Source organism: Adiantum capillus-veneris, chromosome 24, assembly GCF_014529385.1.
Source record: "Adiantum capillus-veneris isolate H3 chromosome 24, ASM1452938v2, whole genome shotgun sequence".
NCBI lineage: Eukaryota > Viridiplantae > Streptophyta > Polypodiopsida > Polypodiales > Pteridaceae > Adiantum > Adiantum capillus-veneris.
The window spans coordinates 108,555,570-108,627,658 of NC_140954.1; the positions used below are offsets into that span (position 1 = coordinate 108,555,570).

Genomic DNA, 72,089 nt, shown 5'->3' on the forward strand with positions numbered 1-72,089 from the left:
TAGAAAAGTTCTCACAAACTGCGGGACCATTACATGACCTAACAAAGAAAAGCGTTAGGTATACATGGTCTGCTAAGGAGAAAAATGCTTTCGAAAATCTTAAAGCAAAGCTTATCTCTCAACCTGTGCTTACACTACCGGATCTCTCAAAACCATTTGAGGTCCAATGTGATGCTTTTGGTGATTGCCTTGGAGCTGTTTTGCTCCAAGAAGGGCACGCCATAGGCTATGAAAGTCGAAGTCTCGACCCTGTTGAGCAAGATCTATGCATATATGAAAAGGAACTCCTTGCAGTTCTACATGCCTTAGACTCATGGAAGCACTATTTATTGGGGACTCCTTTCATTCTGCGAACGGATCACCAAAGTCTTAAGTACTTCATGACACAGACCAAGCTCTCCGACAAACAAATGAGGTGGGAAAATTTCCTTTTGCAATTTCATTTTCATATTGCTCACATTGCTGGCAAGCATAATCAAGTAGCTGCTGCACTCTCAAGACGGCCATGAGTGAATGCGGTTTCCATAGCAACTCACAATGATCTATCTTCAATGATAGATGAGTATGCTATTGATCCCAATTTTAGAGATGTGATTTCATCCCTTGCATTAGGGAAGAAAGAATAACATTTACTTTACAAGATGGTTATCTTATCTATGGCAACAGACTATGCATTACTAACTCACTACGTGAGAAAGTACTATATGAATCTCATGCTCCACCTTATGCGGGGCATAGAGGGATTCAGTCTACCTTAAAGGGAATTGAAACATATTTCTATTGGCCTACCATGAAAGTGAACATACAAGAGCATGTGTGGTATGCAAACAGACAAAATTTGATAGAGGGAAGCAACTTAGATTGCTTCAACCCTTGCCAATCCCTAATTCACTGTGGGAGAGCATATCCATGGATTTTATCTTTGGATTGCCTAATTCTATCCATGGGAATACGGGAATATGGACGATAGTAGACAGGTTCAGTCAACAAGCTCATTTTATACTTGTCAAAAAGACTATCAAAGCCCATCAAATGGCAACCCTCTTCATTTACAAATTTTCAAGTACCATGGCTTTCCAATGTCAATAGTGTCAGATAGAGATCCTAGAATGACCAGTAATTTCTGGAAGGGTCTCTTTGAGATTTAGGGACAAGGATAAACTTCTCTTCGGCCTATCATCCACAAATGGACGGCCAAAGTGAAATAGCTAACCTAACAATTCTCGATCTACTAAAAGCCTATGTAACGGAAGTAGATCAAAGATCCCAATGGGAGAAGTACTTACCCTTAGTGGAGTATGCTTACAATAACATTATACATACTTCCACAGGAAAAGCACCTTTCGAGGTAATTGAGGGAAGATCAAAAAGTCCCTTGCTACTTAAGGTACATGGGAAAATCTTCGCTGCAGATGAGTATAGCCGGACCTACAAGAATCTTTTCAAAAGATTAAAGATGTTATCTCTATCTCACAACAAAGGCAAAAGGCTACTGCTGACAAGCACAGAAGAGCCCAAGCCTTTAAAGAAAATGATTGGGTCTTATTAAAATTTCCCAAGACTCGATTAAGGCACATCACGGGCAAGAATCCTACGGGACACCAAAAGTACTATGCTAAACTAGCAAAAAGGTACTATGGTCCCTTCCAAATTCTTAGGCCAATCAATGAGATGGCCTATCAACTCAATTTTCCCAATCATTGGCTCATACACAATGCTTTCCATGTGAGCCTATAAAAGCCTTACAAAGAAGAGCCACCTCAAGAACCAACTATTGAAGACCCACCGGAGATCGAGGACCAAGAGGAGGTGCTGCAGCCCGAGCCCATTCTCCGACATGAAGACAAGGTACTAAGAGGCGGTAAGACTATCCGACGATATCTTATTAAGTTTAAGAATTATCCTTTTGAAGATGCTAGATGGATGCAAGGCATACAATGAAAGGATAACCTAAACCTTGTCAGTGCTTACAATGCTTCCCAAGAGTAAGAAAATGTACAAAATGTTAAAAATGAACAAATTTTTTGTCTTATAAGACTCTCTTTTTCTTTATTGTGCACAAAAATGAAGTAGTATGCATGCTTAGATCAAGTTTGCGGAGACGACATCTCCCAAACACCAAGTAGACCTTGTCACTCTACTATGGAATATTGATAGGACTAATGTGCAGACATGCTTGCGGCAACCTCAGGCTCTCAAGCACCAAATGGACTAGTCATCCATTGTGGAATGATGTCGTAGGGTAACATAGGGATCCTCTACCCGCTAAGAAAAGGACTCATGAATATGCTTTATCTTCTCTACACCATAGTCGAGGACGACTATGATTTCAAGAGAGAGGTAATGTCATAATAATCAATATCAAATTCTCCTAAATGATTTTCTCATGTTAAACTGATCATTTAATATAGGGAAGTGCCAGGGTAGAAAAAGCTAGAATATTGGTTAAGCTAGCAGACCAGCCATAGTGGGGATCCAAAGGAGGAAAATAGGGATCCAAAGGGGGGGCCATCTGCAAAAGATCCATGTGCAACAATGGGCTAAAAAGACCCTAAGGTTCAGCCCATTAAGACTTCCAAAATGCTAAGGTTCCAAAATTCAAAGGTTGTGTCCAAAGGTCAACCATGGGGGAATTGGATGCTTTGTGTGTGTCAAAAAAGTCTTTACAAATCCCTACTTAGAAGGGGGCGAGCCTTGCTTGTAGGGGATGAGAGAGAAAGTCACACACACACACACACACACACACACACACACACACACACACACACACACAAGCTCCCGTTACACAAAGGGAATGAGGGACACATGTCAGCTCCCGAGCCTAGATGCCCACAAGGTGTACCCAATTCCTATTGGATGGCCTTGGAGGTGGACCAATGAGAATTAGGCTAGAGTAAATCTAGTTTAATTAATTCAAAAACACTTAATAAAAGAACCAATGAGAATTAAGCCCTCTAGAAGACTATTGGACAGTCTCCCAAGGGGTCCAATGAGCATTCAGCAGCCCAATGGCTTGCCTGATTCCTATTGGCCAAGAGACAAAGGGGTCCAATGAGAGTTTAGTTGAATTATTAAATTCCTTAAAGCCCTCACAAAAGGAGAAAGGGGGACACATGTCAGAAGGCTATCACTTATGCTGCTTAATTGTCATTGGCTAGCCCTAGGGTGGTCCAATGAGAGGGTAGCATGAGCAAATAGCAAGAGGGGTCGACCAAGAGAGAGGGGGCTGATTTTTGCAAGGCATTATCACACACACACTCACACAATCTCATGTGTGAAGTAAAGAAGACTCTCTCTCCTTCTCAAGATTTAATGAAAAGCTTACTACCTACTCCAAGCTTGTGAGAAGGGAGGCCTACACCAACAACTCTTGGCTTTGTGATGCAAATCCAACCAAGAGCCAAGCTTCAATGCATGCTCATCTCCTCTACCATGATAATTAATAAGCTAAGCTATGCTAATATGAGTGATTATGTGAGGAGATGTACATCTTTCTCGTAAGACTACTCCTTCTTCCTCTCAATCTACTCTCATACCCTGCTAGCTCTCACCATCTTCGAAGGTGTGTGAGGTCTTGGGTTTGAGACCGAGGAGAATTGATGTTGTGTTTGATAAGTGTTTTGCTTAGTGCATGAAGCTTTCATCTTCATTACACTAGCTAGTCTTCAAGGAACACAAAGAATTGTATTTTACAATGTTTCTCTTGATGGGAGAAACCATAATACAAAGCCTTTTGGAGGTGGGACTGGCTCCATGTAAATTCGGTCCTCAACTGTTGTCAATAGCTTAATTTCTCTCTCTTTTGAAAGTATTGTTCATGCTATCTAACTAGGTGTTATGCTTTTAGTTGCTCTCTCCACCCAAGCACTCTTGTAATTCTCATTAGGAATCTATTCTAATGAAATGCCCACTATGTTCATGCTAATTTCCTCTACACACAAGTTTTTAGGCCATTAAACGTTACATGCCAAGTGTGAAATCCCTCCCCATTGAATTTCTCTATTCCCTTGTCCCCCATTTGTGCTAATAGAGGGGTCTTAGCTTAGGAGACTCTCCTAGCCAGTGTCTGCCTCTTTACATGGCGCACAAATAAAGAAAGATGATTATTTATTTGCAAGTTATTGTGCTTGGCTGCAAGATTTGAAATTTTAATGTCTTCTTAATAAAATGTGAAGTACCTCTTCACTCGAGGTGAAGTCACCCTTCACATACACCTTTGAGTTCTTCTTTGATGACTGGAATGAGCCTTTGAAATTGGATTTGGATATCTGTGGAGCTCCCTTTTAAAAGCTTGAAGGTGCTTTGTTTGATGACCGCCTTTGAAGTCCGGTGTAGAAGCTTTAAAATCTTTGAGGTTTGAGGAGTTAAAATGACTTGAGAGGGCTGGCCACACAGTGGGAACAAGGCCTTGAGCTTGGGAGCTTTGAGGTCTTGAGGTAGTAACCTCGCGGGACTGCCCCCTATTAGGGAGCTCCTTGGAGCCGGTGCACAGGGTGGGAGCACCCACTTGTGGGAGCTTGGCGACCTTGGCTTCTTGGGCGTGGAATCCCTTGCTAGTGCCAGTGGGCACGGAGGGCAGGGCCAGGTGCAAGTGGGGGCACACTGGGTAGCGGGGCAGCTTGCCGGGCAGGCGCGGGCAGAGCACCAGGCAGTGAGCTTCAAAAAAAAAAAATTATGCGTGTGAATATCCCCCAGCGGACCCGCTAGGCTCCAAAAAGCCGTTTGGATTGCACTTTCGGATCCGCCCAGCTTGCCCAGCCTCGGACCTCTATGCCAAGAATGGACAATCCTATTTTGGGCTAGCCAACAAGCCCATGTGCTTGCTTGTGGAAAAGCTCCAAAAAAGAGAGTATTAAGCTCAAGTCGGCAGGCTCCATACACACACACACACACACACACACACACACACACACACACCTAATAATAGGCAATATTGAAGATAGATTTAATGGAGTTCTCGGGCTCGGATTGCAGAGATTGAAGGTTCTATGGAAAGCTCGAAGTGAGCACTTTGAAATGAGCTCAATATTGTTAGGTAATTGCAAAAGTGGAGAAATTAATTGAAGGTGCAAATGATGCAAAAATTGACGCAAAAAAGGCAATCTAAAATGCAATTCAAAGGATGCTAATCCTCTCCCTAATCAAGTCTACCTAGCCATGGAGGGTAGTGGCCTCTTGGGTGTGCCAAGGACATGCCCACACATAGCTAGATTAGTACTTAATTAGTGAGATATGCAACTTAACTATGAAATTGTTAATGGGTCCTGACAACAATTATGAAATGCTAATCGATCTAATGGAGATGCTAATAATCAATACACACTAATGCATAATGACAATCCTAGCTAGCACACCATGGCTCTAATACCAAATGTTAGGAATTGAATCGTGCTAGCTATGGTGGATGAAAGAGAAACATAGCGTCAATGTGTGAGTGCGGGTGTAAGCAAAGTTATCACTCAAGTGAATTAGGTTCCAAGATAGAATTAGCTTGGACTCCTAAACACAATCTTCAGAATTAACTTAGCTTAGCACAAGCTCACCATAGACAAGCATGTAGTGGAAAATGGAGTTGTTGTTTATTCATTCATGAAATGAGCTTTAAGTAGCTCTACAGCCTTGCTCCACAGCATGTGGGATAAATCCACTCTCCTCTGCTTGACTCACACTTTAGGACAAAGCTCACACTTTACAACTTGGGTGATGCAAGCACACACCTCTGCACAAGAAGTCCTTGCACCAACCTCACTTACTCACCTTGGCTCTTTGCAAGCTCAAATAGTTCAAGGGCGTAGAAAAAAATCATACATCAAATCACTTTGCTTGGGCTCTGTAGGCTCAAGTATCTACACAAAGAAGTCCACCAAAAACACACTCACTCTATTTGTCTCCCCTGCAAACGGTAGGCTAAAATTTTCTTTTATAGAGGTGTCCTGTTCAATTTTGGAATTTGCTCCCTTATTGGTCCATCTGGCACTCGCGTTTGGAAACTTGGAAAGGGGGGAACCACTTTTCTTGATCGTGTGTTGGCCCGAGGGGGGGGGGGGGCAGGGGGGCACTAGTTGCATCTCTAGTTCCCCTTGGTACTTGAAAATTTTAATTTCATTTTCTCTCTCTATATCTCCCTCTTCCACTTGGAACTTGCTTTCCCATTTGACCTTTGACCCACTTGAACTTGCCTTCAAGCTTGTGCTCGCTCTCTTTCACACTTCCAAACTCACCTCCCCTCCCCTTTGCACTAGCACATCGCCTTCCAAAAATTTTGGCATTTAAAGGGCCCCTTAGGAGCCTTCCAAAAATTTTGGCATATGAAGTGCCCCTTAGGAGCCATGTGCCACATCATCAACCTTCCAACAATGTCTTCGTCCTTTGTCAGCACCAGCCGTCTCCGTGCACCATTGTAAAACCACCCAACACCGCATGAATTCACGCAAGCAGTGCCAGAGGCATCCTACCATAGTTTGTAGGGAGAGAGCTCCGTCTTCCTCTCTTCTCATGCTCATTAGGAGTGCACGCTCCAGCTCATACACCCCACAAACCTCTTGCCTCCCATCGCATGTGGGTTGTTGAATTTCTACACGTGGCACTACCACATTGTTCCCCCATCCAAGCTCTCAAGAGCTCCAAGTATAACTCACTATCATTAAAAAACCCTCTCCTTCCCACCAATTTCATGCAACACCATTTCTTGCTCATTGCTTCAATGCTCAAGACCTAAAAACCAGACAGAAGCTCTCCTTCCTAGCTCCAAACCCCCCAACCCTCTTCATATTCCAACTTTCCTGAGACTGCAACCCAAGGCTGCCAAAACAAGAAAAAGTCATATGGCACCATCCCTCAGGAAACTACTCCAAGTTTCAACCTGGCATAACTTGATGCTCGTGATTCCAATTGACAAGCCATGAAATCCTACCAACTTCATACAATGCATTACCTCTTGGAATCTTGGAAAGTTTAAAAACACACGAGATGACATGCCACCAATGCGATCAACCTGGCCCATAACTAGCCCTCGACAAATCTTCAGTTGGCCATATCTTGCCCTTTTGAGCTCTGATTTGCAATCCAAAAAAAGAGGGGCATGATCCACAACCTAAGCACTTTGCATCCATACACCATATCTGGCCACTATCTCAGCTTGTGCTATCCATCAAGGTTTTGCAAAGCCTTTCAACTTTAGACTGGCATAACTTCCACAACGTAACTCTGTTGGAGGAGCAGTCTGGACCGGCTTGTAAAGCACTTCAAACACCACATTCCAAGTTAGAGCTTCAACATTTTTGACACCTTTTCCTACCAACCTTTCTAGATCATTTTTGTTGGGTTACAGGCTAGTGGCCCCTCGACGCGAGCGCCCACCCTCTTGTAATCTTTGGTTATATTGAGAATAAGGAGAAGAGAGTGTATACTCTCTAATGTTCCACCATATGTTGTGTATGCTCCTCATCCCCTTCGCCTTTCTCTCCATCCCTCTCTTGCACTCTGCACCCGCATCTACATGTGGTATTAGAGCCCAGGAGGCAAACCCTGATCCCCGCTCCTATCCACGGGTGCAGTCCTCCGAGTCGAGCAAGGAATTAAGAGCTTGGTAGCTCTTCAGAGCAAGGAATTAAGAGCTTGAGCACAGCAGGAGAATTGGGCAACTTGGGGGAGTTTTGCAGAGAAATTGAAGTCGAAGGCTTAAGCTTGCAAGGAAATCCAAAACAATCAAAGGCATCTGGGATCTCACAAGCTATTGAGCAGATGAAATAGTGCAGCGGGCAGTAGGTCGCTCACAACAAAGGCATTGAGGCCTTGAAATCGGACAGTACAGGCCTCGATCTCGGAGGAGCATTAATAGCGAGCCTTGAAAGCTTTGGATAGTAATGTTAAGCATAGAAAGCATTGCAGCTTTTGAAATCGAGCAGTGAGCGAAGCTGAGCACGAGCTTGCAAATAGACATCACCATACAAAGGAGATTGAGAGTGAGTGAGAGAGTATCAAGCACAGAGTGTTGCATCCTCATCCTGCATACACACCTAGTCCCTTGCTTGTCAAAGCCTGCATTTTTTGTCATTCTAGCCTGAAAATTTTGATTTTTGATGGAGTTTGACTTAACACACCCATGGTGTGTGCAAGGGCTCGTTCCCACCAACCCGCTCCATTGTAGCCCTTGACAAACCCCAAGATTGAGAGATAGAGAGAGAGTAACAGTGAGTGAGAGAGAGAGAGAGAGAGAGAGAGAGAAAGCGTGAGAGAGCGAGCAAGTGAGAGAGAAAGAGTGATCAGGTTTTTGGCGACACTCTTTATGGCCTCGACATTGGCGGCCTCAAGATCGATGACTCGCCACTTCGCACCGGACATCAGTGACCGACTTGCTGCACCGCACCGACACCGACATCGAACGAGAGCGGATCGACTAGCTCTCGGCTAGTCTTGACATCACACCGGTTTCGACACCGGCTAGGTGATTTCTCTATTTTTTGGCTTTCTTCGACGGCAGGCACATCGGTCTCGCCATCGATTCCTCTACGACTCGGCACCCACACCTCTCCTTACGGGTAGATTTTGACATCTGACCCGATGTTGATCTTTGTGCTTGCGATGTGCACGGTTGATGTGCCTCTACCATAGAGGAGTGACACCCGACATCGGCACCGAGCGCATCAATCACGCCCTATGATACTTTTTAAACTCCAAGCACTCTCTTGGTGGCTATTCAACTAGCACATTTCACTCCGACGGTGGAAATCGGCACATATCGACACCGACACGTAGGTTACAGTGGGTTTTTGAGCCCTTTCACACACAGTCTCTCTAGGTTTCTAGACACTTACAGACACAGCGCTTTCACGGGTGATTTTGAAAGTCCTTTTGCAGCAGTTTCTCTACGGATAGATGCATTGGCAGATGCATGTTTACTTTAGCACACCATAGTGCTACTGAGCTCTTTGAGAGAAGATATCCCTACAGGGATCACTTTTACTACATGTAGCAGTTCTTGGTGTCTGTTTGAGCGCAATCACTCATGTACGTTGAGTGATGGACACTACCCATTGTACTTTGTGTGGAGACAATTTTTGGCTGTTTCCGCAGTTTTCTTAGTTGTTTCTGAGATTCGGACCGAAAGAGCCCTTTTTGAGACTGTGGCTAGTCATTTTGTGTCTGCTTTAGCCTTTGGAGGGTTAATAGCATGAGGTTTTCTTTTGAGCTAGGATAATCTTGAATGATGAGATACATTCAGTGATACAGGTAGCTGGAGTTCCCTCTTACAGTTCCCTCGCCATAGAATATGTATCTGAGTGGCTTCTTGTGCTTTTGAAACCAAGTTGACGGTCACACAGCAATGGTTTTGTGTAGTATATGTCCAATGGTTTTTTTTTAGCAGTTTATGTGTTACTTGTTTCCTCTCGGTTTGAGATTTAGCTCCTTGTACAGAGGAGACTCTACCAGATTTTTCTCACAAGTCCTTTTTATGCATTCTTGGTACTTCTAGCTGTTCTTACACAATGATTTTACTTCTTTTGGTTTGAGTTTTTGCTCTTATTCTAGCGGAAACTCTGTCAAAATTATCCCAGGCAATTTGCCATAAAGTTTTTGGCTACATTCTCTTGAAACATGACTGTGAGTAGTGCTTCCAAAAGAGAAGAGTACTACATCAAAAAGTTTGATGACTCAAATTTTGTCATTTGGTTTGATAAACAAAGGCTTGATTGCACCCTAACGTGAAAGAAGAGAGAATGTATATACTCATGATGAGTGGGATGACTTGAATGAGTGTGATATGGTGACCATTCACCTGGTGAATTTTACCATAATGGATAATATCAATGCCAAAGATTCGTGGGATGCTCTATGTTAGGCTTGGGATGGCAACAATGCATCAAACAAGGTTTTCTTGATGAAGAAATCGATGTCCATGAACATGAAAGATAGCAGTAATGTTAGTTCTCACTTGAACGCATTCAATAACATGTATTCATAGCTTACTTCAAAAGATCTCAATTTTGATGATCAAATGAAGGTCATTTTCTTGCTATGTTTGCTACCATCATCATGGCATACCTTCAACACAACCATAAGCAATTTTGCGCATAATGGCTTAGTGATGTTGCTAGTGTGTTTCTCACTAAGGAGATTCGACTTCAATCTCTTGATGCAAGTGGGCATGGTGATGCATATGTGGCTAGTGGCAATCCTGACAAGCAAAGACAGTGTGGTCATAGCCACGGTCGTTCTCAGGATCCCCGGCAAGGTCGTAGCAAGAGTCGCGGCAAAGACCTGTGAAATGTTGAGTGTTACTACTGCCATAAAAAAAGACACTGCAGCGTGATAAGGGCAAAGAAAAAGCAAAGTCTGACAAACCTAACATCAATGTGAAAGTTGAAGAAATTAATGTGATTGAGTCTCCAACCATTGAAAAAGTTTCTAAAGTGCCAAATGATGTGTTGATTTTCACATCGGATTTGAATCTTAATGCATTGTTAGCTATTGACGAGTGTTATGCGCAGAATTGGATTATGGATTCATGTGCTAGCTTTCATGTGACTCCTCAAGGAGTGGTTTTTTACATACATTTCCATGCATGTCACAATGAACCTAGGCAATTCTTATGAGCTTCATATGTGCAGAGTGGGCAGTGTCAAGTTTTCTATGCGTAATGGCACTGAGTTTATGTTACAAGATGTCAAACATGTACCCAAATTGACAAAGAGTTTGATGCCAGTTGGGACAGCTAGATGATTTAGGTTACATTATCATATTTTCTCATGGTTCTTGGATTATCAAGAAGGGAAATTTGGTCATGCTTAAAGGCCAAAAATATGTCTCATTCTACTCACTTTATGTCTCTTTTGTGAAAGAGAATTCTATTTGTGTAGCCGAGTTGCCTTCCACAGAGTTATGGCATGGCCGGCTAGGACATACGAGTTAAGGGAATGAAAGTCTTGCAACGTTCTCATTATATCCATGTGTTAGATTACTCTAACTTCTCTTTATGTGAGTATTGTATCTATGGAAAACAGACTAGGTTGACATCAGCACCTTTGGACAAGGAGTTAGGGAGTCCTCTAGATCTTGTTCATAGAGACTTGTGCAAACCTATGCCAGTCAAGTCTCTAGGGGGAGTATTATACTTCTTGACATTCATAAATGACTTTACTAGAAAGGTGTGGGTTTATCTCTTGCAGCAAAAGAGCGACGTCTTTAGTGTCTTTCAGAGGTTCTTAGCATTGGTAGGGAACCAATAGGGTAAAAAGCTTAAAGCTTTGCGTAGTGACAATGGAGGCGAGTACATCTCCTCCGAGTTCCAGGAATTTTGCAATAAAAGAGGCATTAGAAGATAGTTTACCACACCTTATACACCCACCCAAAATGGTGTGGCTGAAAGAATGAATAGAACCATTCAGGATCGGGTCACTTATATGTTGTCTACGGCCAACTTACCTCAAGACGTTTGGGGAGAAGTTGTTACAACGGCTGCTTACTTGATCAATTGGCTCACCTAGTACACCACTAAAGTACAAGGTTCCACAGGAAATATGGACGGACAAAGATCCCAATTATGACAGCTTACATGTATTTGGATGTGAGGCATTCTCACATGTGCCAAAAGCGCTTAGACAAAAGTTGGACCTCAAATCACACAAGTGCATCTTCATTGAATATGCTCTAGACGGAGAGATGGGATATTTTCTCTGACACCTGGAATATAAGAAGGTCATATGAAACTCACAGGTGATATTCAACAAGTCTAAGATGCATAGAAAGCTAGTGAAATACATTGAGTATTGCAGGGTACGGTTTGAGAATGTTTCCTCACCGCTAGTTACACAGAATGTTGGACATGCTAGTGATGCACCTTCCACTAGTGCACACACACATGTTGCTTCAGAGAGACCGGAATCCAGCAGTCAGGTACTTCAAAGATCTACTCATACACCTCATGCACCTGAGCATTTTGAGCCAGGATTGGACTACTTGCTAGTCACTGATTGCGGTGAACACACTTGCTACAAAGAGGCCATCCAAATGGACAACAACGTGAAGTGGGAAGAGGCTATGCAAGCTGAGTATTACTCGATCTTAGGAAATGAAACTTGAGAATTGACAGAATTACCTACGGATAAACAGGCATTGCCATGCTAATGGGTGTACAAGAAGAAGTATATCACATATGATCCCGAGCCTAAGTATAAGGCTAGATTGGTTGCAAAAGGGTTCAAGCAAACCAAAGGCATGGATTTCGATGAAATATTTTTTGAAATGGTCAAGATAACTACATTGCTCTTGTGCTTGGTCTAGTAGCCATCGAGGACTTGGAATTGGTCTTAAATGGACGTGAAGACATCATTTCTTCATGGGGATCTTGAAGAGGATGTCTACATGAAATAGCCCAAAGGTTTTACGATAAAGCCTGAGAAGCCAATACGAGCATAACTGGTATGTAAATCTTTGTATGGATTAAAGCAAGGCTCAAGGAAATGGTACATCAAGTTTGATAAGTACATTCAATCTCAGGGTTACTTACGTAGCCAAGAGGATCATTGCTTGTACACAAAGAGGTTGAACGATGGTTCCCTCATCATTCTGATTTTGTACGTGGATAATATGCTCATAGCCGAGAAGTCAAAAGATGAGATTGCACTTCTCAAGGATGCCTTAAGTAAGTAGTTTGCTATGAAAGATTTGGGCAATACACATTATTTTCTTGGTATGCATATCAAGAGAGATTGCAATTGTGGTATACTTGAACTTTCACATGAAGAGTATATTCACAAGGTCTTGCAACGATTTAATATACAAGGGGGAAAAGCATTGAGTACCCCAATGGCTGCATACGAAACACTTAGCAAGCATGATTGTCCCAAATCGGATATTGAAAAGGTAGAGATGGGAAAGGTTATGTATTCTTCCGTAGTAGGCAGTCTCATGTTTGACATGGTTACCACACGGCCAGACATTGCATGTGCAGTGGGAGTGTTCAGCACGTTTATGGCAGATCCAGATAGGACGCATTGGAAAGTAGTGAAGCACATCTTGAGATATCTCAAGGGATCAGTTGGAAAGTGCTTACGTTTTGGGAACAGTGATGAATCCATAGTTGAATACACTGATTCAGACTATGCGGGTTGTGTGGACACTAGCCGATCCACATCTGCCGATATTTTCTTGTTCGCTAGAGCAGCAGTTTCTTGGAGATCATGTATCCAGAATTTCCCTTTGTCTTCCACCACTGAGGTAGAGTATGTTGCAGTTTCTAGTTCCGATAAGAAATCTGTGTGGTTATCTCGTCTAGTGGGAGACTTCGGTATACACCAAACTCCAGTGCTACATTGCGACAGTCAGAGTGTGATTGTGCTAGCAAAGAACCTCGTGTTTCACTCCAAGTAGAAACACATAGAGGTCAAGTATCATGTGGTATGGGATATTTTGGCTAGCAAATGCATTGAGTTAGTCAAAGTTCACATGGATGAAAACCCAACGGATGCTCTAACAAAGAGCTTATCCTCAGAGCGGTTAGCACATTGCATAGAGATGATGGGTGTAGGGTGAAGCTATATTCACGCTTCACATTTGTACATAATAGCCCCTTCATTCTTTAGCCACTTGTGCCATGTTGTCCTTCAAGTGGGAGATTGTTGGGTTACAAGCAGTGGCAGTGGCAGGTTGCCTGCCCTCTTGTATTTTTTGGTTATAATGAGAATAAGGACAAGAGAGTGTATACTCTCTAATGCTCCACCATATGTTGTGTATGCTCCTCATCCCCTTCCCATTTCTCTACATCCCTCTCTTGAACTCCGCACCTGCATCTACAATTTTAGACCCCTTTTGGCCTAAGAAACCACCTTAAACATACACTTCAGCTAACACATGTCTTCCCTAGTGTTTCATACTTGCTTTAGCACTTTTCCATGCACCTGTAGAGACTCATAGTATTGCATTTCCCATTTCCCAGCACCAACCAAATATAGTTGCACCATCATTGCCCAACCCCCTTGTTGAACATTTATGTTCAACCACAAACATGCTTATCAAACAAAAACAATTTCACCACCAAACACACACTTTGTACACACACAAAACCACTACCATATGTACAAGATCTAGCTCCTGCTAGTCGCCACCTTTGTGCAAGCGGGTTGCCCAACCCCTTGCATCATAGCATAACTTTCTCCTAGGTCAAACACCTAGCATTGATCACCTTCATCCACCCGCAGCAGCTTCCCATACTGCTTCATCCATGCATATAGCCATCCATATAAATAAACTACCCATGGCATACCCTCTTTGCACGTCCACTTCCAACCAAGAATCACCAAGCACACCACCATCTCTGTAAGAAACTAGGCAACTAGGCTCTACTGGATCCTCCTCCCAACCTCCCTTTATAGGTGGGCTCCTAGCCCCTTGCCCTAGACGGATCCCCTGTCCACACTGCCTAGCCCGGCCCTTGGCCGTAGTCCTTTCCTAGCCTAGTTCTTAGGGTACAGGACCCGTGTCCTAACATTACTTCCCCCTTAAGCAAGAGTTTTCGTCCTCGAAAACACAAGTAGTAACATCTTCTTAATAATACTGGTGTTCTCTTTAGTGACGTCCCATAAGTGAGTCAGTTGTCTGTATGACCAATAATTGGTGCAGTGATGAGGTCCAATGAAACCAAGATAAATATCTTGATTTTCAACATTGTTGTCCGTTTGCAAACACTTGGGTCTGAATGGTAACTCCATTTATAACTCGCTTGAGTGCTTTAAAGGAGTAATAACAACTAAGAGTCACTTGGGTGTAAATGGTAACTCCATTTATAACTCACTTGAGTACTATAAAGGAGGAACCACAACTAAGAGTTGTCCAAAGGCATAACCAGTTTGCAGATCTTCTGAAGGTACTGGAATAATGTGAAGTCGCAGAGCGGAGCGTGGGTCGACTCTCACACACACACACACACACACACACACACACACACACACACACACAGTGATACACAGTGAGCTTACACAGTACAGTACGCAGAGAACTGTTAGAAGGGTTATCTCCCAATAAACTTTGTATTCACAAAGTATAAGTTAGTATATACAAAGAGTTAGAGGGGAGTGAGTTAGGCAGGCGGCCAGCCATATCCGCATAAGAGGCCACTTGGGCTTTAATCCCAACAACCTCCCACTTAAAGTCCAATGTGGCACTTTAAGTAACTGTAAATCTATGAACATAAATGTACAAAGATTTACATGGCTGCCATCTATCCAATGCCCAATAACTCACGACAATGCACAAAGCCCTCTCCTGGAAGTCCCTTTGTGAGTAGATCAGCAGGATTGTCCTTGGTGTGGATCTTCAGCAGTTGTATATGCTTGTCTTCAAGTACTTCCCTAATGAAGTGATATTTGACATCAATATGCTTAGTCTTCAAATGGAACACTGGATTCTTTGCCAATTGTATAGCACTTTGACTATCACAATATAACTCTGGCATATCTACTTTGATTCCCAAGTCTGCAACCAATCTACCAAGCCAAATAGCTTCTTTGCATGCCTCATTTGCTGCAACATACTCAGCTTCTGTAGTAGACTACGTAACACAATCTTGTAATCGAGATCGCCATGATATGGCACCTCCAGCCAATGTAAAGACATAGCCTGATGTAGATCTCCTCTTATCCAAGTCTCTGCATAATCTGAGTCAGTGTATCCTCTGACACTCATATCCTAACTACCATAGCATATGCGCATACTCTTTGTATGTTTTAAGTATCTCATGATACCTTTCACTGCCTCCCAATGTTTCTTGCCGGGATTTGATATACATCTGCTAACCACTCCCACTGCAAATGCAATATCCGGACGTGTAGCAATCATTGCATACATCAAACTACCCACTGCAGACGCATATGGAATCTTATCCATTTCAGCCTTTTCTTCTTCAGACACAGGACAATCTTGTTTGCTAAGTTTCACATATGGTGGCAATGGAACACTCAATGCCTTTCCCTTCTCCATATTGAAACGTTGCAAAACCTTGTCAATATACTCTGTTTGAGATAACCAAATCAACTTCTTTGATCTGTCTCTCTCAATGCGCATACCAAGTATATGACTTGCCTCACCCATGTCTTTCATGTCAAACGATTTTGCCATCTTTGACTTCAAAGCTAAAATGTCTTCCAAGTGTTTGCCAGCAATCAACATGTCATCCACATACAAAATAAGGATCAGCCAACTGCCATCCTTAGCCTTCTTTGTATATAGACAGTGATTGAACTCACTACGTTTGTAGCCTTGAGAAAGCATAAACTGGTGGAACTTATGGTACCATGCCCTCGGTGATTGTTTTAAGCCATAACGACTCTTTAACAACTGGCATACCAAATGTTCCATGCCTTTCTCAACAAACCCTTCTGGTTGCTGCATGTAAATTTTCACATCTAAATCACCATGCAAGAACACTGTCTTGACATCCATTTGGTGCAACACCAAATCCAATATAGCAACCAATGCAAGAAAGCATCTCAATGTAGTCATCTTGACCAATGGAGAGAAGACTTCATCAAAGTCAATGCCTTGTTCTTGCTTAAAGCCCTTGGCAACAAGCCTTGCTTTGTACTTTGGCTGACTATCATGAGCGGTGATCTTATACCTATAAACCCATTTACAAGGTAGAGCGTTTTTGCCCTGTGGTAATTTAACCAACTTCCATGTCTGGTTTTTATGCAGAGCTGTCATCTCTGACTGCATGGCCAACTGCCATTTTTTCGAGTCAACCACTTGTAATGCTTCCTTGTAACAAGATGGTTCTCCGCAATCTGTGAGCATGACATAATTTAGAGATGGCACATAACGATCAAGTGGTTTGGAGACACGCTCAGAACGTCTCACCACAACTGATTCTGCCTCTCTAGCCACTATAGGTTGTTCCTGAGCCTGACCATGCTATCTTGATGTGCTAGCACTAGGTCCATCTTCCCTGAAGACAATTCTTCTGATCTCCTCTGGCTTAGCGTGAAACTTGGCTTCATTGAAATGCACATCATTGCTACGAATAAGCTTTCTGGACTCAGGATCCCAAAGCCGGTAACCCATCTCGCCCGATTCTCCGTAGCCAAGAAATATACACTTCTTGCTCTTTGGTTCTAACTTATTTCTGAACTCCTTAGGAATATGGCTATAAGCTTCACAACCAAAGACTCTGAGATGCTTATACGAAGGTGCCTTGCCTGTCCATAGCATCTCGGCCACTGCACTCTTATCCAGAACCCTACTAGGAGACCTGTTGATCAAAAGGACTGCTGTAGCCACTGCTTCCGCCCAAAATCCATCAGGCAACTCAGCATTTGACAACATGCTTCTGACCTTCTCTTGTATGGTCCTATTCATACGTTCTGCAACCCCATTCTGTGAAGGATTATATGGTGCATTAAGTTTCCGCTTAATCCCTTTCGCTTCACAAAAGTCTTGAAAAGCTTTGGAAACGTACTCTCCACCATTGTCAGTTCTCAAGCACTTCAGCTTCTGACCACTCTGATTCTCCACCAGCTGCAAGAATGTCTTAAAGACCTTGAGCACCTCATCCTTGTGCTTCAAGAAGTAAACCCATACTTTGCGAGAATAGTCATCTATGAATGTACAAAAATACGCTGCTCCCCCTAGTGACAAACTAGGCATTGGTCCGCATAGATCACTGTGTACAAGAGCTAACCATTCGTCCCTACGATTCCTCTTTGATCTGTGCGGTTCCTGTGTTTGCTTACCATAAACACAATGCTCACAAAACTCGAAATCTTGAAATGAAAAGCCAGGCAAATAACCATAATGAGAAAGTATTTCCATTCCTCTTTTTGACATATGTCCCAACCTACGATGCCACAGTGACACACTTGGCTGCTCAATCACATTAATTACATGGTTTTTAACCTCTGAAGCATGTAAAGTGTACAGAGTTCCTGACTTGCTGCCATGTGCTACAGTCATCGAACCTTTGGAGATATTCCAAGCGTTGTTCCCAAAAACTTTCACATAACCCGCATCATCCAACTTCCCTGTACTAATCAAGCTCTTTCGGATTGCTGGAACATGTCTGACATTCTTGAGCCATAAAGAAGAGCCATTCTGAAACTTCAACTGCACATCTCCCACTCCAAGTATGTCACAAACCTGCTCATTGCCAAGTCTGACATAATCTTTAGTAGCCACATATGATGTAAACCACTCTTTGTGCGGAGAAACATGTAAAGATGCCCCTGAGTCGATAATCCAATCACTCATAGCATGTCCATCCTCTGCAGTCAAGAAAACAGAATCAAGATTGCTTGTAAGGAAGATGTCACCAGCTGCTATACCAGAATCACTGTCTGAACCAGATCCTGTGACATTCACCTCTTCAATCTTCACTGAACTCTTCTTTTCATCTTGCTCAGAACTCTTTGTTTTTCCTTTTTCTTGTTTCCACTTCGTACAGTCTCGCTTCATGTGACCCTTCTTGCCACAATGTTAGCATTCTATGTCATCCTTTGACTTTGAATCACGAGACTTACTTCGGTTTTGTGCCTTCTTACCCTTCTTCTCTTTAAACTGTTGTCTCCCTCGAACGACCAAAGCACTATTGCCTTTGCCTTTGTCAATGTTCTTCCTGTTCACTTCCTCTGTGAGAAAGCTGCCTTCTACATTGGCACTTGTAAGACCTTCTGGCGCGACAGAATTACTTAACGCTGTACGAAAAGTATCCCAACTGTCTGGCAAAGTGATTAAGAGAAACATAGCCTTCACTGAATCTGGAAAGACTATCTCCTGTGCTATTAACTGGCTGAAAATTGTGTGAAATTCATTCAGATGATTTGACATGGCTGTCCCTTCCTTCATCTTCAAATCCACCAATTTCTTGAGCCAGTAAATCTGAGAAGCAGCACTTTGTTTCTCGTACATACCACATAGCTTTTGCCATACGCCATATGCTGTAGTCTCTTCTGCTACGTTGAAGTAAACATTTTCTGCCAGTGTCAGCATGATTGTGGAACAAGCTAACTCGTCAAGCTCTTCCCACTCATCTTCAGCCATACCTTCTGGTCTCTCCCCTTTGAGCTTCAGTGGCTTCACTTGTTTTTTCTGCACCAAAACCTGCCAAATCTACTTCTTCCAGAATGGAAAGTTTGTGCCATCCAGCTTCTTTATGTTGTAAAGAGTCTCACTTTGAGAAGATGCCATATCTGCCAAACTGTTTACTCCTGAGAAAAATCTGACAGAGTTTCCCCTGTAAACTGGCCTTTGTACACAGTAAACAAGCTGTAATCAACAAGCTGAACACCTCTCCTCAGGAACTGTCAGTATTTTGAAAATTTTTGACAGAGTCTCCCCTGTAAACTGAGCTCTGGGAACCAAAAGATAGCTCAAAAAACAATCATAAATAGCTGACCAGTGACAAATCTAAAAAATCTCTGTAATATGCTGTCCTGTAAGCATACACTGTCTCCTCTCTGGGCGATGACAGAACCTGTATTTGTCTCAAGACTGAACCCTGAACAATGCCTCAACGGCCTGACGCATAAGATGCAATCCAGTGTCTACACAAAGTCATACATCCTAAGGTATAAAAGTCACCGAAGAGGATGCGTGTAGAGGGGAACTCCAGCAACCTAATCCACCTCACACTGGGTAACCCAGCCCCCAGTGCTTGGCTTCAAAAAACCTCACACACGACCCTCTCAGATGGCTCAGCAAACTGCCCAGAACTAGCATACATCCTATAATAGACCAATCACTGTCCTATGACCGCTGCGGCGGTCTGTCTGCTAGCGTGACTCACAACTAGCAGACCCACAATCACAGTACATCAATCTGCAATACATGCCAGTGGTGTCAAGCCGTCGTATGGCCACACCTCCCCTGGAACCTGGCAAGCACAAGAAGTAACAATGCAGACTGCAATATATATATCTGATGATATATATGTGTACCTGGTCTATAGATGATGCTCTGAAGACTAATGAGTGATGTATGTCGATGCCGATATTGATGTCGGCCACCTCCTGCTTGCCAATCTACACAAGACGGATTTCTTTGCGGCTGAAATCTATCTTCTACTATAGTGCTCAGAACGAAATTCTGAGGGCATAAACGGCTTCGAAAGGGGGGTAAAACCGCAGGTCACCTGCGAAAACGCTCCCGGAACGCCGAGTGTGAATTTTCGAACTCCGGATCCAGAATCTGCCGGAAAAGTGTGCGCGCGCGCGCGATTGCTCAAAACCGCACTGAACCAAGGCTCTGATACCAATTGAAGTCGCGGAGCGGAGCGTGGGTCGACTCTCACACACACAGTGATACACAGTGAGCTTACACAGTACAGTATGCAGAGAACTGTTAGAAGGGTTATCTCCCAATAAACTTTGTATTCACAAAGTATAAGTTAGTATATACAAAGAGTTAGAGGGAAGTGAGTTAGGCGGGCGGCCAGCCATATCCGCATAAGAGGCCACTTGGGCTTTAATCCCAACATAATGCAAGAAACCTTGGCGTAACTTTCCATGCAGTTGTGAGCCAGATTTCCTTCTCGCCTGAGTATCTAGAACAGTCCATGACATGTTCATCCCTAATGAAATTTACTTGCCAACATTCTCTGTTAGCACACCTAGTAATTCCTTGACGTATGAAAGTATTGACACAATCTTCAACCCCACCACAAGAGGTGTTCAAAGTCGAAAATCGTACTTAAGAAAATTATAGAATAGGGAGAAAATCATCTATTTAGAAATGTGTTGTGTTAACGTATGCTCTTAGCAGATCCTTTAGCACAAGATTACTCTTTGTAATCTTTGTAATCTGCCTATCCCCTTGGATAACTGACAGTGCTGAGGTGTGTTTTCCTCACGGTTTACAAACAGTCGTCACAGATGACTGGTGAACGGGAAATCACAGTAGTGTTTAACATTGGTGAAGAATCAACAATTTCCGAAATAGCCCTCGTGGTTAACTTGAAAAAATCCACACACGCCCAAACCGAGCCATGACCTCTATTGGTGATTTATAGACTCAAAGGTAATCTCATAGAGATAGTGCACATAAAGTGCAAAATGCTTCATAAGCAACAATCTGTGGAATATGCATGCCGTTCCAAATCAGCCCTTGCTAAAGACTAGGGCCCATAACACCTAGTGTGCATGCATTTAGCAAAAACTAACCGAACTTGTATATCCATAATGATGCTTGCCAATACTTATGGCAAATGTGATGCGCCTAGCACACATTAAAGAGGAATGTAAATAGTTCTGAAAAGAAACTAAATACTTTCAGTTGCAACCTTTTTGCCAGCCTTGCGGAAACGTCTGAACCATAATAGAAGGTGAAACAGTGATCACTTCTAGGTACAAACAATGAAACTTTTTCATTTGCTATATGTGTAAACAACCATCTGTAATGTTGTTTAGCAATACTTGTACCTTAACAAGTCATTCTAAGTATCCAAAAATTTCTGGCCACGAAATTTCTCCTGGTACGTCGTGCTAAAAATGGTCTAGAAAACAGATGTGACAAGCACTTAGGGACTTTTTCGTGACACATATTTGAAATAGGGGCGCCAGTGTCAGTCCCAGAGACTCATATTCGCCACATGTGGAATATGTCTCAACTAAGGATGTCTGGAAAAGAACATCCTACAAGTACAAGATGTACTTGTGTGTGGAGGTAGCTATAAACAATTTCCGACAAGAGTGAGAGGGACCCTCATTCATTGCTCCACACTAGCTAAACCGAACTCCTTGAGTTCCTAGACCATGTTGTATCCCATGTGACAACATGTGCCAAATTGAACCCTACAAGTAGGTTCGTAACAGCATAAGGCAGAAAGATAGATTGACTATTTGGCCCAAAATACTTTGTGCCGACATGCCCTTGGCATGATTCTGTAACAATTAAGCGTACTTATACGTCTTGAAAAACCAAGCAAAGCATACTAAAAATGGAATAACACCAAATCAATAGATGCATACCTAGAGATTCGAACGTAATGTTCACTTACCTGTATTCAAATGGGGAGGAGAACGTCCCCTACCTGAAAAACAAACAGCATTGCACTAGGAATCCTGGTTGTTGCCTTTGCAATCCAAGCTCTTGGATTAGAATCTACGTAGTCAAACCCCTTGATAAGACTCTTTGTAGAAACTGCTCAACTAGCAGATAACGGTAACCAACATAGTTAACCGTGTACAAATTGAGTGGAATCAACTTGAAAAGTGTGTTCGTCTGCTATCGCGTGGTAGATTGCAGAATTCTTTCCTTGAAAGTATAATTGGGAGAGAACAACTGTGATCCTCAATGCAGATCAAACTGTGATCCTTAATGCCTATGGGGTGATGTAACAATCACCCTCCGGGTCTTACCTCAACAAGTATATCCATAGACACGCCGTAGTGCTATAGTGAGAGCAAGAAATTCACATAAGTCAAATGTCTAGCTCGTATTAACAGCCATGCTATCTTAACTGTGTGATGTCTCTAGAATCCATGGTATAGATCAGCTGATGGAAGTGCAAGAGTATCAAAAACTCAACGTGAGCATCGTACTAGAAACCTATAGTGCAAAAATGACACCCTAAATATCCGTAATGACAAGACTCTTGCTTGTCCATTAACGTCGATGTTTACTTCCTTGGGTATATCTTGATAACAATCACCCAAAGAATGCCAATAGTTGGGTCTTACCCTTATCCTAACATCGGCTCTTAGCCTGTTTGGCTCATAGCCCTTATGCAAAATAGTGTTCAATCAACGAATCGATGAAGACTAATTTGAGTAGAATAAGCCACGTGTTAGCTGAGAGTTAGAGCACCTTGGCTCATGATGACTCACGAGCAAAACATGTATCAAAAGCTTCTTAGAAGATTTTCATGTTTCCCTTCAAGAGAGAGAGAGAGAGAGAGAAAGAGAGAAGAAGAGCATGTTGGGCTGAGGAACTTGCCTTAAGTTTTAGAGTGTGCACCCAAGCTGTGTGCTCTTACGTATCTTATGCTTGACTTGCAGCTTATCGTATAAGCATTCCACAAGTGTTCGGTATGACTCGCTCATTGGGAAAGGTATCACATCTTGATCTACCTGCCTGGGAGGGGTCGTGATTGTATGAAAATGAATTAGCATGGGCACGTTGCCAGTGAAAGAAGTGTTGTTGTATGTTGACAGCAACCCCAAAAACAATCCAGAACGTATCTTATCCTTGACAAAGTGTCGGGTGTGAGAGCGGAAGAATTTTTCCGGCGGCGGTAGAATGGAATCCACCGAGCTAGCATGCCGTAAGCATGCAACCATCTGACTGTCTGATGCTTGCATCGCAAGAGGGAACACAAGTCGGATCGTGTCTACCGTGTATGGGTTGTGAATCCAGTAAAAGTTTGGAGGTTGTTTTGTGTACCATCTGGGTAGCATGCCTTGCATACAAAAATGAGAGCCCGTGGCTACCGTAATAACCGTTGAAGTCAACATCCTAAGCGCCTTGCACCGGTTAGACTGGTAAGGATTCAATGAGATGATATCCTGAATAATGTAGGTACCCCAAACTTGGGTATGGTCCGACGTAAATGCAAAGGGTGAGTTGTAGGACATGTGTATCATATACACCCTAATTCAGTGATCTTGCATGCATCTCAGAATGTTTGTGGCAGATCAGATAAGCCGAGATGATGTGACTGGGCGTAGCAAAATGATTGTGGCAGAAAACAATTGGGGTTTAACATTACCCAATTCAAAAAAACAAAAAGTACAATATGCTGAAAATTCCATATTGAAGTATGAGAAAATGGCTGCTCTTAACATATTCAAAAAGCCATATAACTACTGTGACGTGCACCAAAACTGGAGTTTATGTCAAAGCACAGACTCGTGCATCCTGCTGAAGTTTTCCAACATGTGGGCACTGCTTTTTTTGATGTGTTCCTAAGCAAATAAAGCATAATTTTTGACTTTTTGCACGTTGAAATTCAGATGGTGATAGGCGCTTCTTGACCACGTTGGTCGTGCCCCGATTTGTTCCGACAATCGAAGTATTGTGGACATGTTGGACCTCTTTGGTCATAACTGGTAAATTGGCAACCCCCTGGGTTGCTGGCAAGTGAAGAGCTAATTCGGGTAGCATTCTGTAAATTAGTTGTGTAAGATTTTCTACTTGTGTAACCAAGATTTGAACCCTGACAGCAAGCTTGCGAAATCGGGCATCAAAAGTTTCCCAGTCCTGTCGAGTGACAAACTCCCTGGTATCTGGCAATTGACTGTCATCCTCTAGAATATCCAACACGCTCTGTGGAGGAGGGGTTGACAAACGAGGAGACAGAGATGGATCACCTGGGTTTTCACCATCCATCCCTGTTGCCACGAGGGTACTCTCCGTGAGAGTATCCGGCCCCATGACATCCACAGGTGGAGCCCATTCAATATATTCAAAGTCGAACATGTGTTGATCATCAATTTCCGCACTCATGGCGAATCTGTGGTGTGCGAACAAAGAGAAAACAGTACCTGATGTCGGTAGTACTTGTAAAGTATAGCTACTTCGTGTCGTAGCAGTGAATCGTCATGCCAAATCGGCCTTGTTTTCCAAAAAATACTCCCGTAGTTGTAGCTTACACCGTAGCCGATAATTAGCTGTGCTAATTAGGTTGGTCGGCAAAGCTTTAAGCAATCCGTGATGTTGGATACTTGATTGAAAACTTACAAGTTGTTGTCGACAAAATTCGCACCCGACAAGAAGCGTGAACAGACGAATCACTGTGGAGTCGTTTCCGATGCGGCTTGCATCATATGCAAGAAGGCAAAACGGAAAGAATTTCGACCAATTGATGGCTTGTCGAGACGTCCAAAAGTTGTGTGCAGCAAATTCGGACTGCTAAGGATGTCGGAATCAATCAGCAACTTATGTTGAGGATGCCACCGAATCGGAGAAGAGAACAGTGACCAAAAGAAGGCTTGCCGAGCAAGGCCCACCTGGTTTTTCTGTGGGAAGGGCCACTATGATGGCCGAGACCAAAATTGAATGGCCAAAGGCCTTCAAAGGCCTTTTTTTTACTTTGAAATGCTCATTGTGTTGAGCGCAGGCAGCGAGGTCGATTGACGACGAGGGTGAAGATGGCACCATGTGCCTTGCACAGGCCGGCTACGGCCGAGAAGAGGTGGTGCAACTCCCTGTAGCCTGAGGGCGCCCCGTTCCAGCCTAGCACCCCTTGCAACACACACTCCTTTCCAAAACGGGACTAACTGCCCGATTAGGCAAGAAATCCGGCTAAATTTGGAAAAGGACCTTAAAAAGCAGCGGTTCTCACAAAAGGGGCATGCTTTTAGGGGTCAAAGATGACCACGCCTAGAGAGAGAGTGGAAGAGAGTCCCAAGCTCCGATACCAATGTAAGAAACTAGGCAACTAGGCTCTACTGGATCCTCCTCCCAACCTCCCTTTATAGGTGGGCTCCTAGCCCCTTGCCCTAGACGGATCCCCTGTCCACACTGCCTAGCCCAGCTCTTGGCCGTAGTCCTTGCCTAGCCTAGTTCTTAGGGTACAGGACCCGTGTCCTGACAATTTCACTACACAAACACATACTTGACTCTTCCTCTCAACCATGTGAACTGAAGTCCTCCTCTAGCAAATCATATACCTGACAGATCACCCATTGCACATTTGAATTCACCAACATGCCTTTCAACCATGACTCACATACCTCCCTTGAAAGAAAGTATGCAACCTCGTGGGATACCCCTTCATCAACCATGGAACATACTTGCTACATTGGGAGCTCTTCCACCTTTGGCTCCATGTTTGCCTCCACACCTACAATGCACTCAATTCCTACATCATCAAGCCCTTCCTCATTAAATGGCCCTTCAAAACAACCAGCACCTCCTACTTGTTGACTTCACCTGCTTGTTGTCAAGTGCCTATTCTACCACTTCATCCTCATCCAAAGAAGAAAGAAACTCACCCCATACCCCATTATCCATTTACTCCTCCTCTATTGTCGAGGGTGCTCTATCCATCTTGGCAAAACTCCGCACACCTGTTGCACCACCATAGCACATTCCACTGCAACTTTCACAAGCATAGCCATCAACATGGCACCACATACCATCTTCACCTGCAGGCTTGGACTCATCCACTTGGTCTCCATCTAGCATATCGGCTTGCACCTCTCTTTGCTCCTCACACACACCCACGGCATCTCTACTCACATGCAAGATGTTGGCGGGCACCCTTTGCATTCAAAACATTTTGGCATGTGAAGGGGCCCTTACGGGTTTTTCCACATTATCAACCTCCAATGATGTTTTTCGACCTCTGCCATCATCGACCACTGCCATGTGCAGCTGTAAAACCACACGACATCATCCAAATGTGCACGAGTAGCGCCAGAGGCGCAAGAGGGGTGCCCCACCATATGTCGTGAGGAGAGATCTCCCTCTCCCTCTTTTCTCATGCTCATTAGGAATGCACGCTCCATCTCATACTCTCCATGTGTCTCCTGCCTCCCATCGCATGTGAGTTTTTGAATTGCCATGTGGCACAGCCACATGTTCCCCCATCCAAGCTCTCAAGATCTCCAAGTATAACTCACATAAAAAACCCTCTCCTTCCCACCACTTTCAGGCAATTCCATTTCTTGCCCAATGCTCCAATGGCCGAGTTGTAAAAATTGGCCAAAAGCCCTTCTTCTTGGCTTCAAACCCGCTAGCCCTCGTCACATTCCGACTTGCCCAAGACTGCAAACCAAGGCCGCCAAGACAAACAAAAGTCATATGGCACCGCCCCTCCGGCGGCATATCAACTTGCCGCTCGTGATTCCAATCAACAATTGTGAAATCCCACCAACTTCATACAATGCATTCTACCTCCTAGAATCCTTGGAAGGCCAAAAAACACCAAATGGCTTGCCTACCAATGCGGTCAAAACCTGGCACATAACTAGCCCCCGGTAAAACTTCAAGTGGTTATATCTTGCCCATTCAAGCTCCGATTGGCAATCCTAAAAGTTTGGCATGCTCCACAACGTGAGACTTTGCAGCCATCCACTTACACCAGCTTTGGCCACGTGCCTCCACTAGCCCTGTTCGTCGAGGATTTGCAAAGCCTTCCAAATTTAGACTGGCATAACTTCCACACCGTAGCTCCGTTTGTGGCCGTTTGGACCAGCTTCTAAAGCACTTCAAACACCACATTCCATGTCATAACTCCAACACTTTGGACACCTTTCCTTGCCAACATATTTGGCTCATTTTGGACCCCTTTTGGCCTAAGAAACCATCTTAAACATACACTTCCGCTAACACATGTGCATGGCCTGGTCTTCCATACCTAGTTTAGCACTTTGTCATGCCCTATAGACATTTTTAGCATTTCATTTCCCATTTCCCAGCACCAACCAACTTTAGTTGATCCCTTGTAGGATGGGGCTTTGAGCCATTGAGAATATCCCAGAAGCCTTTTCGTGAGAGTCACATGATCAAATTCCAATGAGCGTAGTTATTGCAGTTCAATTTAGCAAGAACCGGGCTTAGTACCTTCTCCCACTCTAAAAGCCACAAAATCTCGAGCGTATCAATTTCCAAGCCGATACCAAGAACTCCTCTTTGTGTTCCTCTCTTGAGCCATTCCCACTTCTTCTACTCTCACACCGCTCCTCAAATTGACAATCCCAAGGGACTTGAAAACCTCTACCCCCAAGCCACCAACATGAAGGCCAATCCCTCTCTTCTTCTCAGGGTGCCCATGTCTTCACCCGGCCACATCATATAAAAACGTTGAGCTCACTAGTGGGGGGGGGGGGGGGGGGGGGGGGTTTCCTTGCCGATGAGGGAGGCAAGGGACATTGCTCTAAAACGTTGTCGGGGAGTTACAATCACCAAGCAAGGATGCGTGCGTTTCAATACACCACGTGAAGTGGAAGTTTTGCGTAGTCACCATCATCATGGTCCTTCACTCTACAAAGTAGGTAACACCAAGTGTGATGCCACGGCTAGCATTTTGAAATGCTAACGGATGTAGTCCTTTCTCTTCCCACAATGCTCCCAAAACAGTTAAGCACCAAAATTTGCTTGATTTTTAGAACGCACGCTACAGAGTGTGGGGAGGGAATAAGTGATGACGCTGACAATGAAGGGCGGTCTCCTTCTTCTTCTCGACTTGCTCCTCCTCCGCCAAGGACTCTTCAAGCACAAAGCTCCACCAAGGGCTGATACCATGTCAAAGTCGATGATATAAAAACATTGAGACCCGGGCCGCGGGGGGGGGAGGGGGGAGAAGGGGAAGAGAGAGAGAGAGAGAGAGAGAGAGAGAGAGAGAGAGAGAGAGAGGAGTCTCTTGAACCAATTAACCTTGGCAATGACTAATTGAATGTGTGTAATACAGTGGAGACAAGGGGTTGCACGTATACCAACCTCAGTAAATTGCCCTAACCAGATTTTGACAAATAAGTAAAATAAATACCAATAATGGGATCACTTGAGATGCCAAAAGTCTAAAAAGTACTTCCTTATCTTATGCCCCAAATATGAATTTCCACTTGGTTAATTAGTTGAATGGCCCACTCTTCAACAAGTTAATACTAAAACTGAGCGCATCTTATAAGACCTTTCAATACAACTTAAAACTAAATGATCAAACTATTGATTTTAAAGCAAAATAGGTCCTTTCCTTTTCCCTTTCTCTTAAAGCCAAGGATCTTCCAAGATTCCAATGAAAAAGACATGGGAACAGTCCTATTTTTCATTCTTTGAGGTCAGAGCCTTAGTGTCCAAATTTCTTAAGAGATGGGGGCTTTTACTTCTAAAGGTTGCTATTACATTAAGAATAAAAGATTAGTGTTATTGCTTGGAGATTCTTGTAGTGTTTTGCAATTGCTCACGAGGGTTGATGTCGCTTTTGTGTAGCCATACACACGTTTGTATTTTTAGTGAGATTCTCTATATTTCATCGCTTCTCTTAATGGTCACTCGTCTATAATGTATTACCATATGTGTAAAAATACTTAAGACAGTCTGGGATCTTTCTTCCCTCATTAGAAGGTTTTCTTCCCCCTAGTTTGTATATACTCCCATCACTTTAGGGGAATCCTTATCCTTGTATTAGCTCACTCAGTAATTCTACTTCATGTGCTCGGTGCTCTTGAGCTTCTCCTTCATCTTCTCCATCTTGGTGTGCATTCATGTGGCCATGTTGTTAACAATCGACATCAAACCCTGCTTTTGACATTTTGTGCAGCATTGTCAGCGTCCTCTTGGCTCAGATTCAAATTGAAGTGATTTATATGAGTGTTGGCATTGCTTGTTTCGGCCTCTGATTCCATTGTTGGTAGTCTCTTCAAGTTGTAGTAGTGTGCAGACAATTTATCATTTGTTCATATTTTATGAAAGTACAAATTTCTATAAACTAGGCAATATGTTGTTTTTTATGGTTTGTGCTATATAGCTCAAGTTGGTTTTGTTTAGTTTTCTTTTACAGGAAACTTTTGCATCAAGTGTAGTCAGTGATAGTAATTGACAAAAATGATGTTTTATGCATAGTGACTCGAGAGGACAAACGGGATGGGGAAAACTACCCACTTTGGGTGTACATGATGCAACACCTCCTTGTCGCTAAGGGCATTTGGAACATTATGCAAGTTTATGATTAAGGATGAGGTTTTGTGGATGATAGTGTAGGTCCTAACAGCTCCACTACTGAAGGTATCTTACTTATCGCTAGGGGTAACTTGAAGGTGCATTGGAGTGATGTACTAGACACTTGTACTACCTCCTCTTGACCTTTTGAAAGGTGAAACCATGTACTCACATTTCTAGTTTATTTCAATCAAGTTTACTTTGTGTCTACATTATCTCTAGGTGCACGATTTGATTAGTGGCATAAATAGTTTGTAATCCTCATTATGCTGAAGTTATGAATGCCTCTTTACTCTATCCACCACAATCATGAAGTGGTATCAAAGCTTGAAGAGGTGCACTGCCTCTTAGTGGTTTAATCAACTATTAATCACCTCTGTTTAGGCAAGTTCTAGGGAACACCTACAAGACACTACCCCTTAGGGTGATTAGAGGAGCATTAAGTGTGTGATATAACATTTTGGTATCATTTTTCTTCAATTCAATAAGAAATTCTAGCTCTTCTAATTGAATTTTCTTGGTCGTCATGGGCTGATTGCTTCTAGGCTAAGGTGGATAATCCAAATGCATTGAAGTTCAGATACTTTTGTACTTGTATTGAGTGGGTTTTTCTCGAGTTTTTCACAATAAATCTAATTAGGGGAAAGGAAAAGTCTAATAAGACTCTAGCAAAGCATGTAGAACATTTTTTCGGACTTACCTCACCTATGTTGACATTTTTAATCTCCGTACAAATTGATCCTCTCATGCATAAACATCTAATTGCTTTAAAATATACATATATGTGTGCAATTTTTGCCAAAATAGGACCACATATAAACAAGCTATTCTATTCCATGCCTATTTTTTCATTCACGATGCTAAGTAAATGTGTGGAGTAGTGGAACACTTCACAAAGTTCAATCAAAACATAAGCCTATGTAGCTCTAGCATCCCAGTGTTGCTTTGTCGATTCTAGGCTAATGACCCAAGTTCTCTCTCTCTCTCTCTCTCTCTCTCTCTCTCTCTCTCTCTCTCTCTCTCTCTCTCTCTCTCCAGAGCAGACACAGGACAGTCGCAAGAGCCACTCCCACAACAGAGCTCCCCCTCGTCTCACACCAAAGGCACACTGATTGACCGAGCAATTGAACTAGGGAAATCCAGGCGCCCGCGACTGCGAAAAACTACACAGCATCGACGGAGTCTACAACAAAAAATTTGGAGCACGCTGGCCAGGCATGCACGACGCCCGGTCAGACTACTAACCATGGAGGAAATTGATGAGATTCACCAACGACCGATGCTAGATCTCTTGTGATTCAGCTATCCCAACAAGCCGCCCATTTTTTGCTTAGTTTTTTGCTTGGCTCACATCGACCAACTTAGGACCCCATAGTATATATCTTTGTTTTGTACTGTTGCTAGGTTATCTTGTTACTCTGACTTGGTATCAAATCCACCACTTTGTAACTTTCGGGTCTCATAGGTCATCATGGCCTTTTGAAGACGTTAATATAACATTTCATTTCTCTCTCTCTCTCTCTCTCTGTGCCGCCCCCCCCCCCCCAATCCAACCCACATGTGTAGTAAGAAATGATGAATGCTCCAATCCTAGGTCGTGGAAGTTGCTATAACATTGAGCTCAAGCCTAGAGAGGAATTTTTGCTGATCGTTACACTCAAACTACTTAAGAAAGGCTATCAATTCGACACTAAGTACAAAAGGCATAAAAATTAAGCAATGTAATCACAAGATTAAGAAAAACATTCACAAATCAAACATGAATTCTCAATATATGAAGATAGAGAAAAATAGGGAAAGAGAAGAATGGAGACCCTTTACATGCAAAACCACCATATCTAGTATGTGTACAAAATCTTCTTTGGTATGTGTGTACACAAGGTGGAACTTCCACATCAAGTGTTCACCTCTCCTCCTCAAGGTTAGCACCTTGATATGACAATAGGAAACCATAATTTCATTGTGCTTTTCACTTTCATAGATGCATATTACAAGAGGTACTTTTGAGGCGGTGACACCATTCTCCATACATACCTAGGCTTTCAATACAAAAAAATTCACAAAAAGATGCGAAGAATAATATTCATAGTCTAATCGCTCGATGAAGAATAATTGCTGCACTAATGCTGCCATTCTCTATTAAGTAAACCATGGGAAAATTTGAGATGTCTACTTAGCTTTGTAGAACTTCCAAGACCTTTAGTGCTGATGTGCATCTTGAGATTGCACATCATGGGCATCTTAAGACCGCACATCACGTTTTGATGATATGGCATATGATAGGTTTTTGAACAGTAATTAAGACATGTTTATCAATCCCATTTTTTTTAAATACCAAAATTGGGATCGGTAGATTCCCAAATTCACTAGTATCACCTTAACAACTGCATTTGATGTTTGCAATGCCAAAATAGCATAACAATAATTGCCTTCTACCATCTTTCCATGTGTATCAGATGGTTGCAATGCCTGATTATTGAAATCAAATCAACTTAGCATCATCCTTAGCATCTAGCATTGGGTTGCCAAGCTGGCAATGTTTTGACCTAATGCAATATGTCCATATGAGCCTATACATATACTCACTATGCTATTGACATGCATACACACACTCATACTATATTGACAGTGTCCATTAGATCAAAAAACTACTTCAAATATTGAGAAAGTTTCAAATTTTGTAATTGCACATTCATACTATATTGATCACAAATGTCCATGAGAAAAGTCTTGGGACAAAAACCCTTTAATAAACCACTTCAAGAAGTGCTAATTGTCCAAATTTTCCACTTGTTTGATGCATCCCATTCATACTAAGCTGACCAAGATGTATTAAGTAGGAAAGAAAGAACCTCCCAAAGATAGGAAAAGAACCCCTCATGTTCACATCCGTCACTACATGTATAGGGTGAAAAGGGGGCATTTAATGCACGCAAGTGAAGTCCCATCATTATTACTAGTGGATCCCCAGGGATCACACACCCACACACACACGTCAATAGTTCACAGTGACAACAATAACAACGAGAAATCACAATGGCCCTTTGAGACACATAAATTTGCATGCCATGCAAAAAAGAAGTGAAATGCCATGGTAGTCTACTAAAAAGAGATGAGCTTTCAATTTAGAAGAGGCAACCCATCATGTGATCTAAAATTGAGTTATGTACTTGAGGGATTCACTAGTAATACTAGGGAGACATCATTGTCCACGTCAAAATTCCCTCTTTGACCCCTCTATATATATATATATATATATATATATATTTTTGACACTCCTTTGTAAAATCTATCTTTATTTGCCTTTCAAAACCCCCCTATTGCACACTCTTGTGATACCATAGAGTAATCCTTAGTTGATACTCTCAGTGTATGTACTTATCAAAGGCTTTTGGGGAAAGAATGTTAAGGCCTCCTTTTCTAGTAGTAGGCCAATAAAAAGGTAGTGAGCGTTTAGATAATAGAATGACAAAGAGCATCTCAAATAGAATATACTGCAACTAACCTTATGGAGGGAGAGATATACATATTGGGGGGGGGGGGGACCCCCTTCAGAGCTACTATAGACTAGAATAGTATATGCCACCACCCTTTTTGTTTGTAGGCAAAAGGAAAAATATTCACCTTAAAATCTAAAAATATGGTTTAGGCCCAGTTCATACTCCACACGAAACCTTCCAATCAAGTTCACGCTACTAAAAATTGTAGACTTTCAACTTTTCCCACGACGTCATGCCTTGAGCCTGTGTATTCCAGCACATCAAGCAATTTCAGCCATCCATTACATTAACATTCTTACAGTGAACAGAACAAAAACAGTGCAGTCAACAAGGTTCCACCAATGGAATTCACCTAGAGAAAATTCCAACCAGTCATATCACGCACACAAAATTCTAGCCAATCAAATGTAAGATTGAGCATGGCAGATGCGAATCTCTCTCACCCCCACTATTCCGGAACATGGAACAAGCTCAACCTTCGTCTCGCCTATTCCGGCCCGGAACAGTGGGGATGAGGGAGATTCCTCACCTATTAACGTTCGGGTCCACGTTATCACATTTACTTGGTTTGAGTGGCATTTTCAGTTCAAGCCTCTATGTATTTTACATTGAAAAGTGTGCAAACAAGTGCTATTTTTCGAATTGAGGCCGCTCGTACTTTCATGGCCCAGAACTCTATCCCAAGCACAATTTTGACAAGTTATCTTCTTCCAGCAACGCAAGTGCACACTTGTGTCCACTTACCGCCAATGTGTGTGGCTTAGAACTCTTCCTTCCATTGTAAGTTGTGAAGAGAGAGGTGTATGTGAGAGAGGACGTGTGAACGGAGTCTTGAGAAGAACAGTTGGGGCGGATAGTTTAAACGGCCGTCCTGAACAAAAATTTGTCGTGTCGACGATAACAAAATTAAAAAAAGATGCTCCTCTTGGAAGCAGCTACTAAAGCGGGCAACCGGCCAGTGGCTCACTTGCTGAGAGAGGCAGGCTTTCAGCAGCGCAATGGCAAGAGCGTTGGCCTAGACGAGGGTCCGTCCCCTGTAAAGCACGAGCTTCTCTGCTTCGCGCCATGGAGGACCACATCGAATTCTACTCCACAACCGCCAGCCCCCTAGACGAAACCTTGGACTATCGCAGCGCGGAAGCGCAGAACAAGACCAGGCGGGCACGCAGGCTGGGCAATTTCATGGCGCGTGTGCCAGTCTCCCCCACCTTCAGCGCAGAGTCGATGCGCGCACGCAACATAGAAGACGATGAGGAAGCTGTGCGGCAGGTGGCAGCTATGGTAGAGCAGCTGCCCAGCCCCGAGCGGCTGCGTCAGAGCGTGCTGGTGGTGAGCAATGGCAAGGAGGTGGTGCAGAAGCAGGTGGACGTAACTCAGCTCTCGCTACCTGAAAGGAAGAGTGTGGTTGACAACGTCCTCAAGGTGCCCGAGATCGACCACGCCCCCCTCCTCCAACGGATACGAGCTCGTTTTAACAAGTAGTCCCCCCACCCCTCTCTCTCTCCCTCTCTCTATCTCTCGACGAGCTCACTACTCACTACTGGAGCAATGTGGGTGTGTGGGTGTGAGCGCGCGCAGGTAGGTAGGAACTCCATGAATAGGATAAACCATTGCATAGTGAGAGATAATCTTTCTTAGTGAATTTAGGAAATGAAAAGACACATGAAGGTAGAAAATCAAAAGATCTTTTGTGTCTGTATAAAAAGATGGTTAACTTCATATTGGTACATTTGTGTTTCTGTTTCTCTTTTGTTTTTTCTTTAATGTTTTCTTCTCTTTAAAGTATGTTTGCATTGTGTACTTGCGCTACGCAAACAAGCACTAATTTTTTTTTTTTAAAGCCATTAGGACTATACGTGTTTATAATGAGTAACATGTTGGTATCCCTTCTAACTAGCATCAAGTTCTTACAATAGATCCACACATGAAGATCACCTGGACACCCGCGTAGGTCACTTAATAAAAATGTAACCTATCACGTGAGTTCAACAGAAGGGTATTTAAAGTTCTTGAAACGCACAACAATATATGTACATAAGGGCATTATTTTTTCAAATTTGAAAAAAAACTTACAGATTTTAAAAAGAAAGGGTACATTATATTCTGAACAAAATTCACAGATAAAGAGTTTTACAAACATGTTTTGAACGTATGTGATATGATAGTTTTACACATAGTGAATCCCTGAACCTAGACACCGTGCTTATCTTTCTCAAGGTCAACCTCCCTTTTTTCTCAGTCATCTCATACACATGACAAACCCATTATGATATACACATACATACAAGAGAGAGAGAGAGAGAGAGAGAGAGAGAGAGAGAGAGAGAGAGCATGTACTTACATACATACATAGGGATATGTCACGATATACTTATGAGAATCCTATAATAGACCACTCTAATGGCATGTCCTATGGAACTTTATAAAGAAAAGGAAAATAGACATATATCCTATAAACTCTTGTGCAAACGTGGAGGGGCCGACAAACATAGATACGTGTAAAAACCCATGTAAGTGTGCACACACACACACACATATTTATTTACAATTTTGATAGGCCACTCTATGACCCATGTATCCTATGGAAACATATCTCTCTCTCTCTCTCTCTCTCTCTCTCTCTCTCTCTCTCACACACACACACACACACACACACACTGTACACACAGAAGAAGAAGAAGAAGAGAACTTTAACATCGTAGGAAACTATTCCAACAGACCTTAAAGATCTAGCCGAGGAGGAGAGTTGAACTCAAAACTTGTTATTCAAGAGGTAAATGGCATAACCAATCTACCATACTTGGGTGGGTGAGAAAGAGAGAGAGAGAGAGAGTGTGTGTGAGAGAGAGAGACTTACAATGATATGGTCCTAAAAGTCACCCCATTTGCCACTAAGTAAACTATTCTACCTTGAATTTGTTGGTTTTTATATCAAACTATGAGTTTCACATGAAGACTTAAAGCTAAAAAGATTTTACACTATGTCTAGTTTTGCTAAATTTAGAAAATTTAGACATGGTTAAGTATATATTGGGCATTTCACAACAATTTATTGTGAGGTAAAGCTTTAGTGACATAAGCAAACCATAATAGTTTCTAAAAACTCTTCACTAATTCCAATGGTAGCTACTTCTTCACTCTCTTTTAGTTGGATCAAGAGATCGAAATAACTATTAACCCACCCTTGGAGCCTTTTCATCAGTTTTGAGTTGCATTCCATTGCATAGGGCTACTACAAAACTTACTTTTTTAAAAACCAAAAAAAAAAAAGCCAAGAAACCTTTCCTTTGTTTGCATAGATTCATTTTCATTGTTCATGCTTTCAAAAGACTATTGAGCTTGTTTTAAAATAATTGTCCTTTGAATAGATCTCTTATTACATTGACACATAGAACATGATACAAATTCATAATTTACCTTTTGTTTTTCAAGTGAAATCCTCATCTCTAATCATCCAAAGAGTGAATCAAACGATATTATGCATGTGCATGTGGATTATTAGTACGATATTTGGCTTCATTGGCTTTTATTTATAGCTCCTTTGGATTTTATGGAACTAGAATCTCATAGGGAAAAAATTGACCTTCAGTCAGATCGTTAAGGAATCGTTTCCCCAGCTTTATAATCGAGGATACAACAATTAAAAATATGTTGCATATCCCTATTCATCATCATCAAATTGCTCTTTTACAAACAACCACTCTTACACTTGATGGGAACATATGGTAGTGTAGTTAGGGCCCCTTCTTGTCTTTTAAGCATTGGATCAAGCCTAACCCTTTAAGTCTTTGGCTCATGGTAAACAATCCCTAGAAACTTCTCAAAACCTCAATTTTCTCCATTTAATTAATCCTAGTTGCCAATGTTAATTGAATTCCTTCTATAAATAATCAAATATATGAATCCTTTGCATTGATATCCTCTTCATTTGATATCAATGGACAAGCTCAATCCTTTTGCTTGTGCTTGTGGACTCCACCTAAAAATCTATCCTCGATGTTGGCACGCATGCACGCACAAAGACAAACCTAACTCAATTATTAGAGATTACTGAAATAAAGAAGGATCATCTCTATGCACTCAAAAAATTCACAATATTGAACCATTAATGTGTGCTTTTAATTTGAAGATTAGCTCCCAATTAACACAATTAATGTGAGCTTTTAAAATAATTGAATTTGGATGTGCATGTGAGTCTTCATGCACACAATCATGAATAATCTTTGTTGGATTTGTGTAGGAGCAATTAAATAATTCTCGTACACATGTTTGTTAGCATGCTTTTGCCTCTATGAACGTATATCTTTATGTGGGGTACTTACAAAATAAGAACGCATGGAAAAACACACACACACACACACACACACACACACATACAATCATCAAAAAACTCAATACAACACAACTCTTAGCAGTAGTTAATATCATGATGCTTGTGACAGGGTTGGAGTACAAATACCATCCGTTGAAGTTAGATTTAGAGATCTATCAGTAACTGCAGAATGCCATGTTGGAGACACAGCAATCCCTAATTTATGGAATGCAACCAGAGACTTTCTCGAGGTATGGAATCTCTCTCTCTCTCTCTCTCTCTCTCTCTCTCTCTCTCTCTCTCTCACACACACACACACACACACACAGACACACACACACACAAGTATTGAAACATAGTCGGGACTCGGACAAGGGCCACGTACCCTCGAGCACGTACCATAGGGCAAGAGCCACACATAATCATCACCATGGCCACCTAATTGATGCACCACATGTATTAGAACAATGGAGAGAACTCATAGCAACAAGCTAAGAACCTCCTCCTTGGGTGACCCACCCCAAGAGGAGGATGCACTCGAGTGTTCAAGGGCAAGAGCCCTAGCAATGTGAACACCATGCAAGCACAAGGTGTCCCTCTAGAAGGGACCCAATTGGGGATTTGAACCCACAACCTGTAGGTTGAGAAGCCAGAGCCTTACAGTTAGACCAAATCTTTGGGACTCTTCTTCCTTAGTTGGATTCCTTGAAGAGGGCCCGGGGGATTCACCGTGGAAAACTTACCGCACCACGTAAGTGCAGGGGAGGGGGGGTTCTTTTACAAGTTACATAAGCGTTTAAGTAAGGGATAGACCCCCAATAATTTATCTCCCAAGCTTAAAAGTAAGGGAGGGAGTATCATATTTAGGGGGGGAGAGAAGTGAGAAAAGGGAAAAATGAGAGGAAGTTTTTGTGTTTCAAAATCATGGCTTCCCAAACGAGTCTTTCCTCAAACTTGTGAGTCAATAGCTACGAAGATACATGTAAGAACTAACATTGCTTTGTGTCAATTGCTTGTTTTGTGATTACAGTTCATTTGTTGAGGGATAAAAACTATAAAGAGTTTGTATAGATGAAAATTTACATGGAGAACTTAACACAACTTTATAACCATGTTTTTGGAGTAATTTAAATGGGAACACCATATTAGTAAATTTGAAAATTTTCCAATTCCCACTTTTAGAAAGATCTTAAGCTTTGACCACATGGTCAAATCTTAGCCAAAGTTTTCAGAGCATGGCTCGAAGATCTTTTCAAGTACTACCTTGTGGATGGCTTTGATCTCAAAGAATAGTTTGAGATTTGTCCATGTGACCAAATCTTTTAGACATTGGTGACTCCCAAATTGGATCTAAAGTCTCAAACTCTCTAATATCGTGTTTGGGTTAGAATTGGACAAGTAGCTAGAGTGCAGGCTGAAGAGGCACATAGTTTGAAAGTCAAACTAAAACACATTGAGGATACATCTAGTTATCAATAAAAGTGGCTCCTTAGTATGTTGCCAGTCACTACGTTACATGCTCTTTGACTAGTTTTACTCAGTTAGAACATGTGAGACTTAAACTTTATATGTAAGATAAAGGTATGATAGTTTTCTACATTGATTGTCGTATAAGCATAGAAAGGGGGGTCATAATCCCTAATATGAGTCGTATATAGGGGTTTTATTAGAGTTGTCCGCTCGCAGGTGGCGTCCTGTTTTGTATATAGAGTGAATCCCCCGGAGGAAGAGGGTAATCCCATTTAAATGGCTTCTTTATAGCTACAAAGATTGGGCAAAACAAAGGAGACTTGCCAAGGAAAGAAAGAATTACTAGCGAACATTAAAGACAAGTTGTGAATTTGAACCATGCTAATTATGCCACTTTTTGCGAGATAGATTGCAATCTAATTCTGAACCACATGAATAAATTCTTCACTTGAAGGGCTTTCCTTATTTCTTTTCACTTAGCATGTTTTTAAGATTCACTTTTTCAGTGCGTGTTTGCCCAACAACAAGTACAGTCACATAACATCACAACATGTACGAAAGCATGCAGTGCTAATCAAACTACATAAATTATAACATGTTGTAGATGTTACGTACGATAAAAATAGAAGACTTTTTATTTTAGCCTAGAGTCTTGTCTTTAAAGAATAAAGATGAAGGAAAAGAGTTTTACTGCCATAAAGGGCCGAAAAGGCTAGGAGCCCAAGCACATTGGAAAAAGGCCAAAAATACACCCCAAAATGTTTTTAAAAATGGTCATTTGGACCGGTCAACAAAGGCCCCAACATTGACCTAAAACCTATCGAACTAGTCCAAAACAAAACATACTAGTTCATGGCAATGAACATAACGTACTAGTTGTCCCATATGTCGAATGTGAACAATTTTGCCAACACTCTTCTCATTGGAAAACTTTGACTATACGGTCAGGGTTATAGTGATCAAGAGGGCATCCATATTATGCCTCTTGATATATGTGACGCTCTACTTGCTACTACTCGATGCTGCAAGAACTAGGTTCTTATGCTCTTTATTGACAAGTATAACAAAAAACACCACTTTGGAACACCAAGATAGATTGTTGATTATTGGGCTCATGAAAAGGTTATCCAAAACATGTTCAATTAAAGCAATGACCGCCTCAAATTTCAAGATTTCTACTTCACAAGGTCAAATCTATGTGGAATTTTCGATCTCAAATATGGTTTTCAAAGGATCCAAAACCGGCTTCACAAAATCATTTTCCCGAGCTCTCTGGCCCAACATGCATAGTTGAGGCAACCAGAGTATCAAAAGGCCATAGCTTATTGAACCTGTAAACACATCCTCTCCAAACCTGCCAAAGTTGTGTACGCTCTAGTCAATCTAGTTTCTACCACTCACCTCATGAATAAAATGGGGCCACTAGAGAGAGAGAGAGAGAGAGAGAGAGAGAGAGATGAAATAAAATGAAATGTTATATTAAACGACCTTAAAAAGCCAAAATGATCTATGATACCAAACCGATACAATCTCCTGGTGGATCTAATCCAATCTCTACGTACAAAATAAAATGAAGTGAATAAATCTAAAATGAACATCAGTGTCCGACGATGTCCAGTATCCCGCGCTCTCCTATGATGTTCAATAACGTCAATATCCGCGCTGGTAAATAGCTGTCCTAGACGCCTCCCATGCTGTGCTAGAATAGTCATGATCCTCTGATGCAACCTTCGTCGATGTCCTGGTGGCCCTTGTAGATATGGGCATCTAGCTCTCCCAAGTTCAATGGCTCTGTCAGTCAATATACCTCCAGTATAGGTGGACTTTAAAGTCTGTTGTGAAGCTAGCTCATCTGACTGTTGAGTCTCTACTCTAAAGAAATTAGTAATTTCCCTCTATGAAAGTCTCCTATTGTCTTAACTCCTCAGGATACTCCCTGTGCCTACATAGCTCTAGCAAAAACAACTCTAGCCAGTGGTCCAAAGCCCTCTCTAAATAGAGAGTGAATGCGGCCACGTATCTCATAGTGCACTAGACTGACATGTGACGTAACTCTGTCTATGGCTTGATATGATACAACTGGCAAATCCTAGCCTCTGTTGGTACTCTCCTAAATCTACTAGTCTCAATCTCTAGCTTGTGCGATGATGTGTGCAACTGACCAACAGCACATCGTTTCCCATGGGATAAATGAGTGTCCATGTAGGCAGGTCTGGATCACCTGGGATATGAAACTATATACTCAGGTAGTGTAATTAGCTAGCTCCATCTGGTGGTACCAAACTAGGGTTGTGGGATAGCATGCATGGGTGTACGCGGGAATGGAGGAATGAAGAGTCCTCGAAGGATAGCTGTAGGATTTGAGAAGGCCTGCTCCTGTGTGGTTGCTGATGTGCTCAAATCTCTAGAATCTTCCTCTGATGTGTTCCAAGGGCTTGATACCCCGGATCTCAAGGCCTCGTGCGAGACCGAACAGACTATCCTTGCTACAATGTGACTCCTCTAGGAGGTGCAACTATCTGCCATCCCTCGACCCTACTATCGTGAGGTCTAATGTACAGCTGCCAAAGATCCTGTCTAAGAAATCGATTCCTCTCACTATGGGAGAGGCGAATAAATAATGAGTCGGGGTCAAACTAGAAGGGTGGTAGCTGCTCTAATTCAAGGCCATGTGCATTGAACCACTTGGTCACATGTGCATACCAAGGTCTGCTCTCTTCTGCCTCAGCTACTTCTAGCATGGGTGGTATAGCTGCTTGCACAATATTATGTGGGACTTGAGTTTGCTGCAGATGATGCCTAACAACATCATAATAATATGTGGTATCTCAATCTATGTCCTCCAAGAGGTCTTGAATCCACGTGCCTGAATGGCTACTGCGTACACCGTCCATGGCTGTGGTGACTAAACAGGCACCACTTTTTGCAGTGCTCCTAAAAGTGTGCCATGTGGCAACGATTCTCTAGCATCGCCAATGCTGCATACCCTCTAGTCTCTCTCTACCAACATGATATGGACTAGTGTACCCTATAGATTGACATTAAAAACAGGCCACGACCCAGACCAAGATAGAATGGTGGCACGTATAAGAAAGGACTATACAGAGATATCCTCCATTGAAGTTCCCCAAAGAAGGGGGGAAGCCCATATAGGTGGGAGACCAGGCCCACAAACAAGGACCACTGGGCTGAAGTACACATGCTCCACGTATAAGATCAGGACACGCAATCCGTCCTCACGTACACATGAAACTACACCAAGAAAATTTGGGACCAACAATAAATGTTACAAGCAAACACCTGCATCTAGTACATGCTTAAAAATTTGATGTAGCTGTTGTGCAGGGGTTTCTAGGACTAGTAGGTGTTTCGATCTCCAAAAGGGTGGAGATTGGCATACTTAAAGAAATAAGTGGAGTTCTCAAGCCATCAAGGTAGTGGACAATGAATTCTGGTCAAAAACTTCTCACATGTGTAGCTCTTGCATTGATAATACTAATCCTTGCATCTATTGGCCCCATTGCTACTGCAGAATGACTCTTCTTCTAGGACCCCCTGGTTCTGGAAAATCAACTTTGCTCAAGGCCCTTGCTGACCAACTAGATTCCAATCTGCAGGTAAGAACTAACCATTTCAATAAATTCCAGGAAGACAGGGAAAAATGCATGCAAAACTTACGCGTTTTGCGGCACATTCTAGAAAAAAGGAGAGATAAGTTACAATGGGCATAAGTTTGAAGACTTTCTGCCCAAGAAGACATCTTCCTACATCAGCCAGCATGACGTGCATTTGGGTGAGATGACAGTACGAGAAACCCTCGACTTTTCGACTAGATGCCAAGGGACCGGTAACAAGTATGGTGAGTATTAGCTATTGATATTTTGAAAATGCAAATTGCAAATATTTGATCAGATGCCGAGACTCATCATAAGCATGCATATTACAGAGATGCTCAGAGAGCTGTCTAAGCGCGAGAAAGAAGCCGACATACCGCTGGATCTGTACATTGATGCTTTCATGAAGGTAACAAGAGATGGCATTTCCTTACAATGGCGTTAATATGAGATTCTCCTATTCTGACCTTTACAAATTATCATTCTACTAATCAGGCAACAGCTACACCTGGGATAGAAAATAGCCTTCAAACAGATTACATGCTCAAGGTCCGTAAACGACAATTTTTGCTACTTCTAAGAAATCAATTTGTCATACCAATGTTCAGGCCCATTCTTCCTCTTTAAACAGCTTCTTGCACTTGAAGAATGCGCTGATACAATTGTTGGCAACAATTTGATAAGAGGGGTGTCTGGAGGCCAAAAGAAAAGAATAACAACAGGTAACAAGTGGCCATTGCCTCTTCGGTGCTTTTTAACAAATTAGAATTTTGTTTAAATCAAACCACATTAGGATTGCACGTTTGTACAAGATTGTTAAGCAGCAATGACAGAATAAAAGTGGATTTTCAATCTGTCTCAATAAAGAAAAGTTGTTCCTACATACGCAAATGATGCAAGGCAATTCTGTCCGTTGGTTTTACCAAACAAACTTCCACATTGCCAACCTTTACTTGGAAAAGTCAACGTGCTACTGTCGTGTTTAACAAGGAAGAAGACTATGAACATGATTCCAAAATTGTTTACTGAGGGTCTTATGTTTTCCTTTGAAGTACAGGAGAAATTATGGCAGGACCTTCAAGAGTACTTTTTATGGATGAGATATCGACAGGATTGGACAGCTCAACAACTTACCAGATTGTAAAATGCATTAGTCAGCTTGCTCATCACATGGACTTCACCATTCTAATGTCACTCCTCCAGCCTGCACCTGAAACATATGAACTTTTTGATGATGTCTTACTACTTTCCGAAGGGCACATTGTCTATCATGGGCCTCGTGAGCATATCTTGGAGTTCTTCAAAAGCTGTGGATTTCAATGTCCAAAAAGAAAAGGGGCTGCTGACTTCTTACAGGAGGTAAGAGACTATTTAAGAGCTGTAACCCCTCTTCTCCTGTTTGAAAGAAATGCTTCTAAGCTTGACACCGGCACAAAAAGCTTGTTCCTTTCAATAATTGCAGCCTACTAGCTACAAACGCACCAAAGCTCACATACGTGCACTACAGACATTTTAGACTGGAAATATGAACAAAAACCTCGAGCCCCAACATTATATGAGTAAGAGACCCCCAAGCAGTCGCACCTCACCCACAAGCAATATCTCCCAAAATTACAAATCAGTTCTTCAATCTTTCCTCACAAACACATGCAGGCACACGCATGCGGATGGAGGTATGGGCAAAGCCATCTGCATGCACACAAGAAACCTAGCACAAGCACAATGTTTGTGAATGTCAAGCAGTAGGTTTTGAGAAAACCATCCATTCACATTCACATGACAAGAAATCTTATGATCAATGTTTTTGTGTCCCTCTGACATTTTTAATCACACCAAAAGGTATTTGCTGTCATATAGGTTCTCTCTCAGAAAGATCAAGGACAATATTGGAAAAACAAAGAAGAACCTTATCATTATGTAACTGCGGAGGAGTTCTCACAACACTATGCAAACTTCTATGTCGGGCAGAGCATGCAAAGGCATATGTTTATTAAGTATGACAAGTCAAGAAGTCACAAAGCTTCTATCTCCTACAATAACTCCATTGGAAAAATGGAAATACTACGAACCTGCTTCTCTAGAGAGATCTTACTGATGAAACGCAATTCTTTCCTGTTTGTGTTTAAAACTAGTCAGGTATGGAACATCCGCTCAACGTAAAAGGAAGACATCAGAATTCTGTTGGGTTAATCTGTCTTCTTGCTCAATCGCTTGCATGATGCAGATTATCTTTATGTCATTTGTGGCCATGACTGTTTATATCAAGTCAGACATGCACCGCAGAAATGAAGCAGACGGCAACCATTTCATCAGCGCCCTTTCCTTTGGTTTATTGATCAATATGTTCAATAGTTATTCAGAAATTGCCTACACTCTCTTCAGAGTTTCAGTATTTTTCAAACAAAGGAGTCTTCAATTTTTCCCTCCATGGGCATACACTCTACCAGCACTTCTAACAAGGCTCCCAATCTCAATGTTTGAAGCTGCAACTTGGGTGGGTTTGACATATTACAGCATAGGGTTTGCGCCTGCAGCTAGTAGGTAAGCACCATGTCCCATTCCTATTCTAAGAATAAAATCATTGCAGTTTGCTGCTTCCAATAACTGTGTTTCAATCGATACCACAGAAAATCAGAAAATTTCTCTGCACTGGGTAGATAAGCTTAAGGAGCAACCATGCAACCTTCCAAGAGAGAGAGAAAATGAAATGTTATATTAAACATCTTCAAGAGGCCAAAATGACGTATGAGACCCAAAAGATAAAATGTCTGGGAAAAAGAACTAAAACAACCAAAATAAAATAAAACTAGAATGCACTATAAGAGAGGGCGGGGGGTGTGGTGGTGGTGGTGGTGGTGGGGGGGGGGGGGGGGGGGCGTTGTTGTCAGGAGGGTAAAAACATCATCATCGTCATCGATGTCCCGGGATGTCCAGCATCGGTCACTGTCGAATCTCGTCAATGTCCTCCATGGTAAGTACTCTGACTGGGCGTCTTCTGTGCAGAAGTAGAGTAGTCCTGATCTTTTGTTGTAGTCTCCGTCGATGTCATGATGCTCCTCGTAGTCGTGGGCGTCTGAATCTCCCGAGCTCAAGGGCTCAGTCAATCAATGTACCTCTGGTACGGGTGGACTCTTGCATAATGGCTAGTCTGAAGAAGTCTGTGGTCTGTCTCTAGGAATGTAATCAAGAAGGTAATTGTATCATGGTTAAGTGGTTGGTGAGGCCGAGCTTTGGATGTGGCCAAACGAAGACTCTTGCTAGTGACAGTAAAATTCTGTCAGCTAATCAAAGTCCTGTTGCTAGTGTAGCTCACAGAATGTTCTCTACTGGTGGATTGCATTCTTCCAGTAGCAATTTTGGGTTGCTTCAGTGTGCCACTTGATGGAAGAGGGCATGTGTTTCCAAATTTCCAACCCCTACCCACAACCCTCAACCCTATCTAGCCTACCATCTCGCCCCTACCCACCCCCTCACCCCATTCCCTCGCCCCTAACCACCCCCTTCCCTCACCCCTAGCACTTGCCCCTCTATTTCTCTCTCTCATCCCTACCCACCGCCTCTCCCCGTTCACCCTTGGGCCCTATCGTCTCCCCCTCGCCCCTACCCACTCCCTATCTCCCCCTCACCCCTACCCACCCTCCCCCCTCGCCTCTATCCACCCCCTACCAAGCCCTCACCCCTATCTAGCCCTAGCCCCCACATAGCTACCCTCTTCTTACCCCTACCCTCTTGACTTAGCCTGATATAGAGAATTACAGCTACAGGTACATCTTGCTTGATATGCTTTGGAGAGTTTGGAGAGAATTACACCTACAAGTGCATCTTGCTTGACATGCTTTGGCTCCGCATTTATGCAATCCATTTTCAACTTACTTAGTACATGTAGTTTCCTTTCATAGTTTTCAATGTTTTCTCTCGCTGAGAGGGTGAGTGGGGAACCTGTAGCAAGGCTACAATGTCAATTGCACAGGTTAGACAGTTAGTTACAGTTGGTCTGGATTTTACACTGGGCAGACTCGCCTGGGCAATGACACGAGGCAATGATATGGGTGGTGGTCTAGTGGACACCGTGGCCAGATCACCACCACCACAGTTTGGAGATAGACTTAGTTGGACTGGGATATTTTGCTAGTTGTTGGCGGCTCTTTATGACTGTATATATGTGTGATTGGTTCTAGTCGTCGGAGGCTTCATCTACTTCCTATGGTCTGCCGTCTTGAGTCTTGTGTCTTGTGTCTAGCACCGCACATCTGCACTCTACCTGCACATTGAAGCCTCGACACCCCATTGTACCTGTGAGTCCTCTTCTTGGAGCTGAGTGTGCTGCCAGACAGAGTCTATACTCGTTCCGTAAGTTAGTCAAGTTTCATGGTGTTCTGAGTCTATTGTTGTGTCTTTGAGTTGCTTCTTCCATTGTTATGCTGTGTTTTCTTTCTGTTAAAGTGAGGTTTCACGCACATTACACTGAGGAGCACCCACAATAGAGAGCACACTTTTCTTGCTACACCAGCGCTCCAGAGTACATTAGGCAATTGCCCGTGGTACAACATGCTTTGATAATCTGAGTTCTTGGGCATTTCCATCCATTTTGTGAGCTGGTTCTAATTGGCTCTCTTTTTCCCTGGTTTCCAGAAACAGCCATGTCCATTCGTTGACCCCGCTCTGATTTGGTTGCCCACTGCCAATTATCCCAACAAGTGTTCAGTGTTCTCTTAGTTCGAAGACTCTCACCGATCAAAATTATCTTTTAGCACCAGCATGCTGACCACCGCCACCATATTTTCCACCGTCTTCTGCCTGCAAAATAGGTGAAACTTTCGGGGAGGACTGTTCCAAAATTTTCCGTTAGTTTGTCCCTGTTAACTAACCCAGCAATATACTCTATGTTAAATTCCCAGTTTCCCAGCATTAATGCAATTCATGTTCATGCCAATAAGTGTCTCAAGAAGCACCAAACAATGTTAGCAATAATAGCAAAAAGAAAAGATTTTCTAAGCCCCTCAACCTACAAAATCCAGACAAAGAAGCTAGTCTCATGTAAACTGAAAGTCCCGTTAATTATTCTTTTCAGACATCGATACAAATCAAGCGAACATAACATTCCTCCAGCCATTTATTTTTCAATGCAGCCATACAGCTTTGGAGTATCATGCATTGCCATTGCTGCTGCTGGAATGCTGATCTTAACAGGATTCACTGAAATACCACGCTTTTTAGATCAAGAAGCTATAGCCTGTAAATATAAAGTCCTAGAACTGTAAAGCGATACATGTGCACTTAGCCAAGTTCTCAACTTCGCAATTTTGATGATCAAGTCCACCGCACTTAGAGAGAGAGCTTACAATTTGCTTGATGTCGTTCTGCAGATTCTTCAAACAGCTTCTATTAATATTTGCTTTAAATCAAATGGCATCCTCCTTATTTCGATTTGTTGCAAGTGTATCAAGGACAATCGTCGTGGCTGGGTTAGTGTGTCCGACAATCACCTTCTTGATACTCATGCTCGGAGGAATGATCACTCCCAAGAGTAATGCACCTACTTAGACTTATAAAATTTTGTTTACTGTCGAAAACTTTATAAAATGGACTCACACAGGTAATCTACCCAAATGGTGGTCCTGGGGATATTGGCTGTCACCGCTTACTTATGCTCAGAATGCGATAACCATGAATGAGTTCCTTGCACCTCAATGGAATCATGTGAGTCTTTCTCTCTTTGTATGCATATTTACTAACAAATATGCAACATCTATATATATTTATAATTCAACGAACATTCAAGTCGATACCGTGAATGAGTTCTTTGCACATCAATGGAATCGTGTCTCTCTCTCCTTGTATGCATATTTACTGAAATATATAAGTGCATGTGTGCGTGCACACATATAGAAAAGACAGCAGCCACCAAGATCAACACTTTGCATGGACGCAAGAATCATTTTAACTACAGACACCACTTGTATCCAATGAATCTTAGACCAATAAATTTCTTGTCATCTACAAAGTAAACAGCCACCACCTAAGTCAATCCGGTCCCTACGACGCACATAATTCTTTGTTTTGCACTATACAATCCATGTCTGCAGCCAGCTGCCGACGGGAGCACCCTCGGCCTCAGAATGCTGAAGCTTCACGATGTTCCTACGAATGGATACTGGTATTGGCTGGCCACTGGAGTTCTCTTGGGTATTTCTCTGGTTCTGGATGGGCTATTCGTAGTTGCATTCACCTACATAAAAGGCAAGTACCCTCCCTTACCCAAACTTTCGTTTTCATGATTACACAGCTAAGTACATTCTTTGTACAATGCAGCACCTGGAATGACACACGGATTCGTTTCCAAGAAAGCTATTGAGGAGGCAAAAAACCAGCACAATATGAAGACTTACAACAACATTTTAACGAGTACGAACATGTCATCAATCCCAGATCTAATATCAAGTTCACTTGAGCAGAGCAAAGGTCAGATCACACTTAGAGTAAACTTCTTAAAGAGACTAGTGGTAGGATGGAGCTTTGCAACCCTTCCTGACCATTTTGTTTCATGCAATACCAGAAATGCAACAAATTAGTCAACAGACACCAATGAGAAGAATGGATGATTCTATGGTATATGCCGCTCCAAAGAGGAGAATGTCACTTCCATTTCACCCATTAACGATGTCATTTCACAATATCGCCTATTCCATTGACCTATCTCAAGTAATTAAGTCCTATCTTACACTCCTAAAGCTACTCTTTTTTTAGAAACAGACCTTGTTCATGAACATCAAATATAAGGCTGTACCCGCCAAACTCAAACAACCAATGGCCCTCTATGCATAATTGCAAGGATAAAAAGAATCCTTTCATTAATTATCGCAATGACTTCATGCATGCAACTGAGGTGAAAAATTGCTTGTGTGATACAATCGTTAAATATATTTTTGTGCACTACACACAAACATCAAAAATCTGTAGGCTGAGCTATTCATAATGGGCTCCCTGCCACTTTCATGTGATTTTTTGGCTTAAGTAAGGTCGTAATTCCCTGATGCGTGACACAAAAGCCTTGACACAATATACAACAAGCATCAAGCATGACTCAGATAAACATTCTTGTATCTGAGCTTTCCAGAATGGGCTCCCTGAGACTTTCTTGCAGTTCTGGTGTAGTGATGTCATAAATCCCCCTCTTACGCTTAGCATTGGTCAATACTTGCAGGGGGGGAAACTTCAACTTCTTAAAGGCATAACAGGGGCTTTTCGACCAGGCGTGCTCACAGCACTGATGGGTGCAAGCGGAGCTGGAAAGACAACATTATTGGATGTCCTCGCAGGACGCAAAACTGGTGGTTACATTTCAGGCGACATAAGAATCTCTGGATTCCCAAAGAAGCAGCAAACGTTTGCAAGAATTTCAGGATATTGTGAGCAAAATGACATCCACTCTCCACAAGTCACAGTCTATGAATCCCTTATATTTTCTGCATGGCTTCGTCTATCGTCAGAGATTCCTCCGCAAAGCAAGCAGGTAAGAACCATTAAATAAGTGATATATCACAAATTGTCAGAAAATCTTGGGCAAAAGCCAACAGTTACTTGCTCACAGGATTTTGTCAATGATGTCATGGAGCTTGTTGAGCTAGAGGAATTGAGGGATAGTATTGTCGGCGTACCAGGATTGAGTGGTCTCTCCACTGAACAGCGCAAGCGACTCACTATTGCAGTAGAGCTAGTCACAAACCCATCTATCATTTTCATGGATGAGCCTACATCAGGACTTGATGCAAGGTCTGCAGCCATAGTCATGAGAACCATCCGAAACGCCGTTGACACAGGAAGAACTATTGTTTGCACCATTCACCAGCCAAGCATTGACATCTTCGAAGCATTTGATGAGGTGTGCTTAAACTGAAATTTATAATTCTGAGAAAATACAAGATAAAACTTTCTGAAAACTAAAATAAACACGGGCTATATATACAGCTCTAGCAGTCATCATACAGGTTTGTTAAGAAAGTTGGTTAAACCTAGTAAGAATACCCACCCCAGGCCATATCAATCAAGACTTTTCCAAGCTTAAATAATCTCCCCGTGTACATGTACAACAGAAACTACTTCGATTAGATTTATCATATTTCCAACATTCTGGCCGACGTCTCTTTTGCTGAAACAATCACCATGTCAAAATTATATGCTACAAATCTAACAGCACATACACATTCCTTTTATTCATTGTCCTAATGCAGTTACTACTGCTGAAAAGTGGTGGACAGTTGATATATGCCGGCCCTCTGGGACAACAATCAGCACACATGATACACTATTTTCAGGTAAAAGACATGATATTACTCAGACAAAAGGCTAAGAATGAGCAATCATATAGGTGGTATTTTGTCAATGACAGGGGATACCAGGTGTGCCCAGGATAAGAAATGGGTATAATCCTGCCACATGGATGCTTGAGATCACATCTACTTCAGCTGAGACAACCACAAAAACAGACTTTGCAGCCATTTACCAAAAGTCCAAACAATTTGTGTAAGTCTCTTGCAACACGAGTTACAACTTTGCAAGAGAAGTAAGGCAACGCAGACATGCACACCAATGCATGAACAGAGGGTACAGGAGGGGCCAACAGACACTCAAGTGCTGACAGAGCCACGTTCGAAGGCTAATCTCATTTTTTGGTTCCACCTTGCAGAAAAAATGAAGCACTTGTAAAGGGATTAAGTGTTCCTGGAATGAAATCTAAAGAGCTAGCATTTGATACTGTATACGCACAATCATTTGTTGGGCAAACAAAATGCTGCCTGTGGAAACAGCATTTGGCATACTGGCGTTCTCCAGAATACAATTGCACCCGAATGCTCTTTACCCTTATCATTGCGTTGGTTCTTGGGACCGTCTTTTGGGATGCTGGCTCAAAACAGTAATTCTCTCTCCCTGGCCTCCAATGCATGTTCATACAACTGTCTTTCTTTCTCTCTCTTTTTTTTCTTTTTCAAGAAAACAGAACTGTACTACCAGCACTGAAAGAGACACATAGAGACGTTCTAGAATGACCCTGTCAGCCGGCAAGTACAAAGTGAAAGTTACAGCTGGGCCAGAGGCCATGAGCAGGCAAAAAGAAAGTAGCTGGTACGATAACAATATACTGGATACAACTGAAAATCAACCGCAAAAAGTCAATAGCTAAAAAATAGAAATAAATGTCACAGTAAAACCTCTCCTAAAGAGTAAAAAATGTCCCAACAACATAAGAGAAGAACACTAAGAGAAGAAGACTCCAAGCAGTTTCCAAAAGTTTGGCACTATGGAAAAGCTGAACAAGCGACGTGTGTGGGTGCCGCCGGGGGGAAGGGGGACTTTTTCTGCAACAACATTTGTGAAAGGGTGACAGTCCACAGATGCTGGCTCCATCCAAGTGGAGACTAGCAAGGACCACGACCGCAAGGTATAACTTAGGCCTCCCCACCGACTCTAGCAGGCACCCATCTAAGTATACATGCACACAAGCATGCACAAACACCCAAGGGCCAAGCCCGCATATCCAACACCACACACAAATTGTCACAAACGGGAGCGCATAACAATATAAAATATATTCGGATAAATAGGATTTATTACTTATTTTTGAAGCCAGAGGGTATATAGAATAGGTTTCCTATTCCTCGAATTGATGATATTCTCGATCATTTAGAGGGTGCTGCAATTTTCAGCAAGATAGACCTTAAGAGTGGGTACCATCAGCTTCGTATAAGGCCAAAGGTTGTGCACAAGACTGTGTTTAGAACGACATTTGGTCTTTATGAGTTTCTAGTGATGCCGTTTGGGCTAAGTCATGCTCCTGCCACGTTCAACAGAATGATGGACCGGATTTTTCGCTCGCATCAACAGTTTGTTGGGACGTTCTTCGATGACATGATAGTGTATTCGAAGAATGAAGAGGAGCATAGGCGTCACTTGCCATTGTGTTCGAAGAGTTGCGGAGTCACAGGTTACTTGTCAATCCTAAGAAAAGTGAATTCTTCTTGGAAGAGATCCACTTTCTTGGCCACAAAATCTCAAAGGATGGTGTTAGAATGGATCCCGCAAAGGTCGAAGCTATTAAGACATGGTTTGAAGACTGTGCACAATGTCAGAAGCTTTTTGGGATTATGTTCCTACTATAGAAGGTTTATCAAGAACTTTGCAGAAATAGCATCACCTCTTCACAAATTGCAAAAGAAAGAGGTCACTTTCAGATGGACCCAAAAAGAGATTTCAGCTTTTAGTCTCTTAAAGGAAAAGTTGACTTCAGATCCAATAATTGTTTTGCCAGATCTTAGGAAGTCATTTGTGGTCCAGTGTGACATATGTGATAGTAGCATCGGAGCAGTGCTAATGCAAGATGGACGGGTAGTAGCTTATGAAAGCCGAATTTTGCAAGGGCCAGAGAGGGCTATGCAAGTCTATGAGAAAGAGCTCTTGGCCGTGATTCATGCGCTTTCTAGCTGGAAGCAATACCTCTTAGGTGCTGATTTTGTTGTCCAAACAGACCATCAGACCTTGCGATACTTCTTGACACAGTCAAAGTTATCCAAAAAGCATATGCGATGGGCAAACATTCTTTCCATGTTCCACTTCCACATTATGCATGTGGAAAGCAAGAAGAATGTTGTGGCTGATGCGTTATCAAGGAAGCCACAAATTTCAGCCGTGTCAATTCCTTATCATCATGAGCTAGATGACATGAAGGAACAGTATGCTACTGATGAAGATTTTGCAAGGATCTTTGAACAGTTGAAAGAGGGGCAACATCATGAGCACTACCTCCTCAGAGATGGTTTTATGATGATGCATGGCAGACTTTGTGTCACAAGGCCACTGCGACATTAAGGTCATGGAAGAGAGTCATGTCCCACCGTATGCAGGGCATCGTGGAATTGATTGCATACCATAAATACATGCCATTGATGATCTTGTGTTGTTAGCACTCTTTTATCATCGCATGTATCCGCAAGAAAGGTCGTAACACATAGTGACTTAATGAGACCTTCATACTTTTGCCATTTCCATCTATTAGACTGAATTCATATGTACATTTGATGTGCTAGCTCTATCATTTCCCCTCCTTTGCACACGTTGGGTTGGGGCATACGTAGGCTGTAACCCAAAGGTTTCAAGGTAAAGCTGCAATACATTCGGTGACTCTAACAATTCATGCTCTTCCATCCACTTTGCATCCATAGGTGGATAGTTCTTGAACTTCACCAAATAGCATCTTGCAACTTGTCCTTAAACTTTTCTGTCCTTATGTGCCAAAACTTGCTCGGGTACTAGGATCTCATCAAGTTCCTCAACTTCTGGCTGATCCTCATATGGCATATCTTCTCGCACATCACCCACGTAGGGTCTTAGAAGACTCACGTGAAACGCATTATGAATCTTCCACGCATCAGGCAATTTCAGCCTGTAAGCCACATCGTTGATCTTGTCAAGCACTTGAAAAGGCCCATAGTAACGCATACTGAGCTTAGGAAATAGCCGTTCCTTGCCCTTCATTTTCTTTAACCTTGCCTTTTCGAACCTTAACAAAACCCAATCACCAGGTGATAACAGCAATTCACGACGGTGACGATCAGCAGTCTTTTTTTGTTTTGCCTGAGTCTTCTCCAAGTCAACTTTAATTTTCTTGTACATTTCATCCATGTTCTCAACATATTGATATGCCTCAAAGATTTTGTCCTTTATATGCAAAATGGGAGGGAACTTTTTGCCGCCTTCAACAATCTCAAAAGGTGCTTTGCCAGTAGACGAATGCATCGTATTATTGTATGCATATTCAAGCATAGGAAAATACTGTTCCCACTTGCCCTTATCATCTGACACATAGTATTTCAGCAAATCTAAGACAGTAGAATTAGCCTCTTCTAACTGTCCATCAGTTTGTGGATGAAACAAAGACGAGAACTTGAGCGTAGTGCCCATGTTCTCAAACGATCCTCTCCAGAACAAACTGGTCATGCGAGGATCACAATCACTGACAATCGATTGTGGCATACCATGGTACTTAAACACATTGTACATAAACAAGCGTACCATCTGATCAAATTTTATCTTCTTCCTAACAGGGATAAAATGGGCCTGCTTGCTGAACCTGCAGATAATGGTCCATATACCATCATTCCCTGTTAGCGTTCTTGGAAGATCAAAGATAAAGTCCATAGCAATGCTTTCCCATGGCTTATCCGGAATCGGCAATGGTTGTAACAACCCTAGTGCCTTTTACCTGTCAAACTTGACCTTTTGGCAAATTATGCATGCTCGCACGAAGGCATCGACATCTCTCCTCAAGGTAGGGCCAATAGAAGAATGTCTAATTTAAATGGCGATTTCAAGAGGGGGGTATGTAACGAGGACGTGGCAGCTGTTAACTATGTCACAAGGACGTGGCAACTGCTAACCTTCGTTGTTGGTTTCTTTCCAATGATTTTTGTTTTATTTTTGAGACCCTCTTTTTGAAGTAGCAAATGGTCGGACATTGTATGGCCAATGTGAACGGTAGTTTCACCCGTAGACGGGAAGTGGTCGGCACTCGAATTCGTATAGTAAGAATATGTCTAGGCTCCGTGCAAGATCATGTAGGTCCCCCCATCGCACTTAGCAAGTTGGTGGATACTAGGAAGTGAACTCAATAAAGGCATAAAGTCAAGGTGGCACTACCAACAGAAAGTATCCGACAGTTGGGCTACATTGCACTTTTGGATGCGGTCCCAATGAGGATAGATGGTCAGATGACCTGTGGGAACCCAATGGAATCATTTCTTAAAATTTAGGGAACTGCTATTTTGGGCCATGAAATGTGTTCGCGTCATTACCTCCGATATGACTAGGGGAACATTTTACAACTCTGCCGTGAAGTCAACTGAGCAACCAGTCGGGAGATTCTTAGGCGGCAAACCCGAAACGGGAAAATGCTTGTAAATGCACCAAATGGCACATTTCTGTGCACTTGGCTTATGCAAGAAAAAGTGGCGCTGAAATTTAAGCTGAGAGGAGCCTCTTTTTGCATTTGTCACAGGTTAAGAGCTATGGAGTGCTTTCTTTCCCTCTCATGTACAGTGTGGTGCTAGGAGTGATGCCCTGCACGCTACACACTGCTCTCTCTCTCCCCTACGTGCAGTTATGTGATGCCCCACAAGAGGCTCTTCATTTGACTGATGTACAGCTGTGTGGGTTCATGCTTTTGTGTTGAGGCAAGAGCCTCCTTGAGCAGGAACAGGGGTAGCTAACTGCTACTCCAAAGCAGGCACCATTGAGGGTCATAACCTCATCGTACAGGTGCAAATTAAGCGCTGTGTATGCGCAGAAAATTGACTGTTTTTCAGCCATACGAACGCCAGAACACTTGGGAATCATGCCCCACAAGCAAAGGACAGCTAGGGGACTGTTTGGGGCTGAAAACAGGGCAAAAACCAATAAATACAGCGTTCTGAATTTACTGTTTTTGGGCAGGAATCAGAGGCTGTACGCCAATAGAAGCGAGTTCTAGCAAGGGAATTGGTTTCGTGCAAGTTGTGGGACTGTTATGCTGCCGAAATTTGGCCAAATCAAGTAGTATCTTGCGGGATACACGTAAAGGATTCCCAGGACTCTACTTTGTAATTTACCCTCCTAAAGTATAAAGAAATACCGAAAGGGGCGCCAATTTTGGGGCCTACAGCGGCGTTTGCTTGGAGCATTCTAGCTTCCGAGCCGTATGTGTACTTAACTGTTAAGTCCCGTCACAGGTTTCCTTCGCACATTCTCTCTGTGTGTGTCTAAAGTAAAGAATTTCGGGTGAATGTCAACGCCTACCGCCCTACGGGCCGGTTTCAGACAATGCCTTTGTAAAAAGGTCTGCAAGGTTGTCCTCTGTTGGCACATAAGCCAAGCTGATCTCTCTTGCTGAAAGCCTCTCCCAGACATAGTGGTAATGCACCTCAATGTGCCTTGTGCGAGCATGAAAAACTAGGTTCCTCTCAACTGTCAACTCGCTCTGACTGTCAGTGTAGATAGTGTTGGCAGTGTCCTGTCCAACACCCAAATCAGCCATAAGGCATCTGAGCCATACACACTCAACCGTAGTTGTAAAGACTGCCCTGTACTCAGCCTCACAACTAGAAGTGGCCACAGTAGGTTGCTTCTTGCTCAACCATGATATGCATGAGCTGCCAAGTATGAAACAATGTCAAAACAACCAGCCCAATCTGAGTCCGAAAAAGCATGTAAGTCTGGCAGCAATGATCCCCCCTTGGGATAAAACAAGCCAAAATGTAAAGTGCTACTCAAGTAGAGAAAAATCCTCTTGACACCCTACCAATGCTTAGACCCTGGGCTATGCATAAATCTGTTGACTTGTGAGACTGCAAACTGAATATGCGGCCTTGTGTTGCATACATAAATGAGGCATCCAGCAGCAATTTGGTAAAGAGTGACATCTGCAGGATCACCAGCATCATGGAGACTTAATTTCAAACTTCTTTCCATGGGAGTGGCAATCCGTTTGCAATCCTGAAGTCCAAACTTACATAGCAATCTCTCTATGTAACTTTTCTGACACAAGACAATACCACCATCACACTTCTTAAACTGTATACCCAAGTAATGATGCAACATCCCCAAATCTTTCATCTTAAAAGTAGCAAATCAGCCTTAAATTCAGCAATATGTCTCTCATTTGGTCCAGTGATCAGCAAATCATCCACGTAGAAGAAGAAGAAGAAGAGTATTGAGAAGTACATCACCCTCACACTTTACATACAATATGCTTTCTGTTGGACTGTTACGAAAGCCTCCTTTGACCAAACGAGTGTCAACCTTCTCATACCAAGCACGAGGAGATTGCTTCAACCCATACAAAGCTTTGTTACATTTGCACACTTTATCCTCTTGTCCTTTCTTGACAAAACCGCAAGGCTATGTTACATAAACTTCCTCAAATATGTCACCATTCAAGAAAGCAGTAACAATGTCGGATTGATGTACATTCCAACCAAAATGAGTTGCTAATGCACATAGAAAACGCACAATAGTCATACGACAAGTGGGAGAAAAAGTCTCTTCATAATCTATGTCTTTTTGTTGTGCATAACCTTTTGCAACAAGTCAAGCCTTATGGCGATCAATCTCATTATCCAGCTTGCGCTTCAACTTGTAAACCCACTTCATACCAATGGCGTTTTTGCCAAGAGGCAAATCACATAAAAGTCCATGTGTCATTTTCTATAAGTGCATTATATTCTAAATGCATAGCAGCCATCCAATTTTCTGAATTCTCTGCTACATCAAAAGACAGAGGTTCCTCAACATCATGTAAGCTAGACACAGCCAAAGCATAACAATCTGATGCATAAGATGCATTGTGAGAGCCTAAACGAGTACGACTAGACAAAGGTGCATCCAATTTACTATCACGCAATGTATGCACCAGCCATTTTGGCATACCTCTAGCTTGCTCATTTTCAGCCCTTTCCTCATCAAGTACATCATGTACATCTACATCAGTCATAGGCTGATCTGTAAACCCCCATAGGCTGTACATTTGCCTCATTGGAATTTACATTTGAACTGCCACCGCTAAAAAGCGGCAACAAAATGTCATAAATGTCCTGTGAGCTTACATTACTGTCTCTAGTACATGACAGCAAGGGCTGAACAAAATCTTCCACAAACACAATGTCCGTAAGACCAAGATACGCTTTCTTTGCGGATGATACAACCTATAACCTTTGCTTTCGGCACTATAACCAACAAAAATACATTTGACAGCCTTATCATCCAATTTTCTGCGCTGTGTTTGTGGCACCAAAGCATATGCCAAACAGCCAAAAACACGTATGTGCTCAATAGAAGGCTTTCTATCATGCCATGCTTCATATGGAGTAATAGACTGCAAAGCTTTCGTAGGTCACCTGTTCAGTACATAAGTGGCACACTGTAAGGTGCAACGGAAGTGAATAGTAAACTTTCCTCAAGATGAGTGCTCCGTACTGTGCTCAAGGTTCCTTTTACTTAGGGAAGGGAGAGAAGTCTATGCTATTGATTGCACAAATCTGGTACAAGATGCCAATGCAAGTCGTGAGACTATGATGCAAGGTAGATCTAAACTTGGAGACGACGGCGACAACGAGGATGGCAACGACGATGGCTGAAAATGCTATCTGCTGGGCGGTTCCTTATCTGCTGAATTCTATTGTTGCAATCGCTGCCCTTGTTGATGTGTGATCGCTGATTTGCTGCTGTTGTAAAACGCTATCTGCTGCTGTCCAAAACGCTAATTGCTGGCTGACGAAACACTGTTGCAGGCTGCTGAAAATCGCCAGGTCTATGGGGCTGAAAACCGCTGTGGATAGAGGCTTCAAAACGCTGGCTGTGCTCCTGAAAATCGCCAAGTTTATGGGGCTGAAAACGCTGGCCATGGTGCTGAAAAACGCTGATGGTTTTAGGGGTTGTTCTTGCTTGAGAGGGAGAGGGAGATGCCCGTTGCAAGTGGCTTTGCCTGTGCACTTTCCTCCTCTTCTGCCAAATAAGCCTAGCGCTAGGTTTGCTTATATATTATCTTAGTAAAATTGCCCTACCTAGTTCTCAACAAAAGTCACTTAAAAATAATAAGTGGAAAATGTCAAAAATAGGGAAAATAGGTTCTGTGCATTGGAAAATGCTCCTGATGGATTCTGATGGTAATGCTGATGATCATGCTGTGTGCAACCAGAGGATATGCATCTACTCTTAAGTGCCTGGGCATGCACGGTCTGCGAACAAACTCACAAAAGTCTCAGGACACTTCCTAAGCTAGGCTAATTGAACTGAACCGAACCCTTGTCATGAAGTAGCTTGTCCACGTACACATAGGGTTAGATGTGCACGTGACATCCCCTCCTTTTCAAAGTGAGGTACTGGTACCGAACTGTATGGCGTCGAGGGAAATCGCCAACAGCGTCTGGAATCCTGGAAAGGACTCTTCGCCGGCCCACTCTGATGCGTGGGTCATGCGATACTTGAACTTCATAAAGGTCTGCAACGCTTGCTTCTTTGGGCCGCGCCGAAAGTGACACAAAGTCATTTGTGGCTCCTTCAATGCTTCAACTTCGTCTATAGTCATGCGTCTACCTTCTTCAAGAATCTCCGAGGATGAAAATTCCTAAAACCACTTCCAACACAAAAACATGAACATACCCATTCCATGTAAAGTGACTAAACAAATTCTAGTCTTCCTAAAAGACTGTGCATGCAATGGAGATGAACATAGACACGGAGTGCCAAATCGTTCATCAAACACATGTAAACAATGATATCGAAACTTGTTTTTCTTATCTAAATCAATCAACTGTGGCAAATCACAATGAAAATGCCTATGCTTGATGCTCAATTCTTCTTGTGCTCTTTCGTGGTAACAACCCCTCGGGTCAGTTCCTCATCATCAGTCGGTACCCTCAAGGCAGCATGCAGAACCCTCTAGTGTTTCAAGCACCATCTGGCATCAACATCCTAGCATTTTCAGCCCATCGCCATCAGTAGTTGTCACAAGTTTGTGATGTGGCATGCCCAACTTAAATATTGACCCAGAGGACCAAAGGTTTATGGTTCAAAAACTCTAATGTTGACCAACCTGAAGATCTTATAAAGCACCGGCCAAAGGACCTAAACCCTATAAATCAAAAGCGTAAAGATTGGTTGAGATTTCCATGATTACATTGAACTGCCACGTGGCGCTGTTGTACGGATTTTCGTGTTTTGCGCTACCTGAAGTGCTGGCAGATTTACAACATGTTTTTAGGATCAAAGCTTCTAGGTGCCAGTGCTTTCGAACCTGATACTTTTGGGGCTCTGCTTTTGGGCATCTCTTGTAACTGTCTATAAGGACCCTTGGGGCCTCTCTCTCACACATCATCTGGACGCAGAGTCTCAGAGAGTTGGACCCTTGGGAGTTGTACCTTTGTGATCGGCAATAAATAAAGAAATACGAGAAGGGGCACCAGCCTTTGGGGCCAATGCATCTAGAAGCGGAACTTCGCCGACTCCTATTCTCTCTCTATCTCTATTCAGGTTCAATTCAATTATTCACAATTTTGGTTTGTGTGTTGCTATTGCTTTCTCACTTGGAGTGTCCAAGCTTGTAACAGTGGTATCAGAGGTCAAACAATTCTTCTTCTATGGGGGATCCTGTCACAAACTGCTGACGTGTCAAAGCCCTGAAGAATGGAGCCAACTTGCAGATGCCGGCCGAACAGAAGAAGAAGTCCTACCAACTTATGGGGACCCCGTCCGATGGGGCGCCAGCGACATAAAGCAAGTAAAATAAAGCAGGACCCACACACACACTCACGCAAAACTGATGACATGGCAGCTGTACGGATGCTCCGCGTTTTGCGCTGACTGCAGACGTGGCAGTTGTACAGAATTCCGCAAAACGCACTGGCAGCTTTTTGCCATTGCTTTTGGACCAGAAGCTTTTGAGTTTTGAAGGCTTTTCACTGTAACTGCTTTTCAAGCCAAGGGCCTTTAAATATGAGGTTAGGGCTCATTTTCTGGCATGCTTCTTGGAGAAGATGCAGAGTCTGGAGTACCGGCTTGTACTGTGTTGATGCAATATAAAGAAATACCGAAAGGGGCGCCAAGGTTTGGGACCAATACTCTCTGGGATAGAATTTCGCCACTCCGTGTCACGTGTCGTCTCTCTCTCTCAGTTCAGTTGTTATTGAAGTGCTAAAAGTATGTTCAGTCTGTTCTTTTCTATTGGCACGTGGTGCCCGTCTTGTGACAGTGGTATCAGAGCATCAGGCGTGTGCTTTTCTGAAAGCATACCGGTCCCACAAAAGAGCAGACAGAGCAAACCAGAGACTTCTCGAATTTATTTGAGGTATCTTCGGCCTTCGACCCTGGACTTATTAGCCACTCCCACCCTTATTTCATCGCGCATCGGGCGCGCTCCCATCTTCATCGCTCTGTCTTATAGGGCATAAGCCATAAAGAACCCAAGACATGGATTCAGTAGCATGTTTGCAGTTTCTGCTCAACGAGCTTCAAGACATTCTTTCGCGGCATCCTTAGCAGAATCTTCCGATGTTGCAAAGTTTTCAACAATTTTTAAATTACATGTTACCCCCTCTGATGTCTCAGGTAGTAAGTCCTCCTTCGGTACCAGAAAGTACGAGAGCTTCCAACCGCAACCTTCCCAGCCGTCTATTCCGACCGACACAGTCTTCAAGAATATGGTGCAGCCATCTGACCCCGATCCAATGCAACCGCCTTTGCCACCGCCGTTGCCCCCACCTCCACCACCACCACCGTCACCAGGCTACAATGGTTGGAGCCCATATGCATACCCTTATTATCCATATATCCGCCTAACCAACCCAAAGATTTCAAGGATGGTGGCACGACAATCAAATTTTTCATTTTTTCGGGGGTGAAAGATAGGAAGAAAGCAATACAATTCCTACAGCAATTCGACAACATCTATGCTTTGGGCAACAATACAGAAGAATCCAAGATTTCTCGAGCAACAGGATTTCTTAAAGATAATGCTATGCAATGGTGGAGTTCAATCGTGACACAACCACATGCGCCAAGGACCTGGCAAGCTTTCAAGACAGTTTTTGCACACAGTTACACGACTTCTATGTTTGAAGTCCAGATTTTGGCAGTGGGGCAACTTGAAAATGCTTGCCACCGAAACCATGGACGACTATAACCAAAGGTTTCTCGACGTGTACCTTCCGGTGTCCTTCTTTAAGTTCATTTCCTTGGAGGACCAGTGCGAGCGCTACACCATTGGACTACCATCACCATTGCAGGAATATTGTCTCTCCAAGCAAGTCTCTACCATGCAAGAGCTTATGGACCATGCCGCGGTCGGCTACAAACTGATGAAGGGAAAGCTAGAGTTTACCACAGAAGAACCTCCGGCCACTAACCACAACTCTCGCCAACAAAGAACAAATTCTCGAGAGTCTCGTGAAAGTCAACCACAAAGGTCTCGTTTGACACCTCAACAATGAGACCCCTTACTACAAGAAGGCCGATGTTTTGAATGCTTTCAAGCAGGACATAACTATTTTGGTTGTCCCCAACGAACTGACAGACCTACGGAGCCTACATCGACTGTCGACAGAAACCCAGGACCATCTCTAGCCAAACGAGCTAAACCGGCCATTGGATTAGTACCTGACATCTATGGCATGCGCCTTGAAAGTACAAATGAATTGTGTCGAGCATATAGCAAAGTCAACGGTTTGAAAGCCCTAATTTTCTTTGACCAAGAGCTATAGATAACTTCATCCATCCACATTTCGTGAAGCAAATGGACTTTGATTATGATGCAGAGGGTGGAGAAATTGAAGTTGAGCTAGCCACACGGTGCTCTTCCTGTGACTATCCAAGATTATCATGGAAAAGCCGATTTCTACATTATGAAGTTGGGCAATTGTGACGTTCTATTAGGCATGCCTTGGCATGACAAGAATGATGTGACTCTCCAGGTTCAGAATCGAACCATCACCGTGATGCAGAAGGGCAAGCCAATCGTCCTCAAACTTCAGTTGTTCGAACAAAACCCTGAATGAACTCTCTAGTTGTTTTATAGTTAGATACTTTTGAACTTTGTTTGAGAAAGTATTGTTTGAAACTTTGTTTGAAACTTTGTTTGAAATGGATGGTATCTGTTTTGAACCTGTCTTGGTGCCGATTTGAAATGTTTGACTCTGATTTTAATACTGGTTTCAATGATTGGTGATTTTACTCCCGGGTGGAGGGTGAGAAATGATGTTTGAGAATGCTAGTTCATACTCATGGCCTGGACGCTTGTGGTTATTTGCGGGGGGAGTATTGAATGATTGAAAAGTGTTGTTTTTACTCATGGCCCAAACCCTTGTGGTTATTTACGGGGGGAGTATTGTTGTTGTTACTCATGGCCCGGACCTGCATGGTTATTTACGAGGGGAGTATTAAGAAGTCTGAGCAGTGGTTACTCTCAGCACCTCCAAACGACGCAGGCTGCGGTTTGGGAGGCGTTTGGTTGTAAAAGGCCTCTATATCTCATGGCCCAGACCTTTTTAGGTTATTTGCGGGAGGAGTGATGAGGGAGTCGTTGAACAGCTCATGGCCAGGGACCTGGATGGTTATTTGCGGGGGGAGTGTTCATCAGCGGCTTTATGTTTCTATGTCTTGTAACAAGCATATGTGAGCATTTGTGTTGCATTGTGATGTGCCAACCACTGAATATTCCTAATTGGATGAGATTGCCTAGGTATGTAATTTTAGCGCATCAAGACACCCGTGGAAGATCAATACGGTCTGGGTGTGATGGCTAATTTTACTACGTCGGAATATCAAGAGTTGCGGGACGAAAGGAGAAGTCAACTCCTTGATCAAAAGAGCCGAAAGGAGAAGCTAACTCCTTAACAAAAAGAGAAAATTGATTGTCCCTCGGAATGACCCTCGAAACTTGGACACTACAAGTCGAGATTCTATCGCGACACGACAAGAATTCACTTCAAAACAGTTCACAGTTCACAATTGATTCGACACTGGCCCAGCGGAGTTCCGTGCCTAGAGATATTGGCCCCAAAGACTAGCACCCCTTTCGGTATTTCTTTTTGTATTAATCTGTTGCCAAAGTACAATAGAGTGGTTGGGTCTCACTCTCAGACTCTGCGTCCAGATGCTCTGAGAAGTGAGAGACCAACTTCACTTATAAAGAGTTACAAGGGATGCCAAAAGCAAAGCCCCAATAGCTGTACATCAAAAGCTGCCCATTAAAAGAAAGCAATTCCTCTCACAAGGCTTAGTAAAAATAAAGCAGTTAAATAAAAGCTCTCTCTCCCTCTTTCTCCTTGCGTAGCAATTGCGTAGCCAAAAGCAGGCCCAAAACTGCTTTTCCGTATGCTGCTGCCACGTGGTTGTCTGTCCGCAAAACACACCGCTTTTCTCAGACGGTCGTACTGCAGTGCCACGTCAGCACAGTACACGTTTCCCGAGAGCTGCCAGCATTTCCAGCCAGGGGAGGATGTATGTGTGTGTGTGTTGTGGGCACGCCACGTCACCGGTTTGTGACATACCCCTCTCTTGAAAGCATTGTAATCGCCCTCGATTACGCCTGCAAAACAGACATATTTCATAAATTGTCTTAGCAGACACTGACTGTTAGTACCAACGCACTAGGAATACACATCTAGCACATGTACCAATCGACAGTCACATCACACGACATCACAAGACATCACTTGACATCACAAGACATCACATGACAAATCACATTCAAAATTCATTCGGATCTCAGACCATGATTTATCGGCAATGCAATTAGCAATCGCATCTAGATCCACTCAGGACCTCATAGATGCCCGATTGACTAATCCCTATTGCAACCATGTCTATCGAGATCATTCAGACCAAAATGCTACAGTCATTTCGTCTATCAGTTCTTGCACTTAAACAAGTCGAGAACAAATCCGTATCATATTATCGGGAATTCCAATTCATAAAGTCATTACAGCAGAATATTGTCAGCTCTCAGTATCCCTGAAGCTCAAAGAGACATCAGTGACTCTAGTATCAAAAATCGAGGCATCTGTTGACAAAGGAGCGGAGTAACTCCCCTCTTGTGCATACCCGTTGCACAAGATTTCTAGCCAAGCTCAGTTCGGGCTTCCAATTGGAATAGACTATGCTAAACCAAAAGCTTTAAGGTAAAGATTCACAATCTGAGGAGTATCTGCTAGGTCCTCCTCCTCCATCCACTTCGCATCCAATGCAGGATAGTTCTTGAATTTAACCAAGAACCGCCTTATCACTTTACCCTTGATCTTTCTGTCTTTATGTGCCAATATCTGTTTTGGAACAAGGATCTCCTCGTTTTCTTCCACTTTGGGTTGCTCATCAGGCTCCCCATCTTCGGGCACATCGCCTTTAAAAGGCTTCAAGAGACTCACATGAAAAGCATTGTGAATCCTCCAAGTTTCGGGCAGCTTCAGTCGAAAGGAGACATCATTTATCTTTTCGGAGATCTCGAAAGGTCCGTAGTATTGCATACTAAGCTTTGGAAAAAGCCTCTCCTTCCCCTTTTTCTTCTCAGGTGTGCCTTCTCAAAACGTAAAGAACCCAATCGTTCTCCTTCAATTTCAAATCACGACGATGGCGATCTGCTGCCTTTTTCTGTCTTTCTTGAGATTTTTGCAAAGCCTCGCGGACCTTGGCCAAAGCCGTGTCCAAGTCACACGTGTACTCATCGGATTCAAAAATCTTATCTTTCGTGCTTAGGAAGGGTGGAACCTTCATAGCACCTTCAATAATCTCAAATGGCGCCTTCCCCGTCGAAGAGTGTATCGTGTTATTGTAGGCAAATTCCACCAAAGGTAAATACTTTTCCCATTGAGTCTTCTGATCCGAGATGTAAGACTTCAACTAGTACCACTGAATTGGCAATCTCAGATTGTCCGTCAGTCTGCGGGTGGAAAGATAACGAGAACTGCAACCGCGTGCCAATGTTCTCCCAAATAGCCTTCCAAAACAAACTCGTGAATCTGGGGTCCCTGTCGGAGACAATCGTCTCAGGCATGCCATGTAATCTGAAGATCCGGACCACAAACAGTCTCGCTAAGTGATCCGGCTTGACTGTTTTCTTCACTGGAATGAAATGACCTTGCTTGCTAAATCTGTCAATAACAAACCAGATACCATCGTGACCACTCTGCGTTCTCGGGAGATCAAAAATGAAATCCATTGCAATACTTTCCCAAGGGCGGGTGGGTAGTAACAATCCCTGTGCTTTATGCGTCAAATTTGACCTTCTGGCATACCAAGCAACTGTGCACAAACTCGTCCACATCCTTCTTGAGTCTCGACCAAAAGAAGTCTCTCTCTACCCCTTTCAAGGTGGTAGCAATGCCGCGGTGACCCGTAAAAGGTGGACAGTGGCATTCGATCATAACCTTTTCCCTCAACGGTTGTGTAACGCACAACATGGTTTTCCTCATCAAGTAGCCATCCCGAATGGAATATCCCGCTACTATCTCCCCATTCCATATCCGAGTGAAAATATCTGCAAAATCTGCATCTGTGGCATACTGATCAACCATATCCTCGAAGCTCCTATGATGAATCGCGGAAATAGCCTAGCCAGAACCAACAGCTTCAGGGACAAAGCATCTGCCACCAAATTCTTATGTCCCTGCACATGGACACGCCCAAAGCTCTTTCTCATAAATCTATGTTGTCAATTCCGGCCTTGAGAACAATCGGCTCTCGTAGGCAATGACATGGCCTTCTTGCATTAAGACCGCACCCAGACTACGACCACAAGCATCACAATATACTTCAAATGACTTCTGCAAGTCCAGAAAAGTCAAAACTGGTCCTGTAGTCAATTTCTCTTTCAAAGTCTGAAAGGCAGTCACCTCTGTGGGTCCCCACGAGAAGGGACTCCTTTCTGTGTCAAGATATGCAAAGGGAAAGCAACCTCTATAAACTCTAATGAACTGCCTGTAGTACGAACACAAGCCCAAGAAGCTTCTAATTTCATGGACGTTCTTCAAATCGGGCCAATCACAGATAGTCTCTATCTTGGCCGGGTCCATCTGCACTCCTGCTGCTGAGACAATGTGTCCCAAAAAGTGTATCTCTAGTACGAAAATTTCACTTTTCTTCGCATTAATCACCAACTTGTGATCTCGTAATGCGGAAAGACCTGAAGCAGATGTTCTCTATGTATGTCCTGCCTCATCCTTGGACAAAACTATGATGTCGTCAAAGAAAGTGCCAACAAATAGTCTGTACTCTCGAAAAATCATGTCCATCATCCGGTTAAATGTCGCGGGAGCATTGGTTAGGCAAAAGGCATCACCAAAAACTCAAATAACCCAAAAGTCGTCCAAAAAGCTGTCTTGTAGACATCTCCCGGCGCAATTCGGATCTGATGATATCCACTTTTCAAATCGATCCTGCTAAAGCACGAGGATCCCTGTAGTCGGTCAAGAATATCATCGATTCTAGGAATCGGGAATCTGTTCTTGATGGTGATTTTGTTGAGAGCTCTATAATCGATGCACATTCTCCAAGATCCGTCTTTCTTCAAAACCAACGATACTGGAGAGCAATACTGTGAAGTACTAGGCTGGATAAGACCCTTTTCCAAGAGGTCTCTCACTTGGTTCATAATTTCTTTGTTCTGGGCTCGGCTCACACGATAAGGTGGTTGGTTCGGTGGTGTGCTTCCACGTATCAGATCAATGGTATGATCCTCAAGATGAGCGACTGGTAACTCGCATGGCAGGCCCTCTAAAAAGCAATCGGCATGAGTGTGGAGAAAATCTTGGCGTTCTTTATCAAGTTCAGACATATTTGTCCAATTCTCATCATGCATCTCTCTCAAAAAGATCGAGTAAACAAACAGACTGGATTTCATTAATTTTGAAACGGCCGAAGTCGGACAGACTCGCCCTTAAGTTTTACATCTAGTACAATGGTTCGGCCCTTCTCTGTAGTTAAAGTCGCTTTTCTCGCCCGATAGTCGACCACGGCGTTGTTCTTATGGTACCAGGGAATTCCCAAGAGGACATCACAACCTTCCAAGGGCATTATGTAGAAGTCCTCATGCCCCAAATACCCCTGACAATGCAACCAAAGTTTGCCAATGACAGGTGTAATGGCTACGTCCCTGCCGGGTGCCGCTAGAATCACCTCTACTAGTGGTCCCATCCGATCGGGTGTGATCTTGAGCTGCGCCGCCGATTCAGGTGAAATAAAGTTTGCCTTGGCTCCTCCATCAAAGAAGATCAGGGCTTCTTGGTCTTTCACTTTGCCCCAAGCTCGACAAAGTTCTGTACTCTCGTCAATCGTGCTTGGGAGTACCCATGCAATCTGGAACCAGTCCTGCTTTCATCTTGCCTTTTCGTCCACGTTCCTCAACTGCTTTCGAACCCTAAGGCTTGTCTTCATCCTTGTCGTTCTGTTCTTTCGGTGCTTTTTAGGGCACTTCGCGGAGATATGCCCAGTTTTCCCGCATCCAAAGCACTTCCCCTCCTTGATGTGGAGAGCTCTCTCTCGAGGAGTGAGTTTGGGTCGTGCATCCTTTTCTTTCTTTTCTGGGTTGCTCTTCCTCTTTCTACTTTCATTGTTCGAAGTCTGTTCGTTCCTTTGCGTCATGATTTCATCTGTGGGGTAGGTTAAACTGCCTGGGTGAATGGCAAAACCCCGTTTCGCATGACTCATCAGTTCCTGAATGGAATCTGACTTTTGCTCTAAGCAGTGATCTCGGATCTCTGTAGGAAGTCCGCAGCAAAACCGCTCAATCTGTTCCTTAAACAAGACCTTCATAAATGAAGAGGCTGGTAGAAAAGAGTTCCAAAATCTCTCGCAATAAGCGTCCAAAGAATCTCCCTTGGTCATCCGAAGATGATTCCAAGCAGTTCGTATATCTCGTTCTTACTCCCGAGTCAGCCAAGAAGAAATAAAAAGGCCTTTCAACCATTTAACCGGAGCTTCCTTTCTCAATAGAAGAGTGAACCACCATGTTCGAGCATCACGGAACCCAGAAAAGGATTCAAATCAATTGTCCACCTTCTTTAAATTCTTTCACCTTCTTGCTTTTATCTTCCAGAAAGTCATACTGGTTGGCTTTATAAAAATTCTTCTTCTTTGCATAAAAGCTGACGTCATCAAAGTCCGAACTATCCGAAGACGAGTCCTCTGTAGAACTGTCAACAACTGGGCAAGATTTAGACTTCTTTGCCTTTTTCTTGCCCTTTCCAAAGCTTGGCTTTTTGCTTCGCTTTTTCCCTTTTCTGTCTTCTTTGCTCGAGTCAGAGGAGCTAGAAGAACTCGAAGAAGAAGAAGAAGAAGAAGAAGAACTGGGTACTCCTTCAAATCAAACACGCTTCTTCTACTTTCTTGCCGATGCAAATGTAGACTGACGACCCAAATAACCCGGGAAGTTAGTTCCTTTCTTCTGCTTTTTGTCGTGCTTTTTTGCTTTGTTCTGCGCGTCAAAAAGCTAAGAAATCTGTGCATCGACCACCTCTTCTAATTCTTGCTCTGTATGCATCCTTGGAGTAGGAGGTTTCTTCAGTGCCGGTTTGAGGGGTGGTTCTGTGGTTTGCCGCCACTGTGAATGCACCTCGTCGAAGGAGGTCTGGCTCATAAATTTTGCAAATTTCGGGTCCTTCGCAAAATTTAGCATCATCTATGTTGCATCGTTGATCAATCATCGACGCTCCATCTCTTCGAGCTCCGCCTGAGTAGGCCGAGGCGGGCCGTACTCCTTGCGTGAATCCTCTTCGTGATCTCTTCCCGCATCTCCGGATGCAGAGGAAGTCGATTGATCTCTGTCTGAAGCCATAAGTGCCGCGTAAAAAGCATCGGATTTCCCGGTAGAAGAGAAATCGGCCACGCTCTAATACCACTGTAACAGACTTGGACACTCGAGATTCTACCGTGACACGACAAGAATTCACTTCAAAACAGTTCACAGTTCACAATTGATTCAACACTGGCCCCCGACGGAGTTCCGTGCCTAGAGATATTGGCCCCAAAGACTAGCACCCCTTTCGGTACTTCTTTTTGTATTAATCTGTTGCCAAAGTACAATAGAGTGGTTGGGTCTCACTCTCAGACTTTGCGTCCAGATGCTCTGAGAAGTGAGAGACCAACTTCACTTATAAAGAGTTACAAGGGATGCCAAAAGCAGAGCCCCAAGAGCTGTACATCAAAAGCTGCCCACTAAAAGCAAGCAATTCCTCTCACAAGGCTTAGTAAAAATAAAGCAGTTAAATAAAAGCTCTCTCTCTCGTTCTCCTTGCGTAGCAATTGCGTAGCCAAAAACACTCACAGGATAAAGAACACACTGAATATGGGAGACATCTCATGGAGATGGCAACTACACATGGTTTGGCTAGACTTAATGGTCTAGAGAATTTCCCTTTATCTGGGGGATTCACATGTTTCCCGCACAGGCATGGGGCCAGTACAGTGGATTATGCCATGACTTCACCAAGCTTTATTTCTAGTATCGAGGACTTTAAGGTGGGACCTAGACCGGTTGGGATTGCAATGGATCGTGCTCTCTTGACCTTATCAATCTCCTTCCAATACAATGTCTCTCAAGTACAAAGGAAGAAGTCGCACACAAGATATACTTTCACACCAAAGACTGATTCAGTCTATGTGGAACGGATCTATAATAGGATGTGGGCAGCCGAGCCAGTATATACTGTAGAGGAGATTACTTCTCAGCTAACAGAGATACTACATGGAGCAGCACAAGAGGCATACCCACATACTCAGCCTGATCAGAAGAGAGGATCTGGGAACATGCCTCAAAACAGTTGGTACGACGAGGAATGCAGAGAGACGAGAACCCAGGTCCAGAAAGAGCTTACACTTGGGATCATCACATATAAGCAGTCTCGGATTGCTCTTCAGCATATAGTACGTCGCAAGAAAAGGGCATTTTTAGCCAAACTGGAGAAGGATTTATATCAGCTCTTCTTGAGTCGGGACTCACATGAGGCCTGGCATTTATTTCACGAGCACTCATCGCCTCCGGCAATTACTTCTCCTGAGATTTGGGGTCAATATGTAACATCATTATATATGGTATCTGGACAGCCTCCATTACCAGATACGCTAGAGCCATGCCCTGCTACTAGTACTTTCTTTACTACGGAAATGGTGGAAAAAGCCATTGATAAGATGAAGACAAGAAGAGCATATGATCATGAGGGTCTAGTAGCAGAACATCTAATCCATGCAAGGGATCTACTTTCAGAAGTCCTTGCTCATCTGTTTAATCGGGTCATGTGTGAAGGATTACCTGAATCTTGGAAATTATCTACTATCGTACCTATTTTCAAGTCAGGGGATCCTATGATACCCGGGAACTACCGTACCATTATGGTGGGTCACACATTGACCTGACTGTACGCATCCATTCTGGAACAAAAATTGAGTAGATGGGCAGAGAATGAGGGCATAAGGGCAACAGGACAAGCTGGATTCAGGAGGGGTTATTCCACTCTAGATCATATTCTTACGCTCAGAGCCATTATTGAGGAAGGAAGAGCAAGTGGGAGAAGGATGTATTGTTGCTTTGTGGATTTTCGGAAAGCTTTTGATACAGTACCAAGGGCCAGATTGATGCGCAGAATGCAAGAGTTAGGGGTCCCCAAAGAGATTATCTGGGGGATCATGGCCTTATATGGGTTAGTAACTGGTTATGTACGTACTCCAGAAGGGGATTCCGACATTGTTCATTCCACCGTTGGAGTAAAGCAGGGATGCCCACTGTCCCCTACTTTATTTGGTATGTATATAGATGAGGTATCAGATTACATTGATAGAGAGGGTGACAGAGGTGCTCAACTTGCAGGGTCATGGATCCCTTTGTTGTTGTATGCAGATGATATTGTATTGATAGCAGAATCACCAGATGGAATGCAGAGGCAGTTAGATGCATTACATAAATTCGCACAGGACAGCGGACTATCGGTGAATTTGGGTAAAACCAAAGTTATGGTGTTTAACACCACACCGCAGTGGGTTAGGAGATCGGCACTTACATTTGCATATGGCCAGGATACAGTAGAGTACACAGATGCATACACA

General features: G+C 43.0%; 2 protein-coding genes across 2 annotated transcripts; both read left to right on the forward strand.

The window, feature by feature from the left end:
- Positions 1 to 34,151: 34,151 nt before the first annotated feature.
- Positions 34,152 to 44,070, forward strand: LOC147426923 (ABC transporter G family member 35-like). The gene is made up of 9 exons (XM_086498250.1): positions 34,152 to 34,564; positions 37,529 to 37,649; positions 42,214 to 42,302; positions 42,401 to 42,485; positions 42,568 to 42,727; positions 42,815 to 42,891; positions 42,978 to 43,031; positions 43,114 to 43,204; positions 43,540 to 44,070. Exons 1-9 carry the CDS (start codon positions 34,152 to 34,154, stop codon positions 43,950 to 43,952), a joined length of 1,503 nt encoding a protein of 500 aa, XP_086354376.1. The 3' UTR covers positions 43,953 to 44,070.
- A 73-nt stretch (positions 44,071 to 44,143) lies between these two features.
- LOC147426924 (ABC transporter G family member 35-like) lies at positions 44,144 to 50,269 on the forward strand. The gene is made up of 10 exons (XM_086498251.1): positions 44,144 to 44,155; positions 44,340 to 44,618; positions 44,707 to 44,976; positions 45,070 to 45,135; positions 48,569 to 48,722; positions 48,795 to 48,944; positions 49,039 to 49,091; positions 49,600 to 49,995; positions 50,074 to 50,190; positions 50,243 to 50,269. Exons 1-10 carry the CDS (start codon positions 44,144 to 44,146, stop codon positions 50,267 to 50,269), a joined length of 1,524 nt encoding a protein of 507 aa, XP_086354377.1.
- Positions 50,270 to 72,089: the final 21,820 nt, after the last annotated feature.

Bases quoted from the DNA above. Each gene is read 5' to 3' on its own strand.
- LOC147426923 (XM_086498250.1), top strand. From the start codon at position 34,152: ATGGAGGACCACATCGAATTCTACTCCACAACCGCCAGCCCCCTAGAC. The intron at 42,303-42,400 runs GTAGTGGACAAT...TTGCTACTGCAG, and splicing joins GGAGTTCTCAAGCCATCAAG to AATGACTCTTCTTCTAGGAC. The intron at 43,205-43,539 runs GTAACAAGTGGC...TTTGAAGTACAG, and splicing joins AAAGAAAAGAATAACAACAG to GAGAAATTATGGCAGGACCT.
- LOC147426924 (XM_086498251.1), top strand. The intron at 45,136-48,568 runs GTAGATAAGCTT...CCATGTCTGCAG, and splicing joins AGAAAATTTCTCTGCACTGG to CCAGCTGCCGACGGGAGCAC. The intron at 49,092-49,599 runs GTATATGCCGCT...TGAGCTTTCCAG, and splicing joins GAAGAATGGATGATTCTATG to AATGGGCTCCCTGAGACTTT.